Source organism: Aplidium turbinatum, chromosome 2 (assembly GCF_918807975.1).
Source record: "Aplidium turbinatum chromosome 2, kaAplTurb1.1, whole genome shotgun sequence".
Taxonomy (NCBI): domain Eukaryota; kingdom Metazoa; phylum Chordata; class Ascidiacea; order Aplousobranchia; family Polyclinidae; genus Aplidium; species Aplidium turbinatum.
In genome coordinates this window covers 44,215,958-44,277,573 of record NC_137473.1, presented here as the reverse complement: position 1 = coordinate 44,277,573, position 61,616 = coordinate 44,215,958, and the positions used below count along the sequence as shown (strand labels likewise).

The 61,616-nt window shown below is 37.7% G+C and overlaps 4 protein-coding genes across 4 annotated transcripts in view; 3 read left to right on the top strand and 1 right to left on the bottom strand.

Annotated features, from left to right (window-relative positions):
* Positions 1–9,675: 9,675 nt before the first annotated feature.
* On the top strand, positions 9,676–29,477 carry LOC145765172 (uncharacterized). The gene is made up of 16 exons (XM_082576947.1): positions 9,676–10,048; positions 15,910–16,026; positions 17,667–18,025; positions 18,612–18,709; positions 19,512–19,935; positions 20,459–20,588; positions 21,109–21,604; positions 22,301–22,439; positions 22,607–22,789; positions 23,375–23,413; positions 23,676–23,800; positions 24,681–24,846; positions 26,755–26,922; positions 27,239–27,379; positions 27,911–28,017; positions 28,468–29,477. The coding sequence occupies exons 1-16, from the start codon at positions 9,826–9,828 to the stop codon at positions 28,673–28,675; spliced, it is 3,123 nt and encodes a 1,040-aa protein (XP_082433073.1). The 5' UTR covers positions 9,676–9,825; the 3' UTR covers positions 28,676–29,477.
* A 17,935-nt stretch (positions 29,478–47,412) lies between these two features.
* Positions 47,413–48,352, top strand: LOC145787646 (cyclin-dependent-like kinase 5). Its single transcript, XM_082599434.1, has one exon. It carries the CDS (start codon positions 47,426–47,428, stop codon positions 48,299–48,301), a length of 876 nt encoding a protein of 291 aa, XP_082455560.1. The 5' UTR covers positions 47,413–47,425; the 3' UTR covers positions 48,302–48,352.
* Positions 48,353–48,477: 125 nt separating this feature from the next.
* Positions 48,478–52,372, top strand: LOC145787652 (enhancer of rudimentary homolog). The gene is made up of 2 exons (XM_082599446.1): positions 48,478–50,676; positions 51,093–52,372. Exons 1-2 carry the CDS (start codon positions 50,454–50,456, stop codon positions 51,305–51,307), a joined length of 438 nt encoding a protein of 145 aa, XP_082455572.1. The 5' UTR covers positions 48,478–50,453; the 3' UTR covers positions 51,308–52,372.
* Positions 52,373–59,421: 7,049 nt separating this feature from the next.
* Positions 59,422–61,616, bottom strand: part of LOC145765580 (uncharacterized) — an 8,688-nt gene continuing 6,493 nt past the window's right edge. Inside the window, exon 2 of the mRNA XM_082577417.1 lies at positions 59,422–60,689. Within this exon, the coding sequence (XP_082433543.1) occupies positions 59,875–60,689 (815 nt within the window). The 3' untranslated portion in view covers positions 59,422–59,874. The remainder of the gene's footprint in view (positions 60,690–61,616) is intronic.

Genomic DNA, 61,616 nt, shown 5'->3' with positions numbered 1-61,616 from the left:
CGCCGCCAGCGTTAACGCAAACGTTCGAAAAACCACACGCCTTATGCGCCAACGCAACTTGTAAAAAAAGTTGGCGGCGTCAGCGCATACACTAGCGTAAACTCATTTTGTTTGCTAGGTGCCAAACATTCACACGGTATAAACCACTCGAAACAAACAAGTTTTATTTTGAATTTCCAGGAAGAAACACAAGCATCTGAAAGTGTTCATCTGACATTTTGCTGTGTTTTGGTTCCAATTTATCTTTACCCATTAAAAACATTCTTTCAACTGCAGCGCTGTAAGGTATAATGACGTGTTGTAGCGAAAAAAATACATTAAAAAGTATGCGTTGACGCTATGCGCTAAAAAACCGCGAAAACTTTACGGCGTAGCCTCAAGCGCAAACTATCCAAAAAAATGTTGCCGCAAGCGTTAGCGTAAACAAAAAGTCTACGCCGCAAGTATGCGGCGTATACGTACATCTCTGACAACATGTCTAGGCCCATTATCAACAATAGCACAACAAGATATTTGATTGACTGCACAATTATTTGCATGCACAAGTGTGAGTATACACTCAACAATATGGTACGGTAACTTCAAAGCCATAACAATTCATTTTATTTTTTTGTGATTATTTCATGCTTTTTGTGTGCAAATGTTTGGTTTAACGTAGCCTATCCTTTTTTTAGATTTATTATGCTTTCTTTAAATAATTTGCGCTGCTCTATTTATGCATCAAATTGGTTTCTTCTACATCTTTACAATTTTATAAAACAGTATCAGGCTTAAATTTTTTTGTTTGAAGTTGTTCGTTTCAGTGGCGTAGCCAGGAAAAAAATTTGGGGGGGGGCCAAATATTTGATGAATTGAAGAGAACGACAAAGTGTTTGATTTAAGACATCGCCACCTGATGTGCAGTGGCGTATCCTGGTGGCTTGAGCAAGGGGAAACAATGAAACTGGTGGGGGTTAGAGCGTGCCGAAGGCACGCGTATTCTAGGGGGGTCCGGGGGCATGCTCCCCCGGAAAATTTTTGCAAAATTACACTTAAATAAATGGATTATAGCGCTTTCTGGAAACACTTTTAGGGTAATATTTGTATGAAATTTATTAGCAGATAAACAGCTATTAACTTATTAAAGGTAGCTCTTACACACGAACGGTCAAAATCTGCGGCTAAAACTAGAGAACACCAAAAACTCAGCTACAGAAAAACCCAACAGAGTAAGCCATTCTGAAATTGCTTCCACAAATTAGTTAAAAGAAACTTAAATCCAGAAAATTTTGCGTGATTTACGATTTGCAAAGTTTATTGGTGTCTTTCTGTGTGTCTAAAACAAGTCCTTGGGGTGTTAATAGCCAGATGTCTTGGAAAACGTTATAAATTTCTGCAAATTTTATTATATTTTCAACAAAGGGCTCAACTTCGGAATCCAAACTTCGAAAATTTGGGGGGGGCCATGGCCCCGTTCGCCCCCCCCCTGGCTACGCCTATGGTTCGTTTAACTCAATCTTCGGAGTAATAGTGTATTGAGAATTATTCCCCGATGCAAGTATTTTTTATTCATCCTTTCAGATTTCTAGAGTCAAAATATATCGCTTGAGGGCGATAAGCAACAATGGCTTTTTCAAGCCTTGGCACTTGGCAAATGTTTCTGTTTTTGGTTGCACTTGCACATTTGGTGGATTGTGCAACCACTCACAGCCTACAATTGTACTTGATGCTGTTGCTTCTGGTGGTCTGTAGATTGGGGACACCTGCAAGGCAGTTACCTGAGCCAGGTGTCTTCAAGAAATGAGATATGCTTTTGTTGTTTATAAGGGATGCAACCTATTTCGTTGCCTGAACCCTTCGTCCTCTGAAAAGATTGAGAAAAAAATACAACAGTGCCAAAGTTGCTGCAAACATTTCAAAATTTATCTCTTGAAAAGATCGAGCGAAAAAATACAGAATCGCCAAAGTCGCTGATCAGAGTTGCCGAAACAGTTGACCACGCTAAGTACGGTACCGTACCATATCTTGAAATAATAATTGATAAATCAAACCCAACTTTCGGGTTAGGGTTATCAAATTAAGATTGTAGCCGCTCCATTACAAATGATCATGAGCTGCCACACTGGAATGATCTATTCATTTCCAACAACATTTCTAGACAAAATTACAAAAAAAAGTCACATTCATTTTGTGGTGACCCAGAAAAATTCAATGATTAGTAATTCAAGGGAAAAATTTGAACTGTTTGCAGAAACTCCAATCAGTGACTTCGGCTTTGTTCTATTTTTTTCTCGATCTTTTCAGGGGACGAACAAAGTAGGTTGTGTCTGTTTATAAGCCTAGCAGGGTTACTTGAAACTAGGCTAGTATGGACTCGCCCAACCACCTGCTTGAATAGGTTAACCAATCTGTTTTTCGCTGGTAAAGAGCATATAATTTTTAGTAGCCGACACTAAGTTTTCTCCTTTTGTTGGGATGGCTTGCCAACATACGGTAAGCAACTTTAGTTTTTAAATTGAAGCAATTTTAAAACAAAATTTTGTTTCATTTTGAGATTGTAGCCTAGCAGTTTGGTTTCATCATGTGCTTGAAACAAATATTAAAGGCCAATGCATGAGAATCTTACAAAACATAAAGTGTCATCAAGTAAAAATAGGTTGACTTGCGTAGAAATCTTTATTTGAGGTATAAGGTCCATGTGCGACGTGCGTATTTGCGACCATCGAGGTAATTGTGTCCAATTTATAAATATTTTTCAATTGAAAATAATTGACAAATAAAAATTTAACAGTTTATTTATCAATACCGTTAGAATGGTATTACAACTTATATAAGTTTTGTCTTTTTAGGCTATGCTAATATATGACTTGTCTTTAGGTTTTCAAATTACGTTTTTAGAAAAACTTTGTTTTTTATAAAAAACAATAAAAAATGGCATCATGACTTTCAACTGGCATAAAAAGAAGGAAGTGACTACATTTACAGCGCCGTAAACACAGCCGTTCCATGCCTTTTTTTTAATCTTTACGTCGCTTTTACTGCGCATGCACGCTGGTGCGTATTTTTTCTTTCTCGAAAGAACAAATGAAAAAAAGTGCATATATAACTTCTAAATTCAACCGCTTTTGCCAAGTGAATCTGTGGCGCATGCGATCTTTGTCTGGCTCTTACTCCCAAGGATATGAGTTCGATACCACCAAGAGGTGTTCCCTTTTTTAAACTTAAATTCGAACCTGAAGTGATCGTTAGGCTACGCATTTTTGTGACCGTTTAGTTTGTTTTTAGTTCTGACCATCACAACGAAAAAACAGTATATGACAAACATAGCAGAGGTCTAGAAAAAGGTAGAAGCGACAAAACGCAGACGTTATAGCGTGCATGATAGCAAAGCTGAACAATCAGTTTAAAATATGGCACGGTCGTAACACCTAAAAATTTTATGAATTTAGAATTTTTTTTTTACTCATATTAATTGTTAAAGAAAAAAACTTACTTGCCTTTTTTTCTCTTTGTTCTCAATTTATAAAATTTTTATTAAAGGTGTTGCGACCGTGCCATATTTTGAACTGGTTGTCCTGCTTTAGTATCCTGCACGCTAGTCTATACAGGGTTGAGAAAAACCCGGGTTTTTTTCAAAAAGCCCAACCCGCCCGGGTTTTTTTAAAAAAACCCGGGTTTTTTTGGGTTTTATTGGTTTTTTTTAAAAAAGATGCAAAAAAAGGTAGATTCATGCTTATTTCACCTCAAAACTACTTTTTACGAATGAAGTGCCTTTCACTCACAGTACATGCTTGCATAACTCAATAAAATAATGCACTAAGGCTGTTGTTGCTTGAATGTTGCATCATCCATTAATTTCAAGATCAAGTTGGATGTTGCATATCCACTGATTTCTATACCAAGTTGAGGCTACCATGGTAGAAATCACATTATTGCATCATTTGCTTTAGATTTGAAGGCTAGATTTTATGCCATCATGTTTAAATATTTTTTATCATTTATATATACATACTATATATAGTAATGGATGAGCAATTGAGCGATTGCGTGGCCAATGGCCATTTAGGCAAATGCTCTGAAACAGCCAAGCGTTAGAATCCAGAATCTGCGGTCCACGACATTAAGGCGCGAACAAAACGGCGCAGAGGCAAAACGGCGCAGACAAAATGGCGCCAAAGTCAACGTAACCAGCTCAGAACCTTTTCCTCATTTTGTTAACATTTTTTGGTCAATTTCTCTTGGTCATGAGTTGCCAATTGCTCCAAAAATCCTTATTCACACATAAACTTTCGTTATGGTTGCAGAGTATCATCGTTCTATAAATTGAACTTGTTGCGTTGACTTTGGCGCCGTTATGTCTGCGCCGTTTTGTTCGCGCCTTAATGTCCTGCTTCGCAGAATCTGTAATTGGTAAATAGCCTCCTAAATTGCATTTCACATCATATATACAGACTACAGTAGAGTAGTACTTTCAGCAGTTTAACTATAAGGCCTTCTTGCATAAATGAGTTTTAGTGTAGTATACACAAAGGGGCATTACTTGATTTCTGTGTACTGTACAATATCCACTGCGTTTTCAGTTTATTCTTGGAAATTTACTTCACAATCACATCCTTAAGTCCTAATTTAAAGTTTGTTTTAAGTGCCTTGTAGTGTTTTTGTTCATTTTTTCAATTTTCTAATAAAAACTGGACAAATATGATGCTCTGGGTTTTTTTATGGGTTTTTTTGGGTTTTTTTAAGTGGGTTTTTTTGAAAAAACCCACCCGGTTTTTTTTGAAAAAACCCCCTGGGTTTTTTTGGGTCGGGTAAAATACCGACAACCCTGAGTCTATAGCGTTCGCGTTTTGTCGCTTTTACCTTTTTCTAGACCTCTGCTATGTGTGTCATAATTATACTGTTTTTTCGTTGTGATAGTCAGAACTAAAAACAAACTAAACTGAACGGCCACAAAAATGCGTAGCCTAACGATCACTTCGGGTTCGATTTTAGTTTAAAAAAGGGAACACCTCTTAGTGGTATCGAACTCATATCCTTGGGAGTAGGAACCAGACAAAGATCGCACGCGCCACAGATTCCCTTGGCAAAAGCGGTTGAATTTAGAAGTTATATATGCACTTTTTTTCATTTGTTCTTTTGAAAAAGAAGAAAAAATATGCACCAGCGTGCATGCGCAGTAAAAGCGACATAAAGATTAAAAAAAAGGCATGGAACGGCTGTATTTACGGCGCCGTAAATGTAGCCACTTCCTAAAAATAAATATGTCAACGATAAGTACTTTTATCAGAGTCTAGATGTTGCTGTCATCGCATTATTTCCTGCACATTTTATTTGATTAATTAAATTTTTATCTTTTGACAGGGAATGCGTCTTTGAGAGCATAATCTTGTCAGTTTCGCATACTTGCAGAGACTTTGAACTATTGATGCAGGCCCAATCATCTAGGTCAGGGGCGTGCAACTGTTTATCTCAATGGTCCACAACGTACAGTTATAATGCAGCTGAGGGCCAGTCTATCAAATAACACATGAATTTATATGAAAAATTTATTTAATGGAAACGTACACACAATCGTTACACATTGAGTGAGTGATTAATGAGATGTCTGATATCTTCTCCGTCCAGAGATCTTGCCAATGTCAGCTTTGACGGAGGAAGTGGCAACTCGAAGTTGACTTGACAAGTGCTCATCTGTAAGCTGATTCCTGCATTTTGTCTTGAACAGCTTCATTTTTGAAAAGAACTGCTCTCATAATGCAATGCTATCATGCTATAATAATTAGCAGAGTGTTTTGCACAGTAGTGTCGCTTGATATTGTACTCTTTCATTAGGCTACTGCTATAGTGTTTTGACAAATCAGGCAAACAACATCTAGATTGTGTTGAACAACGAAGTAATTTATTCACCACGCATTGTTGAACTTCCGCCTTTCATAATCAACCTTCCTTTTCTTACTTGTAGACATTTTTACTATGCTAAGCTTTTTGTAGAATAAATATTAATATATTCACCACACTGCACCCATAAAGTAAGATTTATGTTAATGCTGAATCATTGCCAGAAGAACAAGGCGGTTTTCTACAACGCTTACTAATGACGCAACAATAATGCTAATGATGTAATAATGCTAAAAGTCAATAACGCTAATGATGATGTTACAAATAACAACATCTTCCGATCTAACAGTGAAAAGCATTTAAAAATAATGGGCTACTTGATGAAGAATGTGCGGGCCACGTAAATGGGTACCGCGGGCCGTGCTCTGGCCCGCGGGCCTTATGTTGCACACCTCTGATCTAGGTTGACAGATTAAATTTTCTTATTGTTGAAGTGTTGATGCTGGGGAATTATTCCCTCCATTAGGTGCCACTGAATGGAGAGGGTCTGCTACTATTCGGTGAGTCTGATTCGGTGAGTCCGATTCGGTGAGTCCGATTCGGGTAGTCCAATTCGGTGAGTTCCTAACCCCTAACCCTTAACCTTAACTCTTAACCCCTAACCCTAAAACGGCAATGATAATTAGGCTACGGTACCCAATAATTTTTTAAAAAAAATCACCAAATAGGGAATCGGTCTCGCCGAATTGGACTCACCGAATCGGACTCACCGAATCGGACTCACCGAAACGGGCCATTCCGGAATGGAGAGCAGTTCTTAATGTGTGTTGCTCAATGCTCAAGCGCACATCTTGAGAGTCGAACCAGAGCCTATTGATCTTGATGAACATTCTTCGTCATGAAGTCACGCGTTAACTCACTGAGCTATCAGGGCACAGGAGGATTACACCGAGAAAGATTAAAACAGCAATCAAAAATTATGCTTTTGTAATTTTAACACACACAACAATACCACTCTATTATTACACACTTATAAAAGTTTAAAAATATCTTTTTAATGAAAAAAGAGTAAGTGCTTAAGTGAACCAATACGGTTTTCAGAGGTCCTTGAAAATAATGGTTGCAAATACACACATGGATTTTATTAGGCTACAGACTATTTTATTTTGGTGCTTAAAACAAGACACATCTGCATTTAGAAGTTTTGTTCTGTTTAATGTAATCACATGGTTTTTATATAAAGATTTTCTTTATTTAATAAGAATAAAAGCAAGTCATTGTAACAAAATATTATACTAAATATTAACTAACATAACAATATATGCTAACATTGGAAATGCCCTTTTGCTACCAGATGCAATCTTAATGAAAATTGCCTGTAAAATCTCATTGTACTCTGTTACTGTACAGAAAAGACTAACCAAATATTGCATGCAACGTTTGTAGACAGTGGATTGCACTCATAATTTGTATTGCATACCACTTTATCAACAAATTTATATAGTTTTTAACACTAAAACGACCTGTATTTCGAACTACCTGGAAAGACCAAGTGGCTTTTTTGACGCATGGTGCAATTTTTCCGATTTATTGCATTCAACAAAGCTTCCGCAGTTATCAGTAGTACTAGTAGGTGTACTATCTCAACAAACCATCGTAAAATATTGCACAAACGGTTTTGTAAACCCTTCAGTATTAAATAGTGTCTTTGACAAATACAGCACATGTAACTGACTGACGACTTTGCTACACACAGCAAAGGTATGCATTGGTTCCATTGTCTTTGTGCTTGTTGCATCATTACCGAACAATGCTGTGTCAAAAAAGCCACTTGGTTGTTCTAGGTAGTTTCATATGTAACTTTTTTATTTATAATAGACAAGTAATAAAAATCACACGTAAGGTTGACTACAAGAAAAAAATAATTGTCAGGAAGTTTCAGCCGAAAAGTGCAACATTTGACTGAATGCCAGCTGTTCAAAAATGGAAATGCGTCAAAAAGCCACTTGGTTGTTCTAGTGTTAACGAAAAAGATTTCATCATGAACACAATTTAGGCTCCTTGCTTATGTTTAATGGCCTTTTGTTTTTGCCATAAAATAAATATATACAATTTACCACAGTTCAACATGGTTTTGTGCAATTTCTTTCTAACCATCCCATGAAAATTTTCTGCGACGTCACTGACGTTTGAGCTCAATAAGTGCTCAGGTGTGTTGTGTATGTCATCTTCATATTTTTTGCAAAACACAAAGTCGCATATGCATAATAAACGTATGAATAAGGCGGTAGCAGTAAAAAAATGCTAAACCAAAACCCTCAAATTAATTTAAATTAAAACAATGGGAAATTAAACAAGTAATGTTACTTTTTGCAGCCACCTAAATTACTTGTTATTAACAAAAATGTAATGTGTCGAAACAGTCATTTCACTAAAAAACTAGGCTAGCAAGTTTGTTGTTCAAGAGAAGGTGAAAGAAAAGTATATGTCATGCTTGAGTGAGCATGTACAATTGTACATATAGCCTCAGAGGCCACATTCAGAATATAAGGTAAGAATAGCCACTGAAATTATTTTTAATACAGAGGTTATTTTAAAAACATTGAAGTTTACATTTGTATTACTTTACAAAAATACATAATGTGCTTTTATGATAGAAAAAAATGAACTTCTTATCCTTTATGCCAGCGTTGCTAAATTGCGGCAAAGTTTGGGCTGTAGCATACAATCTTAAAGCTTAAGCAAATTTCAAGCAAAAAATGAGTACAGTAAAAGTTTAAATGCTGTTGCCAAGACTCGCAAAATATGGCATGTGACTTGAAAAAACTTTGGACACCCCTGCTCTATGTGGTTTGCGCAAATCAACTGAACAGCAATATGTATATACCGGTAGTGCTATAAGACTTCAAATTGTTTTAGAAGAGAATATGTTTATTGTTTATTAATTCAAAAATGTTGAAAATTTTCTACTTGTTAATTTATGCTGTTACTTGAAACAGGGCATTCATAACCTGTATCTGACTTGGTGTCCGACGTTTTCTTCGTAAACAGTTCTTTGTAAAGCAATTCTTTGTAAGCAATTTTTCGTAAAACAATTCTTCGTAAAGTTAATTCTTTGTAAAACAATTCTTCCCAAAGCATTTATTCGTGCATGCAATGGAGATTTGATGTATGCGAAGAAATGCTTTACGAAAAATTCTTTTACGGATTTCATTTCACCAACAACTGTTTACGAACAATTGTTTTACGAAGAATTGCTTACGAAGAATTGCTTTACGAAGAATTGTTTACGAAGAATTCGCCTATAACCATCTGACTTGATGTTTGTGTTTTTAATTTAAGTTTTCAAGGCAATAGCATCTGTATGCTATTGACATGGGAGTTGTACAGTATAACCAATTAACCATTGTTGTTTGACACTGCTTGTTTTTCTTTACAAATTAATGTCTAGTACTGAACAGAAGTAATATAATGGTGAGCTTCATTACTAGGACAAAGTTTTGCAAATCCCATTTATACTTTATTTTATCTGTTTTATGAAAGGTGGTAGCTATTGCTACCGGCCATACTGTAAAATGTAATGTGTCGAAATAGTCATTTCACTAAAAAACTAGGCTAGCAAGTTTGTTGTTCATACTGTAATAGGAGACTGTAACCTTTGAGGCTAGGGTTCTGAAATTGCTGAAACATTTTGTGCTCAACATGCATTCAGATGTATTGTTTTGCAAATATGGTGACTATTTCTTGATCACTTGCACATGCAGCTGTGAGTTTTCATCATGAAATATGCAATGAAATCAATTTATTGAATTTGGTTTATGTTGATAAAGAATTAATATGTTTCTTATTTATAGCTGCTAAGTTTCACATTGTTGCAAATTAGCTACTTATTTATATAGAAAGCAATTTTGTAATCCAAGTGTTTGCATACTAGCTAAATGCACAAAGCATATTATAAAATAGAAAGACTAGGATATTGATAAATGCAGTAAAAGGGACATCCATGCTATGAAGCCTATCAAAGGCAGCCCTGTTGTTAAAGGAAAACGAAAATTTAACACTGATTTTGTGGATTCTACTCCTGCCAAACAAACTGAGCCTGTTGCTAAAAGGCGAACTCGATCCACGAGTAATGCTGACAATGCATACTCACAGAGATCAACTAGAAGAACACAGAACACATCATTTTTTGAACTTCCAAATAATTATGGTTCAAGAAAGCAACCCCAAGGTAGGCTTGTTTGTATCATAACTTTATTAGTCTTTTATATATTTATAACTAAATTACGTTAGGATACACGCCTACACTACAGTCACAACATTCTGTGGTGACTTGTGGTTGACTTGTATATAATATAGTGTCTATAATAAGATTGTTTTTATCCATCTCCCTCATTCACACAATTTTTTTCTATAGTTTGTATGGTTGTTTTCACTTCATCTTACTCTGCAGTGTTAATCTAAAAACCTTTGACTTTTCTTTAATGTTGCATTGTATCAATGTAACTTCGGAAGTATACAATTACATAGCTGGGTTCTGGACAATTGGAACTCCTTGTGTGCTGTTTCTCTGGCACAGTGACACCGGTACACGACAAGTGGGTGAGACAAGGTAGGCGATACCCACTTGGGCGAGACCAGGTGGGCGACGAGTCAATTGGGCGACGAGTCAAGTGGGCGACGAGCCAGGTGGGCGACGGCCAAAGTGGGCGACAGTAGCGCAAGTTTAGCCATTGGGAACGGTGATGACATGTTTAATTTATCTAGTTGCTTTGCGGCGTTACGGTTTATCGTGAAGCTAAAGAGAAACCCCTCAGAATAGAAACAAACGAATAGCCAAAGAGTGGTTGCGTCACGGTTTATCGTGAAACTTAAGCGAAACCCCTCAGAAAAGAAACAAACGAATGGCCAAAGAGGGGTTGAAGTCATCGAAGCTTGTCGGTCGTTATAAAGTTATATTTTCTGTTTAGATCAGTGGTTATTAACCTGGGCGCTACCGCCCCCTAGTGGGCGCTGTTAACTTTTAGAGGGGCGGAAATATTCAGGGGGCGTTATAGGGAGCGCTACATTCAGAAGGTGTAACGTTATTTTCCTCACTGCAAATTTGCTTTAGTAGTTCTGCTGGGGGTACGAGAATCCACCGAGGATGAGGAGCTATATACAGTATAGAGATTGTGTTTAACAAGGGAAGTAGTGATTCTCTCTCAGAGCATTCTATGTTGACCTATACAGCACAATGCACAACACCATCCGACAAGCGTGGACGTCGCTATAGGAAGCCAAACGCTAGGCCTCATCTTGGACGGCAAAGAGGATTGCCATATTGGCGGTTTTTAAAAGTTTTTTTTAATTGTTTCAGCATTGTAAATAGTTAAAAAAAACTCTGTTTTATCAATGGGCAGTAGCCTATCTACATTTGTCTATCTACATTTGTCCTATATTTGTCTGATATTTTCAACAAATTAAATGAGGTCAACATTAAATTGCAAGGAACCAAAATGTGTCTCATCAAAGCAAAGGGAATAATAATGGCATTTATTAGCAAACTAGATTTCTACAAAAATTGTTTACTAAGGCTAGACTTAAATCAGTTTCCAAGCTTAAAAGCCTTACAGGAAAACCAAACCGATGATTCATGTTTGTCAGACACTGATCTAGACTGCTATTCCTCTCATCTTCAAGCATTGAAAGAAGATTTGGTGATCAGATTTAAAGATCTCAAAGAATTAAAAATACCAGAGTGGGTTGTGAATCCATTTCAGGCTGATGCAAACAATTCTGATCCAAATCTAGTTGAAGAACTTATAGACTTGCAAAACGACTTTGAAAGTGAAGTGTTGTTTCAGCAGATTGGCTATGAAGCTTTCTGGCCAAAGGAACACGTTAAATATCCTCATCTTTGGGAAAAAATCAAGTTATTGCTGTTAGCGTTTCCTTCATCATACCTGGTAGAGAAGGGATTCAGTTCAGTCTTGCAACTCTTAACTAAGCAGAGAAATAGACTGCAAATATGTAAAAGGGGTGATCTGAGGCTCTGTTTATCAAATATTGAACCTGATATAATTAAGTTAGCAAATTCTCACCAGGCCCAAGGTAGTCATTAAATACAATGTATTTAATACATTTTTCCTGCTTTTTCAAAGTGCATTTTTTTATATATATCTTATTATTAGCCTACGGTTATTATTTTGAGTTTTTTGTTTGGGGCACATGCATGTTGTAAATGAGAACTGAGTGAAATACTGCCCCTATTTCCTTGAAGTAATAATAAATGTGAATGTGTTTCTTTAAGTAAATTTACCATATTCTCACAAGCTAAGTTTTCATTTTCTAATTGCACAGCGCTACAATGCAGAATCCGATATAGCTTCACTGTATCACGCATCATCTTTAGTAGGCTACAACAGCCCTTATATTATGGTGGGCGCCAGACTATGGAAATCTCTGAAAAGGGGCGCTGGGGAAAAAAAGGTTAAGAACCACTGGTTTAGATCATAAAATATGACTTTCAATTTTTACTTTAAAATACAATGATTGAGGCAATGAGAGTTCTTACGCTGAGTTTCACGAAACATTGGAAGCAAAATTTTCATTATTTTTTGTAGTCTCGTAATAGCGCTTTTTGTTTGATCTTAATTTGCATTGTGACATCATCTTGACACATTATTTTGTAATTTGCGGCGTCACGGTTTATCGTGAAACTTAAGCGAAACTCCTCAGAAAAGAAACAAACGAATGGCCAAAGAGTGGTTTGAAGTCATCGAAGCTTGTCGGTCGTTATAAAGTTATATTTTCTGTTTTAGATCATAAAATATGACTTTCAATTTTTACTTTAAAATACGATGATTGAGGCAATGAAAGTTCTCACGCTGAGTTTCGCGAAACATTAGAAGCAACATTTTCATTATTTTTTGTAGTCTAGTAATAGCGTTTGTTTGATCTTAATTTGCATTGTGACATCATCTTGACACATTATTTTGCAACACACAATCCAGTCTCTGAATATTTTAAACACTTGCGGTAGGTCACTAGGTCAGCCAGTGCTGAGATCTTAACAACTAAGTAGCTGGTTTGTTTCTTTTCTGAGGAGTTTCGCTTAAGTTTCACGATAAACCGTGACGCCGCAAATTGCAAAATAATGTGTCAAGATGATGTCACAATGCAAGTTAAGATCAAACAACAAGCCCTATTACCAGACTACAAAAAATAATGAAAATTTTGCTTCCAATGTTTCGCGAAACTCAGCGTAAGAACTCTCATTGCCTCAATCATTGTATTTTAAAGTAAAAATTGAAAGTCATGTTTTATGATCTAAACAGAAAATATAACTTTATAACGACCGACAAGCTTCGATGACTTCAGCTACTCTTTAGCCATTCGTTTGTTTCTTTTCTGAGGGGTTTCGCTTAAGTTTCACGATAAACCGTGACGCCGCAAATTACAAAATACTGTGTCAAGATGATTTCACAATGCAAATTAAGTTCAAACAACAAGCGCTATTACCAGACTACAAAAATTAATGAAAATGTTGCTTCCAATGCTTCGTGAAACTCAGCGTAAGAACTCTCATTGCCTCAATCATTGTATTTTAAAGTAAAAATTAAAAGTCATATTTTATGATCTAAAACAGAAAATATGATTTTATAATCACTTCAACCACTCTTTGGCCATTCGTTTGTTTCTTTTCTGAGGGGTTTCTCTTAAGCTTCACGATAAACCGTGACGCCGCAAAGCAACTAGATAAATTAAACATGTCATCACCGTTCCCAATGGCTAAACTTGCGCTACTGTCGCCCACTTTGGCCGTCGCCCACTTGGTCTGTCGCCCACCTGGCTCGTCGCCCACTTGACTCGTCGCCCAAGTGGGTATCGCCCACCTTGTCTCGCCCACTTGTCGTGTACCGTAGTGACACAACTCAATCTTATGTTCAGGCATGGCAATTGGCAAACAACTCACTGTTGTATAGTGATGGCAATTTGCAGCAGCCTATTGGTTTTTAAAACTGAACTGATAAAATGTAATATTGCTCATAACCTGGGTTTTTTTTTCGCTGACACTTTTCGGTCATTTGTCCGAAATGACTTGAAAAAATTCGGTTATTTTTTATTTATTTCGGTCATTTTTTCTGAGGAAAATATTTCCTTTCAAGTAGCTGATACAAATCAAAATTTGCACTTCCTGACTAGCTACAACATAGGCGCCAACTTTTTTGGGTCTGCTACTATTCGGTGAGTCCGATTCGGTGAGTTCCTGACCTCTAACCCCTAACCCTAAAATGGCAATGATAATTAGGCCACGGTACCCGATAATTAAAAAAAAAAATTGAAAAAATCCCCCGTTAAGGGATCGGACTCACCGAATCGGGCCATTCCGAACTTTTTATGCTGTATATATTGATACATAAAACAATAGATGAACTAGCGATCGGCAGCAGGACAACATTTTTTGAATGCAAACCGCAACAGCTTCGCGATAAATAATCACTAGAACGAGTAGGATGCTACAATTCCACACCAGACAAAATCTGTCATTTTTACATTGATTTAACGTCTGCAGACGTTGAATCAATGTAAAAATGACTGATTTTGCTGCCTGCAACATAGCAAAAATCTACCATTTTATGTCGATTCAATGTCATCAGATGTTGAATGCACCCAAAAACAACATAATTTGCTACGTAGACGGAGCGTGAGTTTAGCTTTACGCGCTTGCAAACAGACTCGATGTTGCTTTCGAAAGTCGAAACCTCTGCAGTGAATTGTCGCGGCAGTGAACCGCTCGCTGTGAAAATGAACTTAAAGTCTCGGCACGACGTAAACACCAACCAACGCAACAAGGGCTGGTACAAACCGCATTGCGCACATGCGGAATAATCAACGCAACCACGGACTCGCGCAAACTGCATGGCGCACACACGACCGTTACCATAGAAACCTGATCAAAGGCGGGAATATGCGCATCTTTTGTTTCATCTGCAACACGAAAACAGGTCGACCATAAAGTTGAAAGCAGGTCAGTCATAAGTTGCGATATTGTAGTGAAAAGGGAGCTATAATCAAACGTCTCTCCGTAACTATTTTTCAAGAGCTTTTTACGGATGTCAGCAACTTCTAAATTTATTCAAGGTGACGTGCTGTTGAATTGATGTAAACGTGAATGATTTTACTTTCAACAGGTACATTTTCAAGCGTATAATCAAGTTAGTACTTGCATTCCATTTTCAAGACATTGTCATTCCATTTACAGTATACCTTTTACTTTTTAGTAAACCTTTTCGTCTCTTATTTCATGGTAATAAATCTAATTCGTTGCTAAACTTTATGTTGTGCTTAGCTTAAAGAATCGCAGTCCATCAACCGCTAGTTTACGCAGACGCATGGCATGTGTTTGCTTAACCGAAGTGGTCGAGTTTTGTTTATAATAATTAACGGTACCGGTAGGTCGAACGTAGCGATAACTCCGAGTGTGGCAATAAAAGCAATCCTAGTGTGACGACATAATTATGTCATCCATCTGCGTGACATTTTGCTGAATTTACGTTGCTGCTGATGAAACACGCTTTCGCCCCCACGGCCAAAAAAATAGTTAGGCGCCTATGAGCTACAACATTAAGTTTCGCTGAGAAACGTTGTCGTGTTTTATCTGAGAAAACTTTCTTCAACGTTCATCAGCGAAACTCAACCTTGCAACACCCGAATTGACTATATATTTTTCGGACATTTTGACCGAATTGACTATATTTTTTTCGGACATTTTGCTAAAAAATCGGTCAATGACCGATAAATGACCGAAAAAAAACCCATAAAAACATTGATAAATCAGGTTATGAGTCATAACCTGATTTATCAATGTTTTTATGATATTGATATGGTACAATGTTAATATACTGAATTTGTTTTGGGGATCATTCTGTCAGCAATGTCAGCATTTGATTACAGAAAACAGGGTTACAAGTTCTGACACAAGAGTGTTCATTCTAAGACTAGTTTATTTCTATTGCTTGTTGTTTTTTGTTGTTATTTTTTAAGTTAATTTTAAGTGTAGGTTAGGGTGTTATCTTTGTATAAACAAACTTTTTGACCATTTTTCAGATTCAGATGGATTATCACCAGTTAGTCCATCTCCGCCCACAAAGAGACTACGGCGAAGCAGTGCAAGACTTGCTGGTAGTTCTCCTATCAAGTGTGGGAAAGAAAATGTCACTCAAAGTAATGTCAAATAAATGTCTAGTTTCATACCAGAACGCTTCTAAAATTTGGCACTTGCTAAAGTACGGTATATGACATATTTGATTTGATTGAATCTTTATCCTCGGACTGGGAAAGCTTCTTGCAGAGCTTAACCCCGGCAGTTTCGCATACTTGCAGAATGTAGAGGCTTTGAAGCACAGGCTCGGTCACCGCGATTGGCAGAATGAAGTTTCCGATTGTTGAAGTCTTGTTGCCGGCTAAGTATTCCATCCATTAGATGCCGCTGAATGGAGAGCAGTCCAACGTGCATTGCTCAAGCGCACACCCCAGAGTCAAACCTAGCGTCGCTTCATCTTGAAGCTTCTTCGTTCCAGAAGTCACGCACTAACCAACTGAGTTATCGGGGCAGACTTATAAAAGGGCTATTAAAGCGATTCATGAAAAGACACATGATTAGCTGTTTGAAAAATAAAAACTGTCGGATTTTGGAATGACAGTAAGCTCACTTGTTAGGTGCCAGTAAAATGGGTAGCGGTTTCATATCTTAGCTGTTTTTTAATATCTTATTGAAACCTAAAACTGTTGGTAGCCTTGCTTTTTAGCATTTTATCTTGCTTAATGTTATCTTATTTATTGCTGATGAAGTTGAAATTACTTTGGTGGAACTGCAATTTGTAGAATTGGTTTATGCTGCATTTATTTCAACTACCGGTATATAATATACTTGTTGTGAAATAGAATTTTTGTAAATTTTCCGTTAATTAATTTTCATGGCACTTGTATCATTTACACAATGTCAGATGAAACAGTACAATTTCTCCCCCTTTTCTAATATGTTTGGTAATGAATCAGGACCATAGCTTTGGATTGCACATGATTGATTTTTTTGTATTGTGTACATAACGTCGGAATGGCCCGTTTCGGTGAGTCCGATCCCTATTCGGTAATTTTTTCAATTTTTTTTTTTTAATGGACTCACCGAAACGGGCCATTCTGATAAATAATATATATGATATTATACACATTATGTGGGTCTGCTACTATTCGGTGAGTCCGATTTGGTGAGTTCCTAACCTCTAACCCCTAACCCTATCCCCTAACCCTAAAAGGCAATGATAATTAGGCTACGGTACCCTACACCTTAACCGGGGATTTTTTCAATTTTTTTTTAAAGTATTGGGTACCGTAGCCTAATTGTCATTGCCGTTTTAGGGTTAGAGGTTAGGACCTCACCGAATCGGACTCGCCGAATCGGACTCACCGAATCGGACTCACCGAATCGGACTCACCGAATCGGACTCACCGAATAGTAGCAGACCCATTATTTATACGTACAAAGAAATAATATGCTTTATCCATCCGATTTGATTATATACATAATCTTTATTCAATTATCCCACTATCCATGATCTTTATTATCCTTTAGTGATATGATAATAATAATTTGGAAACATGAAAAATAATAATGATAAAGAAAAGTAAAAATTTTGATGATAATAAAAGAAATAATATTATATATTCGATTATCCATCCAATCTTATGCACACTAGACTTTGTTTTGTTCTCGATGCTATGCATTTGTTGACATTACTTTTTTGACACTTTGCTTTAGTTGTTGACATTTTGTTACCTATCAATGTTGTATTTTCTTTTTTTAGTACTCAATATCGTTGACGAAACTGCGCAATGCAATGGAATAGCGGTACAAGCTGAATCAAAGGAGATCCATGCTAATTTTATAACCAACACCAAACTGACACCACCGTCACCTTCAAAAGTAACCAATGGACATCATACACACAGGAATACCTCAAATGATGTATCTGTTGAAGTAATAAAGCTTAAGGCTGAACAGCCCCATTCCGATTCAGACAAACTTTTACTTAGTAGTCATACTGGTTCTGAAATTAAAGTATCCAGCAACGGCACAACAACCCATGTGTGTTCAACGATCACAAGTTTTAAGTCAATGAGTGACACGAAAAAAGACATAAAAAGAAAAAGACATTATTCTGAGGTAGATAAATTTAGCTGAGAGAAGTTTAAACACAGATTTTTTGAGCATGTTCCTCATTGGAATCGATTATTCTAGTTCACTAATATAATATTCTATGATTTGCTGTTTGTTTTTTGTTGTATTTTTTATAGCCTATATGTAGTCTTTTATGCATGTAATATTCATAATTCGATAAACCAGGTTATATATTTGTTTTGTTATCACAACTGTAATCGTATATGCACATTTGCGTTTGATGGACGGTTTTCACTGGAATATAGTAAAGCTAAAAAAATGTAAATATTGGTTAGCTGCAAGCCTGCAATATTTGCAATAAATAGTAATCCTCACAGATAACATTATTTTGTTTTGGGCCTAATATTGTCTATGGAGTGTGGTTAAAATGTGTCTTATGCTCCAAATTCCATTTGTTTATCCTGAAATTTTGTTCTTAACATTTGCAAAGAAGTTTGTTTTCGTTGTGAGTACTGAGAGTCATACATCCATATTATGTATAATGCAACCTAAAATCTTATAGGCTAGCAGCTTTAAGAGTGTTCTGCATGTTGCAATTTTCATAGAATTGATAATATTGTGTTTTTGCAAGGACACGTTGGCTCCCTGTCGAATTCGCCGGCTATCTGAAAAAGGAGAAATGGCTTCAATGATGAAATTTTTCTTCAATAACAAAAAGAATGTCCATGTGTAAGTGCTTTTTTGCTTGTGAATTTTTAACTAGCTTTTTAATCTTTTCTATATGCATTACTATATTGCTGTCGACTGCTTTGTCGAAGGATAATAGCCTTTGGTACGATGCTAATTAGCAAGACACTTTGTGGCATATCTGAAGGTGGACAATGAAAATTGGCTTCTTTGCTTTCTTGTCCTCCTAAAACAAATCTTTAACCACCAAGCTGAATGTGACAAAATATTTTTAATTGTTTGAAGTCAACAATTTGTTCTTGTTTGAAGTCAACCCTCATCTGAACTTACTGATGTTATCTGCCAGTTACTATCCCGTGCAAATGTGGCAACGTTGATGGGACTAAAACTTGTAGTCTAGGAGAGAACATACTAATGGCCATTGCCCATCAGTGATTTGTGATAGCATGATTGTTCTTATTATAGGATTTTCATTACAAAAAAAATCATTATTATTATTATGAAAGTCGCCTCACACATCATGAAGCTTCTGTTATAGACCTGTACTGCCGGTAGCATATAAGCTTTAAATTCCCTTGTCTGCATCTAGATGTAAAATATGAGTTGACACCTGCAGATCGTCGTGAAGTAGAAGTTTTAAGCAGGGCTATGGAGTCGGAGGGAATTTGTCGTTTTCGGAGTCGGAATGTGCCAGTTATAAACCAAAGGGTCGAAGTCGTATGATTTCGCCTGACTCCACAGCCCTGGTTTTAAGACTGATGGGAGTGTTGCAGATTAGTAGAACATTACTACGTTAAGCTTATAATATGGTTTAACATATATATAAATGTTTTTTTATTGACAGATCATCGGCTCGTACTAAAACGACGACTCAAACTTCTCGTAAAAATGCAGTATGCACCAGTGGTTCACGCCATGACTCGAATAATAAAGCTGTTCTTTCCAACTCAACTTTTGAAAAAAACGTTGCAAAAGAAATCAAAGATGACATGTGTATCAATTTCGCCTGCTCTCAACCTTCTCCCGTGAAATCTTGCAAAGAATTGCCAACTTCAAACTCAAAAAACTCTGAACAACTCCACTGCTCTTTGCTTGCAAGCGATGAAAATAATCTTAACCTAGACCAAACAGACTGTTCTTCCAAAACTAGTCAATCAAAGTTGGTTGAATCGAATTTTTCCCCAAAACATACCCACTGTGACGTCAATATAACCAACGAGGTGAACAAGGTGACACATGAAACATCAGATGGGGAAGAGCATGACCAGGTAACCAGTTTACTTTGTTATGTTGCTTAATTTTTGTGCTTTGACTTCTATTGGTCACTTTGAGGTTATGGTATGGCGCGCGCTTGAGTACATTCGGATTATTTAAACTCAGTTTTTAAACGTTTATTGTACAGTAGGTAGTAGGTACATTACATTCATCAGTTTATTGACTATTGTTTGGCAAAACTGATTTTTTCAATCAAAGTTATTGTTCAATGATCAATAGACCAATTCAAAGAATGCAAATTATATGGGTCTGCTACTATTCGGTGAGTCCGATTCGGTGAGTTTCTATCCTCTAACCCCTAGCCCCAAACCCCTAACCCTAAAACGGCAATGATAATTAGGCTACGGTACCCGATAATTTAAAAAAAAAGTTGAAAAAATCCCCCGTTAAGGGATCGAACTCACCGAATCGGACTCACCGAAACGGGCCATTCCGAAATTATATACCAGTTATGTTTTTAGGCGGTTGATGCTGAATTTCTGCTTTTTTTTGTTTCAATAAAAGTTTCATTTTTAGAAGGAAACGAGCAGTTGTTTACAAAAGCGGTCACTGAGAAGTTCAGGAATTAAATGTCAACCGAATTTTTATGCCCTTGGTCTTGACCTCATGATCCACCGCGCTAAGAAATCAAAAATTCAAACAGAAGGTGCTGATATGATCCTAAATTTCTCTTCACTTTCTTGCAATGTGGTCGTGCTGGTTACTATCCAGTATTTGTAGTCATCTTTAATTTTTATAAAATTGATAGATTGGTGCCATGCCTACTGGCTTGAGCTATCATGCTGGTCTGCACAATTGCACATCCATGGTCAATTGGTCATGTACGCAATGAAATATGTCTGCTTACTTGAAGTATTTAATATAAGTTTTGAAAGTGAATTTAAATTAGCGGTGATATAAAGTTGATAAATTACAGCGGCTAATATGCACATATCGCATATGTTTTTTTCATAAAATAGACATATTTTGATTTGGTTTTTAACAAAATTCATCTGCTTGAAATGAAAATTAAATAAAATTATCAATTTAGTGTTTGTCAAAATTGGACAAAACCAGTTGAATAGATTTGTTGAAGCAAATAATTATGTTTACACGAATGGTTGTGGATACTTGTCTACATTTTTTTAAAAACAAATTTCAAGTTTTACACTTTATGTTATTTTTAGATGAAGAGCCATCGATAGATCGACAAGTGTTGTCCGATTCAGAGGTGATTTGTTCGAAGCGAAATAGATTGGAAAACTATTTCGAACCGACGATTTCGTCAGCCGAAGTTGCACAAGCTACAACCATCCCACCGCCTGCTCAAGTGGCTAGTCAACCCACACATGAAGCTTCTAAACCACTTTTACCCTTAAAGAAAGACACATCTTCTCCGGTTTCTCCTAAACTAGCCACAACAGAATCAAAGTTAAAAAAATCATCTTTGTCCCCAGAACCACTGCAGAAGAAAGGGAGAGTGAAGAATCGAAGTCGAAAGAAAACTGAAGTCTTTACAGACTTGGCACTGTCAGACAACTCATCCCGGTCCGGGCTAACTAAACTTGAATCTGAGCCTCTAGGTGATCTCGAGCCTCCTCCATTGTTCGATGAGGAACCACCATCCGGTCCACAAGTTTATTATTTTGAGTCGGACCACGTTGCTCTGAAGCACAATAAAGAGTAAGCCATATGTTTATCATATAGTGTGTGTTATTATATAGCGCTGTTCAAATTGATTCAAATATGTGTCGTTGCTCGGCGGTTTACAAAGCAGACACTGTCAATGCAACCGTATAAAAGCGCGACTGAGTATATTATTATTCTGAGATATTGTCAACCTTTCAGTTTGCATTCTATCATTTTGAAGTCAGTAAAAAGCTGAAATGTTGAGCAGATGGATTGAAGGGTTGAATTCTTGAATGCAAAGGTCCTTGTTATAAAACTAAGTGACCGAAAGTGTTTTACTCCTTTCTGTTGAGAGTGGAGTTTCTGCGTTTAACATTGACTACTGCTGTTGTGTGTAATAAATGCACATCGCTGTAACAAACCTTTTTATCGGTCAGCAATTCACTCCCTTTTTTACAACGTACGTGTGCAGACGTTGAATCAATGTCAACCAACCTCTGATTTGCTGGCGAGGTTTGCACGTGGGCGTATTTATGATAATATTTCACAAATCCGTCTGCTCCAAGCGACATAGACTATCATCATCTGTATCAACACATTAATATAAACGATGCTTTTTATATTCACGTTGACATGCCCAACCATGTAAAGTTATTTATTTTTTGTTGGTTTATTGTCGCTAAGATGTAGAAACAACGCAACAGTGACAAGTTTTAGTCATCACCCTAACCACTTTTACATCCATCACAGCTACCATTCAGTTCTCCGTGCTGCCTCAGCATTGGAGGCGCAGCGCAAACAAGCCTTAAACGAGCTGGACATCCTTGGTACGCGACTAAAAGAAGCCCTTGCCGATCCCATCGCGTTTGTGGACCGACTGCAAAGGAAGGTGGGGCTTCCAATGCAGAGATTATCTGCACTGTCTGCATAAAAATAAAATCGCTGAACATTTGTTTATTTCCTTAGAACTTTACCACTTTACTTTTGCAGTTCTGTGGTTTTGAGCGATTTTTGGAATTTATCGTATTTTACTGTTATTGCAACGTTATACTTCAGGAAAGCGTCAACTTGCCAAGCGCAAAACTGGTGTCTCCGGTTCCAACGATAGACTGGTCCAAGTACACTTCTCCCTTTGGTACTTTCGAGAATGTTTTTAAAACCTCTTCTCAACCTCTTCCTAAGCCGCTCACCAGGAGGAAAAATATCAGTTTTGCGCCCAATAGGTCTTCTAATGCCAAGGTTCGTTATTAACTTATCAATTTTATCAACTGATTATATTGCACTCAGCACATTGATAACGCATTAGATGATATTTTTGCCTAATGTAAGTTGTTTGGTGACCATAGAACCGAAGGTCAGCTGCCTTTAACACTAAAAGCATAGTTTGCACAATCTAAAACCTGCTTGGAAACGTGTGTACAATACAAAGCTAAGTTGCAACATGCAAGGTTCACTATCAAAATATAGTATCCTTTTGACATTAAGTTTAAATTAAACCTCCATTCTATTCACGTAATCATGAATGAGTTCGATCGAGCTTGAGGAAAGGAATAAAAGAACCACATGCTGCTTCGACACAGTGGGTTGCCGACTCTCGGGCTGCAACTATGAGATATTTCAAGTGATAATCAGATTAAGTTTTAAATGTTTGGTTAGGTTATATACATGTACAAGTTTGCCCAAGATTAAATAGTGTAGCATAAGAGTGTATTCAAAGAACCCGAGTCCTGCTGGTTACAGCTCGGTAAAAGAATTTTCGGAGCAACCTTTCAACAACTGAAATCAAAAATGTTGTTTAATAAATTATTTCCCGATATGTTGCAGCAACCGCCAGACCAGTGCCAGCCAACACCGTCCAGTGACGTGAGTTGTCGTTTTAAACGTTTTTATGACATCGAAGCTGTTTATTTTTGATTTTACATGATTCGGTTTGGGTTATGTAAAGTTGACAGCGTTTCTTTTAATTGCATCTGCTTGGTTTGTCTTTTTTGATTATAAACAAGATGCAGATTATCGTAGCATGTGAACGTCACTAAAGACATAAACTTTTCGTGGCTGTTGCTTGTTCTTGTCACACCGATAGATCATCTTTGCATGATCTAACTTTCTGGTGACCTGTTTTTAGGCCTCTAATAAAAACTTCCGGAAGACACGCTCAGGAACCTTCAAACAATCGTGGAGTGTCGAAGAACAAAGAAAACTTGAAGAATTACTAATCAAATATCCTCAAGAGCCGATAGAATTCAACAGGTGATTATGACTTTACCAATGTATCACGGTTATTCCTCGATAAAGAGGGCCTTTGGCTTTGATTCTCATTAAAACACACCTTGTACCTTCGCCAATGAGTTTTAATTGAACTGTAGGAACACAGGGTACAGCTGTGACAACGTAATTTGGTGTCATATAAATGGAAGTACCTCCACCAGTTCTAACATCATTAAGTTAGTTGAACACTAATATTAAAAAAAACGAACGCTTTTAGCTTTTATTGAGTTCACATCGGTTAATACGTAGAATTCTGCATAAGTGGCAATTGGAAGATTTTTCCCAGCACACTAAACTGCGAATGAATAGCTTATTTAACAACTCCAGCCACAACCACAATTCGACGATCAAGCTAGATAACACACTGATGTGAAAATATTAGATCACAATTAGTATAAATGATAAGCCATGCTGTAAGCAAGAAACTCATTTGGAAATGCTCAACGAACCGTATACACATATTTGCTTATTCAACGAAGGACGGTCAGGTTTCGTTTTCACAACTTCAAAGATTTTAGTTTGAACTCAAGTTTCTCTTATGATATGCAAGACTGCTTGATGTTTCATGCCAAGTGATAGAAGTATCATCATCAGCCACTTACACTCGAGTGGACCATCAATGCCTTATTTTCATATCTTGCCCTTTGATTCCTCTCCTAGTGTTGCCAAAGTTTAGTATCACCTAACTAATTTCGTTCGTTGTTTGTTGTTTAATTTGTAGTTAACGTCCACTAGTGAGTGCGACTTATCTTGTCTGAAAGATTTCGATGCCGAATATGAGAGATTTCCTGTATTGACTTTTTATACCTAACTGAGCATTTTTAAGTAAATTGTCTTTGCTAAGAAACTTAAAATCTTTCAGATTTCGAAAAATCGCCTCCGAACTTGGGGGTCGCACCCCACTCCAAGTGCAATCTCGTGTTCAAAAATATTTTCTCAAGTTAGCCAAGGCCGGGATGGTTGTGCCTGGTAGAATGCCTCGAGTGGACAGAACACAGAGTTCTCGATCACGAAGTGGAAATCACAGGGTGAGTTTCACATGGATAGCTATATTCATCTAATTACACTGAAAGCACAGCATTTTATTACGAGTTTGTGTAAATCTTAACTATTTACATGCGGATCCGATTAATCCCATCCGCCATTTGCTTATTTTGAAATTTCATCTGACTTTTATAATTGTCCATAAGAAGTAGGCACCCCAGTGCGCTTTGACCTACGGTAGATGTTTTTGCACAATAAGACTCACAGCAAAGGATTTGTGTGACAAGGATGTATCATTGTGCGTTACTCCATCATCATCAGTCGCCATCTCCGCTTGCAGCAGATTGCGCATCAACATGGGTTATTTGTTTTCAAGAGCGGCGATTTTGAGCTAACTCGCCCAGTGTTGCCAAATTGAGAATGCTTTACTATATGGCTATCAAGCTAGAATGGATGGATGGTCATTTGATTTTTGTTTGGATGCGAAACGCCGAAACATACATAAAACAAAAACTGACAGTGTGCATCCAATGAGAGAGTGCGAAAGACCGTAGCCCTGAAGGCATAAGAGGTCGTCGAGTCTGCACTCTCTCATTCAAATAGTTACACAAAAGAAAGTATTGCGTTGTTAATATTGTTGCAAATTGACACAAAAAAGAAGAAGGAAGGAAGGGTGGCCGGTCGATTGGTCGAAAGACATTTGGTCGACAGTCATTTGGTCGACAGACATTTGGTCGACAGGACGTTTGGTCGACAGACAATTGGTCGACAGACATTTGGTCGACAGGACATTTGGTCGACAAGACATTTGGTCGACAAGACATTTGGTCGACAGACATTTGGTCGACAGACATTTGGTCGACAGACATTTGGTCGACAAGACATTTGGTCGACAGGACATTTGGGTTACAGTTAGGGTTAGGGTAGGGTTAGGGTTAGGTTAGGTTAGGTTAGGTTAGAGTTAGGGCTAGGGTTAGGTTAGGATTAGGGTTAGGTTAGGGTTAGGTTAGGGTTAGTTAACCCTAACCCTAAAATGAATCGTTCTGTCGACCGAATGTCCTGTCGACGAAATATCTTGTCGACCAAATGTCTGTCGACCAATTGTCTGTCGACCAAACGTCCTGTCGACCAAATGTCTGTCGACCAAATGTCTGTCGACCAAACGTCCTGTCGACCAAATGTCCTGTCGACCAAATGTCTTGTCGACCAAATGTCTGTCGACCAAACGTCCTGTCGACCAAATGTCTGTCGACCAAATGACTGTCGACCAATTGTCTTTCGACCAATTGACCGGGTACCGAAGGAAGAACAGAAAAAAACAAAACAAATACAGATACTACAAACAATAATAACAATTAACATAGTCAGGTAGTGGATGTCGTTTTTATAGCTCTTGATTATTGAAGAAGTGTATTTTGCACATTTTACTGAAATATTTGAAGCCTTTGTTCATGTTTTTTTTCATATTTTGAGGTAAACTGTCCCATACCTTGATTCCCATGCATTTTAAACTTTTTTGAAATAATTGGGTATTTGCCAGTTTAGTATAAAGTGAATTGGAACTTGAACGTCGGGTGTTATACGAATGAATAGATGATACATGTGTAAAGAAAGTTTTGAAGTTTTCCGGTAGTTTATTATTATAAAATTTATACATAAATTTGCTTATTTCTAGTTTATAAGTAGAATTAACAGTTAGTATTTTATTTTCTTGATAGAGTAGAAGACGTAAGTTCGTTTGGTTTGGCTAGCTTTAAAGTAGTGCAAACTGTTTTCGTTGTCTTTGAAAGTAGTGCATAATGTTTTCACCACTTTTTGTACATGAGGCATGCAAATTTTAGTTTATTTTGTTATCGGTGCTTTACCATCTTTTTATAGAAACATTGAGTTTCTAAACTTATCATTTGTTTGAATTGTTCACTTGACCGCATCACGCAATTAACATTCTCCAGCATCGTTCTCACCATCAAGCCGCACTGACCAGAATATCAACATTCTTTTCTGACTTTCACATCCCGGTGAAGATGAGAGATGATGATGATGATCCCGACGCAGGCTATCCATCTGGTCAGGATGAGAGCGAAGGAGGATGGGGAACGATGGAATGCGAACAAGTTTCGGTGAGAACTCTACTGCCCCATGAGTCGTTTGTGCCTTTTTATGTGCTTGTTTGTCGTTGGATGTTGTTCAATGTTCAGTGTTAGCATTCATTTACTTTCTCAGAAACACGCGATGTTGTAGAGTAAAGGATGAAATGACTGAAACAAAAACACATTTCTGAAACTTAATTATGACAGTGTCGTGTATTTGTATCTGGTTTTGCCCTCAGTTTTGATCACCAGGTAGAGAAATACAAAATTGTATTAAACGTATTAACACCCTGTTACCGTAACCACAGTAGTTTATGATGTGTGAAAATGATGCATGTTTCCAAAGGATGAGGAAGAAATTCCCGACGACTTGCGTTTCTCGGATGAATATTTGGAGATCTTGAGACTAAAGCGCCTCCGCAACCAGCGTCTGTGCATCTTCGACAAGAACGGGCAGCGAAGCATCGCGCGTCATTACGGATTCCAGGTTTGTTCAACTCTAAAGTAATTTTTTCTTTCAAACGTGTTTTCCGACTTGAGGTTTGCGAACACAGACCTTCACATTCTGTGCACTGGTTCTTAGTTGCTTGTACTTGTGTCCTCATGATGAGGATACAAGTACTTGTCAAGTTTATTTTAATTAAAACCGTTTCAGTTTATTTTAATTATGTTGCATTTCTTTGTGTAATAAGATATGTTTACTTGATGATGGAGAATGGAGATATTAACGACCTGTTGCAGCCTGATGCTGCGAGTTCGCTGTGGTAATTGCACTTGCTTTTGGAACACAGTTCCCTAGTGCAATTCGCTATTACCACAGCGAACTCGCAGCATCAGGCTAAAACAGGTCGTTAATATCTACATTGTGAAGTAAGCAACGATCATGCTGCTAAAAGCGAAACTCAATGTATTGTAAAATATGTTAAACCCGTTGAAGTTACTTTGTTTTGTCTGTCTTGGGTGCAACAAAGCGAGCTCTTCACCACAGCTTTATTATCAAAAGAAACTGTTTTTGTAGTGCGACAAGTGCGAATGCGAGCCGATCGAAGGTGTGAGGCATCACTGCATTGATTGCCCACAGGACGAGTCGGTCGACTTTTGCCAATCTTGCATCAGAAGTTTCGAGTACGTTCCGTTGTGTAGTTTCACTATCTACTAGTATCTAGCCTTGATTGTTTAAGTGTTTTTCGATGTTTCCACCTGTTTTTAATCAAATCAGCTAGCTGTCCATTGATCACTCGTGGGAACTGTCTTTGAAGTCCCCACGAAACAAGTAACTATGAGCATGCAGTGAACATCCAGGCCTGATGCTAACAGCACAAGATTTATTAAACTACTATCGGTGCCAATTGTCATTTTACCATAAACAGATTATTTACGATAAACAGAAACCCTTCTATTGTCAGACGTAAGACAAAAGCCTTCGTGACCCCTTCTTTAAATATCCCTGCACGTTTCTCATGAAATACTGTGTGCTATGCAAAACACAATCGCCTTCGTCAGATGTAATGTTGAACTCACCTCTCTTGCTTGAAGGAAACCGCTTTATTCTTCCTAACATTATTTCTTCTTCAGTTTCAGTAAATTTGAGACGGAGGTTCACAAAAGCAACCATCGCACCGAACCTGTGTACGCCAGTGCTGACAGCGAAAAAAGCGACGACCACATTACTCCTGCCATTTCCCGACCCTTTGCCGATGCGGACTACACTAAGATCGCTTCGGCGACATCGTGCGGAGAATACAACTACCTCGACCCAAATTTTTGTCCCCCTTCAATTTGATGCTAAAGGATTTATTATTTCTTAAAAAAGATCTCTGTTCTCGTTTTCTGCAGTTTTTCGTGCGAGTTATTTTGGATCTACTGTATGCTGCATCCCGCCCTTTACATCAAGGTGAGAGAGGTCATTGTGACCTTATTTCTAGTTTCAACTTGGAGTTATAGCCGGAATTAAGCTTCGACAGGCATGGATTACTGGAAAGTATTCATTTGAAATCCGGGTCTTCGCCAAAGCATGTGTGTTGGGGCGGGATCAGCCAGTCTTGACTTGTTGTATTCGGAGACACAGAGTTTAGATTGGAGATATCCATGTGATTGGTGTCATAATAAGGGCAAGTGCCACGATTCTTTGCCAATGCTGTTATTGGAGCAAATGTGTGGGTGATTATGACTTTATTTAGTCAGCCACTTCATTAAGTGTATTACTATTTAAACCTCGGTTCAGTAACAAAAAGTTCTTTACTCCAGAGAGAGCATCGGTTAAATTTTCCATTAAGTTACACTACGTTTGCTCAATGATGTACGGTAATAAAGATTAGTGCGTCTTACTATCCCCACTTACTGTAGGTACTAAATTGTCTTTCGTGATTAAAATGACTTTGCCATTGCTGCAAATTGAACGATATGCGTATACGTGATAGTTGCTTGTACAGTGCACATCCTCGATGAAATATATGGAATTGTACGGATCTGTGGTTGAGCACATTTCTTGATTCGGTGTGTTGCATTAAGAATGCTCATATCCAGAAATCAAACTAGGAAATCAGTCTCTTTTTACAATAATTAACATCTACACTCTACAGGTGTTGAATCAATGTGATACGGTAATTAATTAAATATTATATAGAATCTACACTTAAGCTATCATTTTTTCGTGTAGCATTTTCGTTCATTAACTTAATTAGTGTTTTGTCCTAGCTTGGCCTATGTTTGTTGTTTAGACTTACTCCAGGTTTCTAGCCACTTAAGGTTTGGTTTGGCTTCTTTAGCTCTCGTGGAACTAATGTAGGCTGCTGACATAGAATCAAACAGCATTTGTATTTTTGCAATTGGTACTTTCTGTCGAAATAGAAACAGTCACATCACAAGTTTGCAACGCACACGCTTTCATTTTGGATTGCACTACAGCGCAAGTGTACCCACACAATATCATACTTTTAGGTTAGGCTACTACAATTTTATCAAATGATTAGCCTACTAACTGTTATCTAAATTTTTAGTAAACTTTTGAACATTATAAAACTCTAATTATAGCCTAAACAATTTATAGTAATGTAGTGGTTAGAGCGTTTGCGCCACGTCGGTTCCACACCGCTCAAGAGTTTGCGGCTTTGTCTCGGCAAAGACACTTAATGGCATGCTAAAGTAAGGGTAGCAGCTGACTGGGCTATATATAGCCTACCTCTTCGCTGCTAAACTTCTTCGGAAATCCAGTTCTTATTTGATAAGTTTGGACAAATGCAAAGTGTAGCCTATGCCCACAGCCCCACACGTCTTCATCAATAGGTTAACCCGTGGGACTATTGAGCCCAAAAAGCGGACAAAAAAAGATAGGCTATATGGTACCGGTAACATTAAATGTTTGCCTGCAGCAAGAATTGACAAATGACACCGATGGACACGGGTGTTTCGTGGTTTGTAGCTTCTGCGAGCTTAATATACCATAGCCTACGTCATTTCTACATTTTATAATACGCACAGAAACAGAGGCCCAATATTTGTATCGGTGCTCAAACTGACAAAGTTAGGCTACGGCTCTGGTTGAATGGCAGTCCAGCTCAATAAAAGCACAGAAAATGCTTCCTATGCAGCTGTCTACACCTCAAATAATTTTTTTTGTGATTATAGGCCTATACTATATTGTTATTCCACGTTTGTTTAACCGGCCTCTGTCTACCGAAAACAATACGCAAGTTAGACCCCAAATTTCAAGTAGCCTACTTGTTTTAGACAAAAAAAAATCAGCTTCGATGATGAAATTAAAGCTCAATAGGAAAGGACGTAACATAGGCTACTACAAAAACCACAACTTATAAACACTGTAGAAAAAACAAAAATAGGCTACTCGAAATTTAACAAACAAGTCATACAGTAGCCCATGCACAAACCAAACTGATGCGGAATTGGTCTATTCTTGAGTAGCCTAATGGTCAAACTGTTGAGAGATTTGGCTAAAAAACGCATATTAGGTCTACATATTAGTTCACATGGAATATTGTGCGTTTATTTACTGTATTATCACATTGGTTGCAAATGATTTGCGAATGTTATTGGCGAACGTTGAGTTTGCAAGTAGTAGGCTACAGAATTATTTGCATTTTCGGTCTTTATGTCGTCGCAAAGATAGCATCTCGCCTTCTTTGATTTTGGCACCTGATCCTCAACAGTTGTTTCTTTTATTTTATTGCGGATTTAGATGTCTTGTTGATATTGAAGTCAAAGCTGGTAATCCAGCAAGCTCTTTTCCTAGTTGGATCTAAAGTTTTCTTTTCTTTCGTGCTGAATATTGTGCTGCTATTTTCGCCTTAGCCTACAATATTGATGCCATATCACAAAAACATTGACAGCAGTGACATTGATCATATTGTAAAATAGAACTATAGGCCATCTTCTCGTCATTCTTTTGGAAGTGTATTTCCTAACCATTCTGTCAATAGTGTCGACTCCTGTTTTGGTGCTGTTACAAGATAATTTCGAATGCAGCAGGCTTAGGCAGGCCCGGATTTAGGGGGGGGGGCAGAGGGTGCAGGTGCCCCGGCCCCCCGACATTTGAAGGCCCCCCCTGTGTGGAAAAAATGTGATTTTGTGTTATTATTTTCCCTTCAGCCTTTGAAGTTTCTGCAAAATGCTGTGCAGTACTGGACTGATGTAGACGTAGGCTAGAGATCTAGAGATGGTTTTTCGCGCCGTAGGAGCAAAATTTTTTTTTGCACAGGGGGTCCCCGATCTAAAAGTGCCCCGAGTCCCCCATCAGAGAAATTCGGCCCTGGGCTTAGGGTCCATTAGACCTCACGGTAGGCTACAAGATGCTATTTTTTTTCTGTGCTACCAACTTTTGTTTGAGATCAATAATTTTTATATTGTTCTAAAGATCAAGCAAAGCTGTGAAAAGTCAAGGTACCGGTATATCAATATTGCATCTGCTTTATGTCCTGAGGCATCGCAAAGCGAAATTTGTTGTGGGGTCCATTGGACCTCACGGTAGACAGAGGGTTAAATAAACGAGCTTGGTGAATGGCATTCTTAAAGTTATTTCCAATTAACAAGACTTATTGGCCTACTCCAGTTGATTCATATTCAGTGCAAGCAGGTCATGAGTGATAGGACTATAAAAGCAAAAAAAAGGCTACAAGCGGAAACCTACTTAGCCTATACTTATTGTAGCAAATAAGACAATTGACTTAAAATTATTATAAAGACACAGCTAAGCAGCAACAAATATCAACTCTATCAGAACTGCAGACCAACAGCATTTTGCTTTTACACCAACACAGTAACACATTACCAGCAGGCAGCAGTTCTTTCAAGCGCCGCCATAGCTTATGTGCAATTGTGCAGTTACTAGAACCTTGTATAACATTGGCTTGTTTTTCTTATAGAAGTAACTTGAATAAAATATAACAGTCAGTTCCTTGGTTATTAACGTTGATTCCACGCTCTTATGAAGATTCTTCTATCTGCTAAACCAGTCATTAAGTAATCACAAGCAATTTGATGCTTGCTAATTAAGCAGCATCGTGATTGTATTCCACGTCACGCTTCATTGCACAGAGCTGCTGATGAAAAGTCTATTCTTAAATTAAGGTAGTGACAAAGAGCAAAAAACTGCTTATGCTTTCAAAGTCTGGTTGAGTCTATTTAATTAAGTTCGTGTTGAAAAAAGGAATTTTCAAGCTTGTGATGACCTATTTGTCAGCGATTGCAAGGTTTTTGAATAATATTCCAAAACGAGCCAAGTAAAGCACGTCTGAAATGATTTGCCCTCCTCACTACCAAAAAAATATGGTTAATTGCCATCATGCTAATTTTTTTAATTCAAGAACTTATTTCGGTCAAGCATGTTTTAAAGTTCCCGTTTTGTTCGCTTTTGCTTTTTTCTAGACCTATGTTATGTAACTTATGTTAACGTGCATTGTTTTCGCTGTGATAGTTCGAAATAAAAACAACTTTTGCTTGCAATGCTCAATATTTGAAATACTTATTGAAACCCTTTGTGTAATGTCAGCTTTGTTTTGCACAAAAAAACAGTTATTTGGTTTTGGGAGATTTTGTACTATTACAGATTTGGACCACTTTAGGTCGCTTTTTACTCCATAAAAATGGGTTACTTTTGAGCCTGTTTTTTTTTTACCAGTTTAGGCGGGAAATTGTTATGCATTTGGCAGCACTTCTCTGCCAACCCTGCCAGAGTTGCCAATTTGGTTTTTTTGAAGCTAGTTTTTGAGAATCTGGCTGTTTTTCAACTCCCTTGGCTTAATTTTTTTAAATAAAAAAAGCCAGAAAAATTAGGCTCTTTTTCATGTTTTATCGATTTTTTGTCAAATTAATAAAAAACCAACATAATTTTGGCTTAATTTTATCTTTCCCAATTTTTTTTAGAAAAAAAATTCGGTCAGCGTCAATTGGAGCAGTAATTTCTACCTTATATTTAGTTATAGTGTCCGACCGAATGTCGTTTTGAAGCCGAAACTAGAAAACTTTTTAGTTGCCTGTCTTTTCATTAACTGTGTTTCTGCGTTTTCGCTGAAGTCAAAGTTCGGTGGGACTCTATTTGGTTGTGCACTTTTTATATGTGTATGTTTAATGAATACTAATTGGCTTTTTCTTGGCTTTTTCAGCTATTTTTTACTGGCTTTTTTTAGGCTTTTTTTGTGACTAGGTCAGGCTTTTTTTGGTGAAGACAGGTTGGCAACCCTTACCTTGCTTTTTGGGTTTACTTTGACTAAATTGACTCCTTTCCTTCTGTTCTGAACTGAATCTATCAATCAATCATTTTATTTTTCATCATTAACGCGTCCGGGACGAAAAAGATACTAACCACAAAAATCGATATAAACCTACCAGCACGTTAACGAACGGGAAAAGGTGGCAAAACCTTGAAAGGTTTAAAACGTGCCTGAATGAAAAATTATGTAGTAGGCTATCAGTAGTTAGCATGGCCACAAAACCCAAAATACAAACGGCAAAAAATAAAACAAAAACAGAGAGAAGCACACATGTAGTAATGAATGACAGCCTAATGAAAAGTGTTAAGTGAAATGATTATTATTATTTCAGTAAAAACTGTCAAAGGTTTGTTTTTAGATCACAGTAGAAATAACGAGAGAATCGAAGGAAAATAATTTTGGTAAGTGCTATTCAATCCTGTCTAAGCTTATTTCCGAGTTCCGACCATCAAAGTGGAAAAAACATCTGTGGTGCTGTAGGGTGGATGCAACCTAGTTCGTACCCTGAACAGTTCGTACCCTCAGTTCGTACCCTGAAAAGATCGAGAGAAAACATTAAAAAAAGCGGAAGTCGCTGATCGCAGTTTCCGCAAACATTTTAAAATTTTCCCCCTGAAAAGATCGAGGAAAAGATAGCACAAAGCCGAAGTTGCTGATCGCAGTTTCCGCTAACCTTAACAGTAACCCTATCCTAATGCTAACCCTCACTCATCGCAGTTTCCGCAAACATTTTTCCGCAGTTTCCGCTAACCCTAACCATAGAGTAATCTATGCTCTAACCCTAATCCTCGCTGATCGCAGTTTCCGCAAACATTTTTTCGTAATTTTGCAGTTTCCGTTAACTGCAGTTCCCGGTAACCTTTACCCTAACCATAGAGTAATCTATGCTCTAACCCTCGCTGATCGCAGTTTCCGCAAATATTTTTCCGCTGTTTCATTTTTCTGCAGTTTCCGCTAACCCTAACCCTCGAGTTTGTTTGCGGAAGCTCCGATCAGCGAGTTCGGCTTTGTGCTATGAAACTGCGATCAGCGACTTCGGCTTTTTTTAATTTTTTCTCTCGATCTTTTCAGGGTACGAACTGAGGGTACGAACTGTTCAGGGTACGAACTAGGTTGCACCCCTGTACTAGGGTGGTCCAAAAAAACTTTTTTTGTAAATGTTAATGTCTCACCCTAAAATATTGTTACCATTGATGAGAAAATGATATATGTGAATTTTCATAAAGATTGGTTGATATTTAGAGGTTGCTACCGGGGTTCAAAGTTTTGTCGTTTACCCCCATTTTAACGTTTTGAGAGGATGTGATACAGATATGATATGATACGGTACAGTAAAAAAATATGGTACAGTGCCATGGTATATTGCAAGAAAAATACAGTTTAATAATTACTCTATAGTCTGTTTATAAACTCATGTACGTCTGTATTACGAATTATACTAACTGGTCTACATATACAAAATGTGCAACTTTGCATACTTGTGTTTAAAATTCAGAGACTAAATTTGACAATCAATAGCAACTTTAGAAGACAGTAAATAAACTACATGTACATGATGTAAACTAATATATCATACATAGTACATACATAGTTATTAACCTCTAAACCAGGGGTTCTCAACCGTGGCCCTCGGCCCCCCAAGGGGGCCACAAAGCGTTCTCAGGGGAGCCACGATAAAAGGCTTCATTAATGAATTATAACATGTATTGACAGAAACGTAGAATTGTGACACAAAAATCACTCATGTAGGTGTTAGTAACGTAAAGCTAGCTAAAAGCATGTTTTTTCATCGTATGTTCTATCTCACTGCATGTTGCATCATCTTTTGTGATTGTAACGTAACAATTAAGGATACACTTGATTTACTGGCGTAGTCTATTACGAAAAAGAAAGCATTAAATCATTTAATCACTCGTTAACTGTTTTTATTGATTTTGTTTCGTTGTTCTTTAAACAAATACATTTTTATTTCACTCAAGGGGGCCATGGTCTTTTAGAGCCACAGTCTGGGGGGCCATGACTCAGAAAAGGTTGAGAACCACTGTCTAAACTAAACCCTTGACAGCCTGTTTCACCCTAAAAGGGTAATCATCAGAAGGTCCTCCTTTTAGGTTAAAACAGGCTGTCAAGGGTTTAGAGAGTAATAACTATATATATTTGATTTATTTCGCTCTGCTTGGCTTTTTGCTTGGCATTGAGCATTTTTTGCAGTATTAATAGTTTTTATTGTTTAGTACATACATATATATAGGAATTATTGCGCGAGGGTCTTTCTACTACAGTCTGGATATCGGTGATCAGCGACGACGCGCAAAAGATACTGTTTTTGTTCTTCGTCACATGTGTGTAATGTGTTGTATTCCGTGATCAACGCCACTCCACACTCGGCAATGTCATTTACAACCTTCATTTCACTCACAATTGCTCTCGCTCTTTGATACGCGTCATTGGTCTTCCAGTTATCTGGGTCTATCTCCAAAAATGATGAAGACAAATTCAGGGCCTTAAAATCGGTTTGTATTTGATGTAGCAAAAACTTTCAAACTTTTGTCTGCAATTTCTTTGTGGCCAATTACAGCTTTTTTACTAGGCTGTACTCCTTCGTCACATGTCTTTATTGGAGTCATCATCTTCCGTTTAGTGTCTGATGATAAAGAATTATCAAAGAATGCCAACGCGATAAGCTCCTCTCCCAGGTACCACAAATGACGCAACATCTTGTTCACTGCGGCCTTTGCCATCTTTGAATGAATATCCTTGTACTGATCGAGTTGTTGAGAAATGCGAGATCCTGAGATAGTGCAAGAATCGGCGATGGGGCGAGAAACCAAGCTTTCACGTACACTCTCACAACAAACACACAGATATTGCGCAAAGCGACATCCTCCCTTTTAGTCAACGTGTACTGTTTTCGGTACATCCCAACTTTGAGTGCATAGATGGCTTTCGCCATCCACCTGGCACGATGAAGGGCACCAGGAGCCATGATTTTGATGCCACGAAGAGGAACTCTACCCAAGAATATGATGGTCAACTCAAGGAGCTCTGTAGTCGTCACAATGTTGCTGTATTAACAATTTTCATTAGCGAAGGTTCTTATGGCATCTGCTACGTCTGTCACATGCTTTAAAGCCTCGTCGTCAGTTCACGCACATTGTACATCATCTTTAGCAATGAATGACCATTTCATTTGAAAACGCTTGAAGAGTAGAATGTCCGGACCAGTCGAACGACCCATCACACATAAAAATATCGCCTCGAGAACTATCTCGTGAATATGATGACGGCAGGCCAAATACAACAAGTCTTTGGTTTTCAAATAAAATGGTCATTCATTGATTTTGTTACATCAAATACAAACAGATTTTTTAAGGCTCTGAATTTGTCTTCATCATTTTTGGAGATAGATCCAGATAACTGGGAAACCAATGACGCGTATCAAAGAGCGAGAGCAATTGTGAGTGAAATGAAGGTTGTAAGTGACATTGCCGAGCGTGGAGTGGCGTTGATCACGGAATACAACACATTACACACATGTGACGAAGAACAAAAACAGTATCTTTTGCGTGTCGTCGCCGATCACCGTCACTCCGTCAGCGATATCCAGACTGTAGTAGAAAGACCCTCGCGCAATAATTCCTGTATGTATGTACTACGTATATTAGTTTACATCATGTACATTTGTACATGTAGTTTATTTGTTGTATTCTAAAGTTGTTAATGAATGTCCAATTTAGTCTCTGAATTTTAAACACAAGTATACAAAGTCGCAGCGGTGACGCGCTCGCTTTCCAATTATGCAATCCTGGTTTGACTCCCGGCTTATACTGGTTGTTGACAAACACCGCCCACGCCCACCTCTACCCAGGGTGTAATGGGTCTGCTACTATTCGGCGAGTCCGATTCGGCGAGTCCGATTCGACTAGTCCGATTCGGCGAGTTCCCTATTCGGCGAGAGCCTTTTTCGGCGAGTGCCCTATTCGGCGAGTTTTTGAAATTTTGAAAGGAAATTATCGGGTACCGTAGCCTAATTATAAGTGCCGTTTTTACATCGTTTTAACGTCGCTAAACGTTGAAATCGTGCAGAAAGGAATAAAAAGAAAATGTTTGAACTATTAAATTAAAATTCGTCATGTCAGTTCAGTTGTTTTTATTTCTGACCAACATATGAAAAACAATACACGTCAACATAGCAAAGGTAGAAGCGACAAAACGCGAACGTTAAAACGTGCTTGAATTCGTCATGTCAGTTCAGTTGTTTTTCCTTCTGATCATGATACCAAAAACAATACACGTCAACATAGCAAAGGTGTAGAAAAAGGTAGAAGCGACAAAACGCGAACGTTAAAACGTGCTTGTGACCGAAGTAAGTTATTGAGTTGAAAGACATTTGGAACGGTCGCAACACTTTCAGAAAAATTTAAGATATAAAGGAAAAATAAAACAAAGAAAATGTTACAAAAAAAAAAAAAAAAGATCATGTTTATGTCTATAAGTTAGTACTTTTGAATAGTTAAAATGATTAGTTTGGACCAACAAATGTGTGGCCTACAGCTTGGATTGAAAGGAAATTATCGGGTACCTTAGCCTAATTATCCCGACCAGCAAAAAATTGTTCCAAAAACACAGTTCATTTTTACATTGTAGTAACAGAATGAAAAGGCTAAACAAATGTGTGGCCTATCGTGTTAACGTCGCTAAACGTTGAAATCGTGTAGAAAAGGGAGCTTTTGCTGACTAGGATACTTTGAAACTGAGAAACATTCACAGAAGCCTTAAGATTTGTTCCAAGAACCCATTTAGCATAACATTTCATTTGTACATTGATTCAACGTCTGAATACATTATCTTAAAAATGCAACGTATCGTAGGGCTTCTGTGAATGTTTCTCAGTTTCAACGTATCCTAGTCAGCAAAAGCACCCTTTTCTACACGATTTCAACGTTTAGCGACGTTAAAACGATAGGCCACACATTTGGTTAGCCTTTCCATTCTGTTACTACAATGTAAAAATGAACTGTTAGGCTAACTGGGTTCTTGGAACAAATTTTTGCTAGTCGGGATAACTAGGCTACGGTAGCCTACCCGATAATTTCCTTTCAATCTAAGCTGTAGGAGTGTAGGTCACACATTTGTTGATCCAAACTAATCATTTTAACCATAGGCGCCTAAGCCGTGGGGGCCAGGCCCCCACGCATATTTCCGCGTGGGAGCAACTTTTTATGCGGCATTGATACATAAAAAAATAGATGAACTAGCGATCGGCAGCAGGAAAACATTTTTAAATGCAGACCGCAACAGCTTCGCAGTAAATAATCACTAGAACGAGCAGCGATGCTACAATCCCACCCCAGACAAAAAAAATCTGTCATTTTTACGTTGATTTAACGTCTGCAGACGTTGAATCAATGTCATTCAATGTCATCAGATGTTGAATGCACCCAAAAACAACATAATTTGCTACGTTGACGCAGCGTGCGTTTAACTTAATGCGCTTGCAAACAGCCTTGCTGTCGCTTTCGAAAGTCGAAACCTCTGCAGAGAATTGTCGCGGCAGTGAATCGCTTGCTGTGAAAATGAACTTAAAGTCTCGGCCCGAGGTTTCCACTAACCAACGTAACAAGGGCTGGTACAAACCGCACTGCCCACAGTCGCACAAGCGGCATAATCAACACAACAACGGACTCGCGCAAACTGCATGGCGCACACACGTCCGTTGCCATAGAAACCCGATCAAAGGCGGGGAATATGCGCATCTTTTGTTTCATCTGCAACACGAAAACGGGCGTATTACAGCGAATTGAAACTTGAAAGCTGGTCAGCCATAAGTTGCGATATTGTAGTGAAAAGGGAGCAATGTCAAGTCGAAAACTTAATCAAACGTCTCTTTGTAACTATTTTTCAAGGGCTGTTTACGGATGTCAGCAACTTTTAAATTTATTAAAGGTGACGTGCTGTTAAATTGATGTAAACATGAATGATTTTGCTTTCAACAGGTATATTTTCAAGCATATGATCAAGTTAGTATTTTCATTCCATTTACAGTATACCTTTTAGTAAACCTTTTCGTCTCTTGTTTCATGCTAATAAATCTAGTTCGTTGCTAAACTTTATGTTGAGCTTAGCTCAAAGAGTCGCAGTCCATCAACCGCTAGCCAACTCAGACGCATAGCATGTGTTTTGGTCGAGCTTTGTTTATAATAATTAACGGTAGGTCGAACGTAGCGATAACTCCGAGTGTGGCAATAAAAGCAATCCTAGTGTGACGACATAATTACGTCATCCATCTGCGTGACATTTCGCTGAATTTACGTTGCTGCTGATGAAACACGCTTTCGCCCCCCACGGCCAAAAAATAGTTAGGCGCCTATGATTTTAACTATTCAAAAGTACTAACTTATAGACATAAACATTATTTTTTTTGTAACATTTTCTTTGTTTTATTTTTCCTTCATATCTTAAATTTTTCTGAAGGTGATGCAACCTTGCCAAATTTCTTTCAACTCAATAACTTACTTCGGTCACAAGCACGTTTTAACGTTCGCGTTTTGTCGCTTCTACCTTTTTCTACACCTTTACTATGTTGACGTGAATTGTCGCTTCTACCTTTGCTATGTTGACGTGCATTGTTTTTGATATGATGGTCAAAAATAAAAATAACTGAACTGACATGACGAATTTTAATTTCATAGTTCAAACATTTTATTTTTATTCCTTTCTGCACGATTTCAACGTTTAGCGACGTTAAAACGATGTAAAAACGGCAATTGCAATTAGGTTACGGTACCCGATAATTTCCTTTTAAAAATTTCAAAAACTCGCCGAATAGGGCACTCGCCGAAAAAGGCTCTCGCCGAATAGGGAACTCGCCGAATCGGACTAGTCGAATCGGACTCGCCGAATCGGACTCGCCGAAACGGGCCATTCCGGGGTGTAATATATTGAGTGGGCGTAGTTGCTGAAGTAAAGGCGGCCGAGAGAAAGGAACTGGCCACCCTACTCTCGTTAGTGCCGAAGGCTTAGTATAATGAGAACCTCATCCCTCGATGCTTGTATTCAAGTATGGGACTCACCTTTACCTTATACAAAGTCGCACATTTCGTACATGTACACCAGTATATAATTCGTAATACAGACACATGAGTTTATAAACAGACTATAGAGTAATTATTAAACTGTATTTTTCTTGCAATATACCATGGCACTGTACTGTATTTTTTACTGTACCGTATCATATCATATCCTCTCGAAACGTTAAAATGGGGGCAAACGACAAAACTTTGAACCCCGGTAGCAACCTCTAAATATCAACCAATCTTTATGAAAATTCACATATGTCATTTTCTCATCAATGGTAACAATATTTTAGGGTGAGACATTAACATTTACAAAAAAAGTTTTTTTTGGACCACCCTACCCTGTACTGGGTTTTTTTTTTCGGTCATTTATCGGTCATTGACCGATTTTTTAGAAAAATGTCCGGAAAAAAAATAGTCAATTCGGTAAATATGTTTGAAAAAAGTGTTGCAAGGTTGAGTTTCGCTTATGAATGAACGTTGAAGAAACGTTTGTCTGTTCTAACTTTTCTCAGATAAACCACGACAACGTTTCTCAGCGAAACTTAATGTTGTAGCTAGTCAGGAAGTCCAAATTTTGGTATGTATATATCAACTACTTGAAAGGAAATATTTTCATCAGAGAAAATGACCGACTTTTCTCAAGTCATTTCGGACAAATGACCAAAAAGTTTCAGCGAAAAAAAAAACGCAGCCCCTGTAGGGTACCGTATGGTACGGATGCAACCTAGTTCGTACCCTGAACAGTTTGTACCATACCCTGAAAAGATCGAGAGAAAGAAAGCCGAAGTCGCTGATCGCAGTTTTCACTAACCCTAACCATAGACTAATCTATGCTCTAACCCTAACCCTCGTTGATCGCAGTTTCCGCAAATATTTTTCTGCAGTTTCCGCTAACCCTAACCCTCGAGTTGTTTGCGGAAACTCCGTACAGCGACTTCGGCTTTGTGCTATTAAACTGCAATTAGCGACTTCGGCTTTTTTTATTTTTTCTCTCGATCTTTTTAGGGTACGAACTGAGGGTACGAACAGTTCAGGGTACGAACTAGGTTGCATCCGTACGGTACTTACCGTAGTTGTTTTGAAAGGGTGCAACTTAATTCGTACCCTGAAAAGATCGAGAGAAAAAATAGCACAAAGCCGAAGTTGCTAATCGGAGTTTCCGCAAAAATTTTAAAGTTAGGGTTAAGCAGAAACTCCAATCCGTGTGCTACTTTGGCTTTTTTAAATTTTATTTTCGATTTTCTCAGGGTATGAAATGAGGGTACGAATGGTTCAGGTTACAAATTAGGTTGCATCTGTTTTGAAGGTAGCCTAGTGTTTAGGATCTCGAATATTAATGATGCATTTATTTTGAGAAAGCATTTCTTTTTGATTAACATTATAAAGATAGATTGTTCCTATAGTTTCGTTTGATTTCAAAGATACAGTACTTAAAAGTTTGTAGCTAATGTACAAGTCTCCGTCTTAGTCATAAACGCAATGACATATGAATATACGTCAAAGATTGGAATCAACCAAGACATTTGGGGTAGAGCGTGTGAACAGTAAAGCAAAAGCAATGTAGTTTCACCCTATATGTTTGATCAATCCCAATGTATGACGTTATTGTATTTTGATTGGTGCAGAGACTTGTACACCAACTGCGTTTGAGCAACACATTTAAGGACTGCTCTCCATTCAGCTGCATCTAATGGATGGAATAATTCTCCGGCAACAACACTTTAACAATCGGAAAACCACACTTTGGCAATCTCAGTAACCAGCCCTGCATCAAAAGCCTCTAGGACTAGGTTACAGTATGCGAAACTACCAGGAATAACTTATTAAGGCTTTGTCAGTCCGAGGATAAAGATTCAAAACCAACCAGTTTACATCCAAACGGCAAAGATATTTCATTTTCTTGATCTTTGAAAGTTTTTATCATATCTTTCTGGAGTCTTCTAAATGTTAGTGTTGGTACCGTACATCTAGACCTTCATTGTAAGGTTGATCATGGAGACACGACACAAGTTTTGTTGCTGGGTTCTTGAACCTGGATGCCACCGATGTCGTCCCCTGAACACGTCGTCCCCCCGATGTCATCCCACGTCTATGTCGTCCTTGAAAGCGGTGTTGCCAGATTTTCAACTTTTTTTGTCCATTAAAATGTAGGTAGAAATGAGGGTTTTTTGAAACAAACTTTTTCAAGTGGAAACAAAATTTTCTGCCAGCTTTTCCTTTTTTAGCAAACATCTGAAAAAAAAAAATTAGCATAGAAATTAATTCTTATTTTTGAAATGTAATCAAATAAAATCAGAGGCTTTTAAAAATGGTAGCCACCAAATTGATTGTTTTTTATGTTTGTTTATGATTATGAACTAATCCCACAAGTTGTACCAAACTGAAAGAATAACTTAAACACCACAATAAATACTGTATTTAAAATGTAAAAGCCTACTTTTGCAATTCTTTGTGGCCTACGCTTCAGCAAAAAAAGTGTCATCCCAGTGTTATTCATAATCACTCACCGGAGATGACATGGGCATTGACACTCGAGCTGAAATCCAACGGCCGCCGTATATGAAGCTTTTTCTGGCGGCATAAATAATTGCGTGTGCCGATGTATGAGAGGACGACATAGGAGGTATGACATCGGCAGGAGACGACATCGTCGCCACCCTTAAACCCTTTCCAAAGATGCACTGTTGTAGGTATTGTTGCCAAGTGGTGCTGTTGTACACTCAGCCGTCAACCCCACTTAATCGGACCACTTGTTGGTCAAAAGTGGACTTTAACACTTTTCCAAGCTGAACATTTCATCTACTGGTGTAACAATCCAGGAGTTACTGCGGCACACAAGTTACCATAACTTTTAGACCGCGTATGTGTGATGTAGTTACTGCCAGACTAGAAGTGATTGAAAATGGGTTGTCTAATTTGACCGGTGTTGCAGTTACAAAAAAAAAATCTAAAACAAAACCTTGTGACAAAAATCATTGCAGTGTTTAAATGAAAAATTGTTGGATGTTTTAATTATACAGTCCTCGAAATTAGCGACGGCACGCGGCAATTGCCATGGTAAATGCTGCCGCAAACGTCATAATGGCCATTCTGCTACGGCAATAGAAGTGCCGTCGCAAAATGAGCACTTAATTTGGACAAAAATTGTTCAAAATATTTTCCTGTTTCATTTACTCGCAGCGGGAGTTTAATCAGCAGAAACATCGCACCAAGACCTCACCTCGGACTATTTTACTTGCTGTAAACACTCACACAGTCTTCGAAATTAGCATATCTTTACTTTGCAAAAACGTTGACGAGGCCAAATGGCAAAAGCTGAAATTGCCTCGGCAATTGCTGTGAACTTTTATTACGAAAAAATTATACCAAAACATGTAAAACAAGAAGAGAAAAAAATAATCGAAAAGTCTATCACGACCGCACTGTTTGATTTGTTGTGATTTAATAATACCAAAAGTAGCGATAAAGCGAGCAAGGCGATACCCACGCTGTTACGGTGATTCACGTTAACTCATTGGGAGGGGAAAAGTAAGTTAATTTTGGATGGATTCAACGTTCGAGTCAGCACAAATCGATTTAATTTTCCCAGCGGGTTATATCGTGTAACAACAATGCCCAATAAGAAATTTACGTTTGTTTTAAATTAATTCGAGATCTAGCGACGTTGGATTATCATGAAATAACGTTAATTGCCCAATCAGGTACCAGTAGCAAAGCAATAGCTCCCTGCGAGAAGATTACCTTGATTTACGTATACACTAACATAATTTGGGCACAATTAGGATACTGCAAGCAACACAAAGTCTGTTGGATAAAGAACTAATCAGAATCGAAATCATCGGATGCTGTATCGGAGGATGAGGTTGTCACGTCGTCAACTGGAATCCTTATATCGTAACGACGCCGGTAAAAAATAAGCATTCGATGAAAGAATAACTTTTGCGTAACAATTAAGCCAGTATTTATAAGGTTGCAAACTTTTTACCGTTCACAAGAGCATTGTCAGCGCATAAAATAGCTTGCGTGATGCTCTGGGCTACCGCTGTGTAACACACGATGAAGAAGAAGCGCATAAAATTTCTTTTGATTAAAGCATACAGCAATTGCCGCCACAATCCAAGGTTTGTAGATTTGGCGATGGCAGTGTTTTTGCCATCGTAGATGGAAGCTAATTTCGAGGGCTGATTATACATCATCATCATATCTCAATGGTCAGTAATACATACATTGTCCAAGCTTTCAATTTAATTCAAAGTAGACTGGTTTATGCTTGATAGCATGCAAAAATAAACTGCTTGTCTGAATTGTAGTTGATAAACATAGTCTGACTTTATTTTACCTAATTCTGTACTACTCTTTTTGCCACTGGTAACATGCAAACAGAGATGGGCAAGATCACCAGTATTGGTGATCTTGAAGATCAAGATCAAGATCACCAAGAATAGGTGATCTTGAAGATCAAGATCACCAAACTAAGTGATCTTGAAGATCAAGATCAAGATCGTGATCTTGAAGATCAAGATCACTTTCAAGATCACTTTTTGTGTACTTGAAAAAAAATGAAGTTTTTGGTCAATGATGTTGCAAAAAATAGTTACTATACTGTATATAAGCAACCAGGGTAAAGGTATATAGTTGGTATTGCTAACTTTTACTTTTAACTACTCGAACGCTGGCCTAAGAATTGTAATGAGTTGGTGACTGTTGCTATTAGGCCTATCAATTGTTGACGTAGTTTGCGTAGAATCGCAACGTCACCCCAAGGCCGAGGTTAATTACAATAGTAGCCTACTGAAAAAGCAATTAGTTTTATGCTTTTTATTTATAATAAATAAATAATAATAAAGTTTAACTGCATCATTTTTTACCAAATTTTTGTCTGGTTTATGTTGGAGTTTTTATTCGTGTTACTAAGTTGTTTTAACTTTCACTGTGTTATGTCAATGTTTATTGCACCATTTACCCATCTGGCAACCTTAATACTGTTGTCTGCTATCAAAAAAGTTCCAGAGGTTTGCGGTCAAACAAACCGCTCCATACTCAGACCGTAAACAAGTCTTGGTCTGGTTGATTTGCTGCAATAAACCACTTTACATGACCAAAGTCGGCTAGAGTCCAGATTTTTTAACACCGCCATTCTACACTTTTGAAACATCTAAAATTGGGTCAAAGAAAGCAAACATTTCTTTAAAATTCACACATGGAAATTGTGAACAAAGTTAAATCATTTTTTATTATACGTCAACATAAAGTACACGGAAGTTGACTTATTTACTATGACCAACACCGAAAACTTTTTCAATTTTGAAATGGCAACACTGACCAGATTAGATGGAGATTTTAAATCATCTTTTGTTCGACACATACCAGATTAGCAGTGGCTTAATGTTAGTAGTCGCCACTAACTACTTTGTACAGTACAAGTTTTAAAAAAATGCCTCTATCTAGGAAGTAAACTTTAATTTTAAAGTGATCTTGATCTTATTGTTCTTCAAGATCAAGATCACACAAAAAAAAGTGATCTTAGATCAAGATCAAGATCACCAAAAAAAAAGTGATCTTCAAGATCAAGATCACGCCCATCTCTGCATGCAAACTTTCAACAACATTTTGGTGGTTGTGCTGAAACGCATGAGGCAGCCTGGCAACACTGGTACAAGTGAAATTTTTATGAAAGGTAAAACTAAAGTTCAAGACTATATGTATTCAATCAATTTTGCATATCATAGTGGGCCAAGATAAGGTACTTATCTACAAAGTATGAGCACATACATCTTATTTCAATCTTCAAGAAGTCCATTGAAAAAAACATGTCTGCAAAATCCTCAGACTTATTCGCATTGCCATTGATTTTATCAGCCACAGTTTTGCAGTTTACTCTGTAGTCTAGTTCTACAATATGCAAAAGGTTTCAACTGCATAATATTCGACCCATTTGCAAGTTTTGTCAAAACAATTTCAACACTGCATGCTCAATGCTCATTTACAGTAGTTGTAATTTCTAAACTGCTACTGCAGAGTTGCCGTCCAGAAGTTACAAAGGCTGTCATGTGTGTCTACAAACGATGCAAAAGCACAAATTTGGAACAAACTTTACTTGTTGACTTCAAACTAATGCATACTTTTTCAGTGAAGATTTATCAATGCTTGAAATTGTCACTTTGATTTTTTAAAACGTTAGATATTTAACTATTTCTAAAAAAAAATTAATGAAGTATTTGGAAACCCTGGTAACTCCTGGACCGCTACATGGGTAGTGGCCAGTGGGTACTCATAATCAACTGAAATGTGACTCAGAGATTTTTGAAGTTAAGCTTGACTCTTGATTTCAGAATGATGATTTTAAGTTGCTTTTAGGTTTAAACTTTGCTATTCTAAAATTTCTGACATTTACTTTTTAGACTGTGGTACCCTGTCTATATAAGGCTATATTTTATTTCAATATTACCGTATGTTAAGTTTTTTTCTTTGACATGTTTGCATAAATGCCACCATGTTTGTTACTCAAAGAATATGGGTATTTGGGTAATGCATTTCATGCCAAACTACAGTGGATTTTGCTATTGATGTTTTTTCCTGGAGTAATAAGCTGCCGTGGCCAAAGAACGATTTGACATATTCTGAATTCTTAGTTGTCACAAGTTGATAAAGAAATATTTATTTGTTTTTCTTATCGTTTAGGCATATTTTTTAATTCTCAATCAAGTTAAGAAAATTTTGCTTATTAAAATGCAAAAGTATGAAAAGATAGAAAAGGTTGGTGAAGGTACCTATGGAGCTGTATTCAAAGCAAAGAATCGTGAAACTGGTGAAGTTGTTGCGCTGAAACGTATGCAATTGGATGATGATGATGAAGGAGTTCCTAGCTCAGCATTAAGAGAAACATGCATTTTAAAAGAATTAAAGCATAGAAATATTGTTCAGTTGCTTGACATTTTACATAGCGAAAAAAAGTTGACCCTGGTGTTTGAATATTGTGAACAAGATCTCAAGAAGTATTTTGATTCCTGTGGTGGAGAGATTGATCCTTTGACTGTGCGATCTTTCATGTATCAGTTGCTGAAGGGGGTAGCGTTCTGTCATCAGCGAAATATTGTCCATCGAGATCTCAAGCCACAAAACTTGTTAATTAACAAAAATGGTGAATTAAAACTGGCAGATTTTGGTCTTGCAAGATCATTTGGTATTCCAGTTCGCTGTTTTTCAGCAGAAGTGGTTACTCTGTGGTACAGACCTCCAGACGTTTTGCTCGGTGCAAAATTATACAGCACTACCATTGATACTTGGAGTGCAGGTTGTATATTTGCTGAAATTTCCAACGCTGGCATACCGTTGTTTCCAGGAAATGATGTCCATGATCAGTTAAAAAGAATTTTCAAAGTACTGGGGACACCCACTGAGCAAACGTGGCCTGGGATGAGCACACTCCCTGATTATAAAAAAGAAGTTTTCCCCCTTTATCCATCAAATGCAAATTGGTCACTTTTGACACCAAAACTGAGTCACAAGGGTCAAGATCTTCTCAAGCATTTAGTTGTGTGCAACCCTTCTGAAAGGCTTATGGCAGATGTGGCTTTGAAACACAACTACTTCAGTGATGAATAACATTATAAAGTTGCTGTGTTACGATCTTGCTAGAGCTATGCAGTTATTTGTCTTGAACGGTTTTATTTAGGATTCGTAACTACCTTTTCAAGAATTGCAAAAGTTGTACGAATCTTGTGAAATAACATAGTTAATATAATATTTTGGTTCTTATGCTTCTGCATTGACTAGAAAATATGATTTTGTTGAAAAATCTTGCATTTGTTAAGTATATTTTATGTAGGCTAAGCAGTAAGCACATTGCATATGTATTCGTTTATTTATGTAATGTTGTGATAATTCCTGTCATTATTTAAGTATATATGTTTTATTTACGCCTATGGTTCCTGACATGGGGTATGAGAACCCATCGGAACCAGTATCTAAACCGCTTGGCACCACAGGATGGATGCCGTGTTTCTGCGTCTACAAGTCGTGGACCCTTTTATATTGCTTTTAAGAGATATTCTGAGATTTAGATTTTGTTGTAGTAGCCTTTCTTTACTGTACAAGAATACATCGTAGGGGCTTGTATAGTATCATATAGTATATAATACAAAAAGGGGTCTGCTACAATTCGGTGAGTCCGATTCGGTGAACCTCTAACCCCTAACCCTAAAACGGCAATGATAATTAGGCTACGGTACCCGATAATTTAAAAAAAAAATGAAAAAATCACCGAATAGGGATTGGACTCACCAAATCGGACTCACCAAAACGGGCCATTCCGTACAAAAAGAAAGGTCATGTTCAGTGACTTTGCCTGTTAAAATTTGTTACCACTTTTGAAGCTCATCAACTGCGTTGTTTTTTATCGTCGCTTTTGGTTGTGCTGTATAATGATGTAACAGGCCTTAAAACTCGTGTTTTTTTCCGGCAGCCATCGTGGCCTACCGAGAGCTCCTTCTCGGCGGCCAAATCTGCGTGCTTGGAGGCCAAAATACAATAACGATAGCACAAGTAAATAGCATTAAACTTGCAACAATGTTAAAATGATCACTTAGCGTTATTGAAGTCTGGGCGACGTCCTGCAATAGAATCGTTGTACCACGCATTAAATGCTTTATCGGGATTGTAATCCCTCATTGCGGGACCATTTAACGACCCTAAATTGTTTTAACTGCTCGCAGCTCAGTAAATTGTTTCAACTGCATACCGCCTTACATAAAACCTGACCATTTATTCCGTTATGATGTCACCATTGAGGGTGGAAGTCACTAACCCACAGCGTTCTCAACTATGAAGACACGTGTTTTACCCACGGATGTCAACTAACCTCTTCTCCTTTTTAACAACGATTCAATGTCCGACAACATTGAATCGATATAAAAACGACAATATTGCCAGCCGATGTAAATTAGCACTTCGAATTAATACTTCGTTAAAATAAACATCGGGAATTGCAAACAAGACTTACAGCGCTGGTGATCGCAGCTGGATATATTCAATACAACAGTAGGGACTGTGATGCGTTGACCTAATTCTGCGTCACTCTTTGATAGTACATATTTTCGACATTTAATCCACGATCATTCTATTGCGAAATTAAATAATTGGCTAGAAGAAACCGGCGGCCAAACTTGGCCGACGGAGGAGGTAGCACAGGCGGTCATTCAACCACTACTTAGCGGCCATGGCCGCGATTGCCGCCGGCTGCTTTAAGGCTTGATGTAAGTCATATCAGTATCACTATATTTTGCAAAATTCAATTGTGATGTTTGTTTTTTGATTTACATTTTTCACAATGTTGTTAACTAAAACGTTAAACGATGTGGCTGTGATAATTGTAAGTTTTCATCTGTAGACAAGTTTTTGTTCTGGAGATTGAAATGCTTTCATTGAGTTGTCTCATGAGTGTTCCAAATATTGTACTGATTGCTTATCTTGCCTTTACTTGTAAGTAAGCTCTGTTTTCGAACCTTGCTTGGTTCCTGATAAATATATTGACCTACTGTGTGTAATAGTGTGTTGGATATTCAATTGTGTATAATGGTCTGCTTTATTCTGTCAGTAAGATTGTATACTTTTTCCCCTCACAACTTTAACGCCAAGAACTTATCATGATTGCATAGTGCATACAACTGTGGTTCACGAATTCGTGTTCATGTATCTTGTGATACTACTTTAGAATTCCAAAAACTATCATAGGTAAAATGCAATTCATGAAACGATAATGTTCAACTTAAAAAATTGTAAGATCTTGATGTTGTGCAATACGTATCGTTGGAAAGAATCCGTGTTATTGGTACATATATTTCAGGTTATTATTTTCAAATCAAGTTTACATTTCTTACTAGCAACAAACATGTCACACACAATTCTTCTTGTCCAGCCAACCAAGAAGCCAGAAGGGCGTACCTACTCCGACTATGAGTCTGTGAACGAATGCATGGAAGGTAACTGTAGGACTAGGTTGCCGATTAACAGCACAAGCATCTCTAAATCTCTGTTGAAGCTTTTAATTTTAAATTGAAGTTATCTTCAATTCGTTTCATGTTTCAGTGTTCCAGCTCAAATACCAAAATGCTGATTTTCATTTACTTATTAATTTTGATAAACCTATTGGAATTGGAACAAGAATCATGTTAAATATTTGCATGTACTTAACTAAAAATATTTTACACTTTGTAACTTCGTTGTTCTCATTGAAAAGTCATAAAACTTGAGATCAACCTTTAAAACATTTCTTGAACAAATATTTTCATCACTCTAATACTGTGACTGTCTACACTCTACAGTCGACGCTTAACGTTTTTCAATATAGCTTTGTTTCTCTTTCATGTATGTTTTCTGGTCATTATTCCAATTTCAGGTGTCTGCAAAATATACGAGGAACACCTGAAACGGATGAACCCCGACTGCCCGTCGATCACTTATGACATCAGCCAATTGTTCGACTTCATTGATGAACTCTGCGATCTTTGCTGCTTGGTGTTTCAAAAGAACACTTCGACCTATGCGCCATACAATAAAGATTGGATTAAAGAGAAGATATACATCCTTCTCAGAAAACAGGCTGGAAAATAACTGACGATGAAAACTGCACGTTTGAAGCAATTTTACTGACAATGCTTGCATTAGGGCAAATAAGAAAAACTTTAAGACTTAGGCGTTTGTCGCTGTGAAGGACTCGTTTCGCGTTAGAGATAATCCAATCAGGCAACTGCAAACGAATAACATCATCTGGCATCTCGAATCTTTATCGAATTACCAGTTGTCTATTTTCTACTCGTTTGCATCGCGAGGCGACTGAACATCTTAACCTGATTAAATCTCTCAAGCTAAACTTTCTTGAGCACATACTGCATCAAGAATACACTGTACGTTATATATAATCGTTTCGGGAAAAATGGAATGAAGTTTTCTGCAGATAACCTCAATACTTTGCCGATTCAAGACCATGTGCTTTTTGTTGCTATCTGGAAAAAGTCAGTTTAGAATTATCGAAACGAGTTTGGTTCGAGATTTTTGGTCGTCTTGCTAAGTTTTGTGAAAGATAAAACATAACCGCTTGCTCAGGAAATAAAAAAACTAAAAATACTTTTCAAATTTGAAGATTTCAGCCAACGTGTTTGCAAACTGCAATCACCTTTATCGTGTTGAAGCAAAACTTCATGCTATCGAAACCTTATGAAGACTCTGATTAAAGAAATCATGTTCTGCTCTAAGAGTGCATTTATGGTCGTGTAACTCAAATGCTTTCGAATATAAAAAAAAATTCTTAAATCTCATAGCCTTTATAAATAATTGATAATATTGACGATTGCGAAAAGTGTGATGGTTTCTTTGAACCGCTTACTTGTCACTGTTAGCGTGTTTTCTGGCACAACTCGGCTCATCATTTTTAAAGGGACAGTACAATCAAAAATATTTCAATTTTTTTTATGTGAAATTTCAGCTGTGTTTGGTGAATGGCGATAAACTAATTTTAGTCAAATTGAGTCAGTTCCATTCGTCAAATGTCAATTCAATGTTAAAATGTTGTTTTTTGTGACTACTTCAGCAGCGACGACGATTCCAGGCCGTAGTTGTCTAATTTCGTTTTCGATTAAATTTGCAGGTGGAGTTGTAAAATGTCGTTTATTTTTCAGTCACCAGCAGTAGAAAGAATGAATACTGGAACTCTGCTATTTTCCGTTTTCAAGGCAATGGCTTTGGCCCGGGTGGCGTGTTTGTAATCTGTAGGTCTGTGCAGCATATAGGGTATTTTGATCGATGGACACTTTAACATAGGACAATTTTCTCTATGAACTAGCTTCACTGCAGCATTGTGAACCTTCTAACACTTAGCCAGAGTGTTGATTCTAGCTTTGAACTTTGTTTGGTAATTACAGAAGAAAAAAGGAGTGTTGGCAGGGGGTGGGAATCGAACCCACACCATCGAAATACCTACTGTCTAACGCTAAAATTGTAGATTATTAAGACGTCATAAAGATGTGGAACACGCTCCTTGAAGTCCAAAATACCCCATTTTTACGTATTTCAAAAACTACTTTTGGTGGAGTGACGGAATTGGTGTCTAAATGCACAAAATATGCGGTTACCTATGACCACTTCTAAGAGTCAAAAGACGTATCCAAAGCAGAAAGGGGGTTATTCAAGAAAAGTATTTTTTGAGAGGCCTAAATTTTTATTTTTGAATCATAATAATAGTGTATTTTCGAACATTTTTTGTTATTTTTCTATTACAAAGTCATATTATTTTATAACGTGACGTAATAATAAATATTTGATGGCCCATAATGTCAATCACAACAAAGATATGGTAAAATGAGGAAATCGCCGTCCCATCTCAAGATAAATAACAACCTTGCACTTCTGTCCTGACATCGTGTGTGTCGAAAGATGCAGATTTATCTCTGATGGTCACTAAGTTGTCTTATTACTGTTACTGTATAAGTAATGCAGCGTGGTGATTTTTCCATTTGTGGTACGCAAGGAACCAAATTTGGGTACTTCACCCATCCTGCCAAAGTGCTCAAATTGCCGGAGCGGTGTGCGTTTTTTCCTTATTCAAAACGATTGTCGGAGGCTGTTGGCCCGCGGGCATTTCCACATTATTAAATCTGGCTCGCCTGGGAAAACGTTTGGACAGAATGGACACCCCTGGCCCTAAGGAATAGCCTATCAAAGGCTGTGTCAGTCTAAGATTGACCCTGATCGGTAGAGCGTGACATGTAGTTCGCAAATCAGTTAAAAGCATGATGCCGTTTTTAATAATTAATTGAAAGGATTGTTCTGGAGGTTCATGTCCCTAACGCGCTGAGTCAAACCTGCTTGTCGGCTCTAGGCAAAATTTGTTGTGTTTAGCCTACGCTTCGCTTAATTTTTTTTAGCGCCCTCACCTGCGGGAAAGGCACCTTCCTATAGGAAAGGCAACACTCCCATTTTCTTCAGTTCAATGTTATTTTAAATCCCGTCCTGATGGCTGTGACTTAAATTTTGCATTCTATTTCGGTGTTCTATGTAAAAACCTAATTTAAATCCTATAGTTTGGTAGAGAAAATAAACAAGTTGGTGATGGTCTGAAGTCGTGACAGGGCAGAGTAGAGCAGTGGTTCTCAAACTTTAAAAAAAAATATGTGTAGCCTAATGGTTGCAATTTTTTCAATGACACACGGTCCACCATAAAGTTAAGGTAAGTTTGCACCAAAACGTTAATTAAACTAACCATTCATTTGTTACATGCAATTAGAAATTCACTTGTCAAGAAGATGTGTGCACCTGCTTTAGTGTTACCAGTTCCATGTTAGGTTGTGTTTTGCACAACGCTACCTTCACATTACGCATCACATTCATCCTGTTTCGAGCTTTTGTTTTGATAGCGAACAGTGTTGGAAAGGAAATCAACAGTTTTAGTGCCCTCTTTGCGATATGGGGATAGGCCTATGGCTCCGCCGCTTCAGTCCAAAAGTCGCAACGCATTTCTCAGAAAATAGGCTTTGCATCCCTTGCATTCACCAAACCAATAAACTTTTTGAATTAAATTGTCTTCCGAAGGAAGATTGCTAACATTTGTCCCAAACGGGTTGTTGATGAAACTATTTTGGAAGACCCTGTGGGTTGGAAAAGTAATGGTAAATTTCATCTCCATGAGTGGAAACGTGTTGTGGCTTGTCTCCAAAAATGGTAAAGCAGATGCAAATTGCTATTAGCCCTATGACATCACTCAAGCGAAAAAGGCTGCCCACGGCTCAATCTGCCGTATTGAAGATGACGTGAAAACGCGACTGTCTGGCGTTAGAAAAAGAAAGTAGGCTACTGAGTTTGCTAACTTGGATATTACAAGCACGTCCAAATGTTTAAGAAAATCCTACAGCGTTTTTTGAAAGTTCTTCGCAATCCCAGAATATTGCTTCGAGGATCCCTATAAAGGGCCACGGATCCTTAAACGACCGCGGACCCCACTTTGAGAACCATTGATCGGATAGAGAGACTTACTGGACAAGGTCTCTGAACGCAACAACTGTCTTTTGACAACCTTAAGGGACGGTCCAAGGATAAGATGTAAAAAAGTTGAAACGTTGCACTTCTTTTGTCCAACAAGAATGAAAAGTGGCTAAAGAAGGTAACGTAGCCTATAGTAAATTATAAAATTGTGACCATCATATGACCAATATGTGACCTATAGGCCTACGTTCAGCAGAGGGAAATTTTTTATCGTACTTTTTTGCAAGCATCGTTGAGTACAGTGGATCTGAACGTTTTTGTCCCTTGGACCCTTTGTTAACACTCCTCTAAAAATTGTAGCCTATTTGCAGGGCCGGATTTAGCCTAAGTGCTGCCCTGGGCAGATAAGAAAAGTGCTGCCTCAAAAAAACTTTTTCGATGGTGCGCTATGATTTATATTTTCAATTCCTTACAAAAAAGTTACTTGCGCTGTTTATTTGAATACTTCAATGAATGTCGTTGTATAATGAACTAATTGTTTAAAATCGCTTCCGGTGGGCTTTTTTTCTTGCAAACAAATCAATAATTTCTTCAAAGTCTGTAGAAATACGTAAAGATGAGTTAATGCTCAAAAATGTGAAATCCTTCATGTGACCATGCTTCAATGTAGAGAGCCGTGCATTCTTGATCAGCTTCAAATATGTATGCACTCACTTTCAAGATTCTCAAGGTTATCAGAGTAGTAGGCTACTTCTCCAGTTATCCTCCAGTATAGTACCGTACTCACTTGTCCTTATTTGCCCTCAATGCCGCCATTTTGATAAAACTTCATGAAACTAAAGTTCTTTCGTAAACTAGTCTTACTTTTTGGCTTGTTTAGCCTACATACTTTAAGCATCAAGGCAAGTAGGCCTACACAAAATAGCCTGCAACTTTTCCATCAACCTAACATTGACTAAAAACATTTTTTTCTAGGCTCCTTTAAATTTACTAACAGTGAAACAAACCGAACAAAGATTAATAAAATTTGCACAGACAAAAGCCTAGTCCTCCATACTGAGCGAGACAGATAACTAAAAGAAGCGCTAAGCAGCACATATTGTTGAAAACCAATCAAGCGTGAAGTACTCTAGGGGCTATGACTTGCCATACATGACTTGCCGCACTGTTTATAAATGTGTGTGATGTGATAACATATTTATTAATTGCTATATATCTGAATATATCTGTTGTGAATTAATATTATATTCACGTACAGTAAGTTATTATCAATGTAATATATTCGTATATTTTGCCGCCCCCAGTAATTTGCCAGCCTAGGCAACTGCCTACTCTGCCTACTGATAAATCCGGCCCTGCCTATTTGTATAAAGCAGTTTCACTTCAGTATCTATACTACCGGTACTGTAGAAGAGAACCTAACCTCTGCACAGTGGATAAACTTTTTCCGTCGGTAGGGTATATAGGCTAACTTAATTACTCCTCTTTAGTTGAGGATCTTTGATTTAGTAGAGTGCAGATTTGTTTATGGGATTTTCCTTGTCAGTGACCAGCATGATCTTTCGAATGCTGCCTGGGCTTTCACAAAGACCATATACGCAGTGTTGTACGTTGACGGCGTCAACTTTTTGTTGACGCTGAGGCTAGCGCCGTCAATTTATTTTTCAGTTGACGGAAGTGATAGCGTCGTCAACTATTTTGCCGATTTTAAGCGTCAAGCGCTATGCGTCATTTTTTTTTCATGGAAAATCTCGTTACACAATAAGAGTTTCACAATGTATTCTGGCCAACGCGACTCATCCGAATTACCGGCTTTTGCGTTGGTTGGAATGGCTCCCTGGAATACACGCGGAAGAAGTTCGCCAAATGGTGATCACACATGTATTGAGAACGAGGGATCAGAGACAGAAAGCGAAAAATCCATGAATGGCATCGCGGACGTTGAAGATACTTTATTTCAAGAGCTTTATGCCCCTGAAAAGAGCGATATTGGTGCAGTGGACCTCGCTAAAATATTTATACATGCTAAACTATCACAGCACGCTTGGAACAGTGATACCTTTTCGAGTAGCCTAAACGTTTTCAACTTGTTTTTGAAATACAACACACCAATACCAACCAGCGCTGCTATGGAACGCATGTTTTCACTTGGAAAGGACAATACGCGTCCCAAACGCAGCAGATTGTCAGACAAACGTTTTGAAATGCTTGTTTTTCTGCAAGGAAATAACTAATAAGCAGGGCCCGCAAAAGTCAATAAAGTCAAAGTTTTTTAAGGACTTCGTTTATCCACAAATCAAAGAATAAAGTTGTTTTCAGCACCTAAGGGACTGTTTTCTAAGAAGTTTATAGGTCAAAATAAAGTCAAAATTGATAATAAAGTCGAAATTTGTCAAATTATGGCTTTTAACAAACTTAATTCTGTGTTTCTAGAGAGTAATTTTTGTCAAAATCCTCGTGGAAGCATTGCAAATCAGGAACTGCGACACAATTAAACCATATTAACCCATAAAAGCAGGAATATGTCACAATGACCACGGATCAGCAGTAACTTTTATCGCAAATTGTCCTTTGTTTATTCATTGTTACGTCGTTATATAATTTTTATGAAACACTCCCTCTTCACAAATATGGTCTTTTCGAAGATCAACAGTTTTGATGTTAGGAATAGCCTAGCCTAATAATGACATTCTGTAGTACAAAAATGCCTAAGCAAGCTAAATCGTCTTCTGTCTTCAGCAAAAGTTAGATTTGTGGAGATTTTCCTATCGCTATAAAACACAACGAACTTTTTATAATCCATAAAACACCTTGACTTTTCGACAAAGTATTACGTTTGGGTCTGAAATCGACACATCATTATGTTTTGGTAGGCTAAGTGGTATCAATTCTAGAAAGAACTGTACCCTCTATAAATAAGCAATTTCGTTAGTTCAAAATAAAGTCAAAATTTGATAAAAATAAAGTCAGAAATTTTTTTTTTAGGCTGGGTCAAATTAAAATGGCCCTACTAATAAGTTAAGTAGCTAATTACAATACAGTCTCAAAACATAATAGGCCTACCTGCTCTTTATTTATAGGCCAGCTATTGTTAGCCTAAACTTGGTTGAGATATTTCCGTTTTATAAGACGCTGGCAAAAAATAGCGCTAGAAATTAGCGCTGACGCTGACGCCGTCAATTTCTTTAAGAGCTTACGCAGTACTTTACGCCGTCAAGTTTTTAGGCAATTCGCGCTGACGCTGACGCCGTCAATATATTTCAATGACGCGTACAACACTGCATATACGTCATCAAACTACGACCCGACTCGAAGTCGGTAGGCTTGTTTCATTTGCTGACAAAACATGAAACTTTGCAAAATGCTTTTTTATAAATAGCTAGCACACTATGACGAAGAAAACTCAAAAACTGTTTGAAGTTTTTAATTGCACTTTAGGCTTGCGGTTCTTTATCGTATGCTATGGATTGAAACCCAAAATTGGCGGCCAAGGAAGTGTTAATTCTAAATAAATAAGCACCCAGCTAGCAATAATAAAACATAGAATAACCAGGGCCCACAAGAGGGGGGGCAACCGGTGCATTGCACCGGGGCCCGGTGAGTTCAAGGGGGCCCGACAAAATGTCTAAATTCACACAATAAAAAGATTGATTTCAACGATTTTGCATGAAATATTGTTTTTATATTAGTTCCGTATGTCGAATGGGGCCCCCTTATGGGTAGCCTAGGCTATGCCCTTTTTTTAAATTACAGAATTTTTAATTTTTTGAGTTTAGGGAGGCTCGACAAAATGTTTAAAATTGCGTGCTCAGGTCGATTTTGCATAAAATATTGTTTTTTATATGAATATTGGTTTTGTATTTTGAATGGGCCCCCTCATGGGTATGTCCTTTTTTTAGAACAACAATATTTTCATTTTTTTGCATTCAGGGGCCAATAAAATGTTTAAATATGCGTTTTAAGGTCAATTTTGTATACAATTTTTTTAATATTTTGAAGTTGGTATTTCTTATATTGAAGTTGATATTTCTTAATGTCATGAACAATAGCAATGCATTCATCCTAAGTTTGCTGCCCTAGTCTCTGCAGATTTCAAGGTCAGAAATGGTATTGTGTGTCAATGTAAAGCTGTTAGCACACATATGCAATGCTATGGCAGCCATGTCGGATAGTATTGCAATTTTTATCTTCGAAATGGCTGATTTTACCCACTTGTTGTCATGATTACAATCAATTGTTGCCAGAGTTAGGAAAGGTTAGGGTTTTGATCTTTGCCCAGGACTAAAAAAAAATATCCAAAATGCAAGTTTTTGTTTTCAACAGCTATAAACTTTTCAAATTAGGGCAGAAATTCATATCTGACAACGCTATTGAGGCTATATTTACACTATGTAGTGTTTTAGCATTTTACAGCATTTTATCTTTGTGTATAACTAGTGTGTAGCCTATCTGTGAATTTAAAGTTATATTTACAATAGTGCATTGGTTGTGAAATAATGGATACTTTAACCTAATTTATCCTTTGTAAGAACGCGCACCGCAAATTTTGCTTGTGATTGGTGAGATATCACGCGACATGTCGCGCTGGGGGGCCCATTAGCAACATTTGCACCGGGGCCCGGCAGGGCTCTTGGAGGCCCTGAGAATAACAAACATAGAAAATACATGTACAGGAATCAATAGCACAGTTTATTAGCCTACCAGTATTTTTATTTTAGGTTTATTTACAAAATACAGCAGGCGAGGCTAATTTTGCTACAATTTGCTATGATACCTTGCTTAAAGCATTGCGAATATGTATGAGCAATAATGTGGTCATATCGTAAATACAATGCGTAGAAAAAAATAAAGTGGGACAGATAATTATGAATAATAGCTACTCAAATTTAATCTGTGGAATAATCAGGGCTAATATATTTCATACGAGTGACTTTGTAAAGCACTATTCCAGAGCTCAGAGACTGTGTGCTCTTGTAACCACCAAAATGAAAATTACTTCAAAAGCAGGTGACTGAATTACTTGCATTACATTTTTATTGATTTGTCAAACTTTCGCAATTTTATGCCATACAGGAAAATAAATTTCAGACGGAGCACAAAAGCGCCACTGTGCAGATAGAAAACACAAACTTGATTACTACACTTAAGCGCTGTTGGCTGGATTGTTGCCTCTTAGTTTTAGAATGTTTTAGTGCAAGTTAGCGCTATTTTCTGATAGTTGTTTCAGTTGCCAATCGTCCGGTGACCGTACTCTGGGAACGATGTGTCGATTCAATCGAGTATATCGGGGAAGTATCTCCTCTAAAAGGCATCAATTTCATCTTCCAATCTGCACTGGATAAAATCCCTCCAAACAAGTTTATAATAAGATTGATGCTGTAAGCAATGTGGATGGCATGCCTTTCTTCATGGATATAAAAAACGCTTACAAAAGCTGCCATTATGTCAGATGGAACACTAACACCAACTACAATAGCTGAACGTTTCACAACAGACATGATAGAGGTGACGTTAAGCCCGTGGTCTAGCATGCGACGCTTATGCATATACAATGGGCAAATAAAAGAAATGAGCAAAGATATTTGAAATGCAACCATGCACACAACAAGCAAGATATATCCTAGCCCGCTGCTGTCTCCAGATGCTCTCGCGCAACCAAAAGATGTGAGAACGTTACGAGGACTGGAAAAAAAGAAACCCATAATAACAATAACGCACATAAATAAAAACACAAGGCAAGAAATATTAATTATGCGCAAAAACTTCGGAATATGCTTTTTTAGAAATTGATTTGTATACAACACGCCATACACGCGATACCACAATGCAAGGTAAACTGATACTATAGCAATTGCGTAGAATATAATTTGAGATACTTCTTGAATGGGACAAAAGGCTGGACCCAATGTTACGACTTGTGGCATGGCAGCTGCTAAAAACCCCAATGTGAAGATGGCGTCGACAAAGATGAAGAAGTTGAAAACTGATGCTGCTCGTTTTGCTGGCGGCGTGGGCATTTCTATAAAAGATAATAAACTTTAATATCAAACTTATGAACCACTTTTTCTGAGCAGGCTTGATGTCAGTTTTTATGTGGAATGCGAATGTAGACCTATTTCATACATATTTTAAAAAGAAGCCACTATTTTATAAAACAGCTGTTTATAGTCACAAGTGCTTGATTAGCATAGTGACTCTTTATAACGAGGGTCGCAAACTCAATTGCTCTGAGGGCCAAATGAGCACTTGTAAATTAACGCAAAGGCCGCAATATGCAATAAGAAGTCAATAAACAAAATAACATAGTTAAAACGCAGTAAAAACGGCAGTAAGAACAAAGAGATAGAAAAACACTGCAACCTACAAACGAAAAAAAAATCGAAAAGAACGCAAACGAAACGACAAACCTAAAGAGTAAAAATTTTGCAATCGACTTTCATAAGTCCGAACGGATAGCTCAGTTGGTTTGCGTGTGGTTTCGTCAGGGCCGTAGCTACAAAGAACGTATGGCCCCCTTCGAACATAAGTCCGGGGCCACTTCCAACGCAGAAACTGGAATGTGGTATTTATTTTACACAACATGCAGGGTTCATATTATGTATAGGCCTACACAGTTAATACTCGCTAATATTTAGAAATTTTAGCGAACTCATTAGCGAAAGCAAATTTATTGGAAATCCGCTGATTTCTTTGTTGAAAGCTAACTTTTACATTAGCTGCGCCCACCATTGTGTACTGTATAGGTCTGCAGTCAGTGCTGTGTCAAGGGGGGGGCCAAGGGGGGCCCGGCCCCCGGGCCCACCATCTCAGGGGGCCCACAAGTAATAGACTTTTGCGCGTCAGTGGCATGTTTTTTAGCTGCTAAAGTTTACTGTGTGTACTTCGATTGAGAAGATAATTTAGGTCCGGTACCAATGAGATGCCGGGCCTGGGCCCTTATACCAAA

Excerpts from the sequence above, each read along its gene's own strand:
- LOC145787652 (XM_082599446.1), top strand. The coding sequence starts at position 50,454 with ATGTTCAACTTAAAAAATTGTAAGATCTTGATGTTGTGCAATACGTAT. Across the intron at positions 50,677-51,092 it reads TGTGAACGAATGCATGGAAG|GTGTCTGCAAAATATACGAG; the intron begins GTAACTGTAGGA and ends TTCCAATTTCAG.
- LOC145765172 (XM_082576947.1), top strand. The coding sequence starts at position 9,826 with ATGAAGCCTATCAAAGGCAGCCCTGTTGTTAAAGGAAAACGAAAATTT. Across the intron at positions 18,710-19,511 it reads AACAAAAAGAATGTCCATGT|ATCATCGGCTCGTACTAAAA; the intron begins GTAAGTGCTTTT and ends TTTTATTGACAG. Across the intron at positions 24,847-26,754 it reads CACGAAGTGGAAATCACAGG|CATCGTTCTCACCATCAAGC; the intron begins GTGAGTTTCACA and ends AACATTCTCCAG.
- LOC145787646 (XM_082599434.1), top strand. The coding sequence starts at position 47,426 with ATGCAAAAGTATGAAAAGATAGAAAAGGTTGGTGAAGGTACCTATGGA.